The sequence below is a fragment of the Gouania willdenowi genome, chromosome 20 (genome assembly GCF_900634775.1).
Source record: "Gouania willdenowi chromosome 20, fGouWil2.1, whole genome shotgun sequence".
NCBI classification, from domain to species: domain Eukaryota; kingdom Metazoa; phylum Chordata; class Actinopteri; order Blenniiformes; family Gobiesocidae; genus Gouania; species Gouania willdenowi.
The window spans coordinates 26671866-26743954 of record NC_041063.1 but is presented as its reverse complement, the minus strand read 5'-3'; the positions used below and the strand labels follow the sequence as shown (position 1 = coordinate 26743954).

Here is a 72089-nt window from a genome sequence, read left to right as displayed (position 1 = left end):
CTCAGTGAAGGATGGTCCGCCCGGACAATGTCAGTGAGGAAATCAGGAGAAAATCAAATCCAACCATGTGTAGGGAAGTGTTTCTGTTATGGTTATAGCCGTTGTTGTATAGGCTATGCTTAATTTTCCTTTTGTTGATTATTTTTATTTCAAGCATACATTGCATAGATTGATGGATAATTTATGCAATGTATGCCTTTTTTGTTTAATTTTATGTTATTTATTTTATTTACTCTACTACTACCACCATTTACCATTTGCACGGGTACTGTGGAATTTGTTCTTTACTTTAAATGTGTTTTTCAAATAAAAGAACACTGTGAAATTGAATTATTTCATTTTCTCTTTAAAAAGCAAACTACCCCCCCCCCCCCCCCCCCACTCTTTTGAAAATCTCCCTAATTATTATTTAAGTGTGTATCAAACTGGTAGCCCTTCGCATTAATCAGTACCCAAGAAGTAGCTCTTGGTTTCAAAAAGGTTGGTGACCCCTGCTCTAGTCATTAATGAGCTCCATCTAAAATCTGATTTACTTTCCAGGATTTGAACAAACAAACAAAGATAAATACAGACAACAGTAAAGGTAAATACTGCTGCAAGTTTTAGTATTAATTTAACAATCTTTAAATGTTTATTTTCACTGAAACATTGTGACAATTTATTTTGAATGCGCTAAATTTGGTGTATGGGTTGTGGCATAGACGTAAAATCCGAGGGGGTGGGGGGGATGGGGGGTTACAACCCCTCCAATATTCAAACCTAACTAATTTAACCCCCTGAATATTTTTGTCCAAACATAAATTCCAACACATTTTATTTAAAATGTCCTACGTTGATGTGTGATGTATTTTACAACCATTTAATGACATTTCTATGACACACCCCTTTCCAGCTGCACCAGAATGTGGGAAATTGCGCATTTTGTTATTCAAACAAACATTATTCCCTTGGGTTGAGGCATGTTATATATAATAATATAATATAAATATATTTTTTATTTATACGATATTTATGATATTTTTTAATTCCACCTTGCATTTAAAAAAATGAAAGGCGGATCTTACAAATTGAGCATTTTTTTTTTTGTTTTACGATTAGTTAAAAGTTGTTCGTTGGTAGCTAATAAAATAGCAACATGGGGATTTTCTATGAAATGTGGAAAATGAAACAATTGAATAAATTAGGAGAAATAAAGTGTTTCATGTTGAAACCTTAAGATTTCTTACTTTTTTTAGTCACTGCTAGCCTACCTTATTATTTTACCCTCTAATTAAAAACAGTGAAAATGTAGGATTTAAGAACCTCTTTTGTAGCTCTTTGGATTATGCTATACAGTACCTATGAAGTGGCTCACAGTTTCACAAAGGTTGGTCACCCCTGCTTTACAGTTTTGGAGCCAATGTTCCTCCATCTTAAAATCACATGATTGATGATGTCACACGGCCCCACTGCCTGTAAACATCCCATTGTTTTCTATTGGAGTGAAACATTCAGCCTGATTTTTAGATCATTTAACAGCTTTTTGGACCATTTAACAGCTTTTTTAGTCAAAAAAACAACTTGTGCTGCTTTTGGTTGCTCTAAATAATCAGGAAACGTTAAATATGACGATATAAACCTTTTTTGTTTACAGTTGTGACCCCCCCAAAAAATCTGTGACCGCAGGGGGCGACAGTTCCAACCCTGCTTTTTCATAGTAGACATTGAAGCAGAGAAGAAGAGCTCTCCTAGGGGACCTTTACTCTCCCTTAAACAGTGCGCTGAAACGCTCCGGTGGCTGGAGTTAGCGAGTAAATCACAGAATTAGAATAAAAGCCCTTTTGGGTGGGAGTCCTTCAACAGTCCATGATTACTTGCTCACATGATTTCAAGATAGTGGAACAGAGGCTCTAAAACTGTAAAGTAGTCCCATTTTTTAAAAAGATCTACTAATAAGTACATTTCAAAGGTTTTTGGCCACATTTGTAAAAACTCCCTTTACATATCAAAGTTGATGATATCCATATTAGTTTTGTTAGAAAATACGAGTTTTTTATACTTTTGAATTTCAGTGTCGTGTAATAGTTTTTGTTCCATCTGTCCCAATGTTCTCTTGGTTTTTCACTAATGTGGAATGTATAGTTCCAACAGAGAGACCCTGCGTGGTGTATTCTATCAGTATGTTAATTTTCCAAAGACCTGTAGTGTCATTGCTGTATAAGCTCTTATGTGGAGAGTTTTTCTAGTGTGAAGAGCAGCCACTTGTTTCTGATATTTCTCCGTCTATGGTGTAACGATACTGGGAGTTTTTCTGCAATTACCAGAGAAAGAAAGTGTGGAAAAACTCATTTGTAACGCAACTGCATGAGGATGTGGTATTTTCATGGACAGTTTTCAACAAAACAATGTTTATTTCTTCACAAAACCTAATAATTGAGCATATTATGTCATTTATAAATTGTATTCACCAGTTATTTCAAATCAAACCATCAATGTATGGTAAAAAGATTAATAACATATGCTGCAGCTACATAGATAATGATAATTATTTAGTATACAATGCATCTGATGTTGTAGATTTATTAGGAACACATGTATCAGGTGTCAGAAGTGGAACAAAGTGCAGCATACAATGGGAACATTTTAAAATCCAAATAAAAAGACTTTTAATCATTTTTAATTTTTTTTAAATCATGTAAAGCACGTTCTGTACACAAATACATCTGCTTTGCTTTGCGATTACGCGGTTACAGAATTGTAATCGCATAACTGATAAATCATTACAATTATGGCGTAATTATAATTTGAAAAAAATCTGTTGCTGTCGTAATCGTAATTCAATTGTAATTGAGTTCAGATAATTGACTTTGCAATTGAAATTGCCATGAAAATTCTATATAAAGCGTCAATTATAATTTTGTTCCACACATATATAGTTAACAATTTTAAAATATCTCTCATATCAACTTTTTCCACATTTTATCATTAAAGAAAATGAAATCTAGAGCTATATTGACACAAAAAAGGCTCAGATGTCCACACCAAGAATAATAAAACCTAACTTTTCATTGATGATGAACCCTAGAAGGTAATCAATAGATAGGAAAGACATGAGATGATAGATATTTGTTTTTAGTGTATTTTACACCTGATTAAGGACACGTTATTATCGGAGATGGTTAACTTTGTTATTTATTTCCGGCTCAGCAATTGTGATTAATTGTATATTTGAACTTTAGTAATTGAGAACATAATTGTCATTAACTTTTTGAGGATAAAAAAATAATTGTAATTTAATTGTAATTGGAAAAAATGCTGTAAACTGTAATCATAATGGAATTTTAATTTAACATAGGTAATTGAAAACATAAATGTAACTGACTTCAAATCTCTTATCTACCATACACTTGGTACTTTCCCCAACACAACAGCCTCTCTGTCATTCCCAGTGTTCCCAGTCCCACCCTTTGCCACATGGCCTTGTCCATCCATCCATCTGATTGACACGTTATGAGCCGATTCCTGCATAAATGACTACGACATGCCAGGAATCAATCTCACTTAAACTATCTTCCATTGCTAGCACACTATTATATAATATAATACAGAGAGAGCAGAGAGGGGAGTTCCACTCTAATGTTATCAAGCTGCTGCTGGGGAGGGGGCGGGGCCATCACTCAACTGCAGATTAGACCAGTAGGAAAGGATGAAAACCATTGGTGTACCAAGGGTAACAGTGAGGTAATGGTGCTTTTATTTTGGTGGCCGTAGGAAGAGATGCAGTAGGCAGGGTGTCAGACATCAGTTGGGTTGAATTGGAAACCAATAAGATCCCATTTAGTTGTGTTAATAAATGAACGGACAGTGCCATCTGTGTTTAAACTGTGTGCTACAGACAAAAACACGAATCATTCCCGCTTCTTTTTGTTCCTCGCCTGGTGTCACGGGGCGAGTAAATTTACCCACGAACCCTTGGCGGGGGACAAGTGAACTTTCATTATTTCAGATTCTGTCGACCCACAAATAACTTGACTCAAGAGACAGAATGATTGATACTCTTCATCATCTCTGCCTCCCTCCCCAACCCCCGATAATTCAATTCCAAATAACTGCAGCAAAGCTGTGTCCCCCATACCAAGGAATTTACCAATAGAGACACACTATTGATCCATAAACACCACAGAACCTTATGCATTTTTCGAGGCTTAATGAGAGCACTGGCCAGAAAAAAACCCCCAAGAAACCTCCTTTCTTGCAATAATTTCTCAATAGCACCTACAACTGAAAAAAGGGACATTTAAAATTCCACCAAGGGTAACATTAACCTTATTTCAATCCCCATAATGAATTTACAACCCCACCCCCATTGCCTACATGTAACTGTCCTTCTCCAGTCCTGAACAGTCATTTCCATCCATCCACAGCGATATAATCACCCCGATCATGACCCCCCTGGAGTGTAAATCCTAGGTTCCCAAAGTGGGGGTACGGGTACACCCAGGGGTATGACTTTAGCAATAACTAAGGCTCATCGCGCAAGCAGCAACCATAAAAAGTTATCTGGGGCGCTCTGGGGGGCTCGGCCGGTGAGCCTTGGGGCCGGCGGGACAACTTGCGACGTCACCTTGGTAGGGGTTGAATTGACTAGTCGATTAGTCGACTTTAGTGTTGTCTCGCGACTCTGTCTACGTGACGTTGACTTGTCGCAATACCTGACTTTTGCCCAGGATGGCGGTGCAACACAGCAAAAAAAGGGTCCTAGTACCCCTGCACGGCAAGGCAGCACAGCATCAAACGTTTTTCCTCAAACTACAGCTAGTAGGCAGATACTACAGCTAATAGACATGCTAACGTTAGCAGTAGTGGTAACATGTCTGTGTATCAAGCAGATCCGGAACAGGACAGAGGCTCTGTTAGCGGGGGAAGATCGCTGTTGGGCCAAAATCTTTGGAAAAATCTGTGACGGGAGGTGACGACAGTTCCAACCCCTGCGGCTTTTGAGAGGACATTTACTCCCCCTTAAACACGTTTGTAATTCTTCTACAGTCTGCATTTACTTCACCCACCAGAGCGTCATGTTTAAGGGGGAGTAAATACCTCCTTAACAGCTACGAAGAGGTTTAGCACTCTTCTTCTCTACTGCAGAGAAGTCACAGCGGTCACACACTTCGGCACAACACTGGCTTCGGCTCATGGTTACGTCATCGACTAGTCGACTTGACTAGTATGCACATAGAGTCGACCTTTAAAATTTTTTAAGTATGCACAGTGAGCACACTAGTCATACTCAACTGTCCTACGATGCATTGCGAGCTGTAAAATGGTCGTGGGACCAGCTTAAAGCTAAAAATCAAACATCTCTTCTTGTCTTCCATCAGTTTTTTAACTGTTCTTATTTTGAAGTTAACAGGAAGTTTAGCCAGTAGCACAATGGAGGGGTCTCTGACCGCTTTCTCCACTTCAAATGTTTATAGAATTTCAAAGGTGGAGAATCAACAGAGGTATTTAGCCTCAGTGCGCGGAACATGCATCATATCCTGACCAAAATGGCGGCTGCCCATAGTTTATGCCAGTTCTTTTTTTAAAAAAAAAGTGCACATATTTTGTTTTTTGGCAATTCATTAACACTTTTTGTTAAATGCATTTTCAGTACAGGTACCCTTTAAATAAAGTGAACTTGTTTGCTTACAGATTATTACAATTCTTTATTAATATATATTATTTCTCAACAGGTTAGATGAAATTCAGAGACCAACCTCACTGTAGGGCTACATTGTATATGACATTACTTTATTACATTTTTTAAAATGTGCAGGAGTAGGAGGTACAGATTAAAAGTTTTGGGAACCACTGAAAGCACTTTAATGCCCAAAGGCTCAACAGCTCCATTCTCATGTGTTTTACGGAGAACTAAGGCAGTGATCTACACCCGGTTCTTCACAGACCCCTCTAGTCCATGTACATTTCACTAATGCTTAAATTTATCACTTCAAAGGCACAGGAAATTGCTACATAATTCAGTTTAGAGAAAATTTTGCTAAGACTGCATTAAAAAAAGGTGAGGTGAAATATAATCTTGTACAAAGCTAAGCCTTTATTGGAAAGGATTATCTGTGGCATTTGTGTTGATGAGAACCAAAGTTTCTTCCTCGGTGCTTAAATTATGCATTTTCTCTTTATAAAACTGTCCTATCTGTACACATGAGCTGAAGTCATTTTTTTCTGCCTCGTGTGACACACGCTGACATCACACAGGCAAAGTAAGGAGGAGTAAGAAACTATAATTTCATTACAAGTATTTCCATAATAACGTGTTACACTACTACATTACTCCAGATTGTAATCTTGTTACAATAACACCCAACACTGCCTATATCTGTACTCTAAAGCACACAGAGGGAAGCTTTGGCAGCTCAGGCTGAGGCTTTTTCACATCGGTTCAAATGGGTTTGAATTTACATTGCTCTTTGTAAGTCGCTACACATCAAAAACCTACTTTTTCAAATTCCTCCTTAGGGTTTTGTCCAATCAGTAGAGTCTTCAGTTGGACCTGATCTAAAGTTCAGCAAAAAATTTTATTGGCTCAAAATATGCGTGAATATTTTGTGAGTTTCCTCGCGAGCTATGAAAATGCATAACTGTTGCATATCTCGGTCAAAATAAATGCTAACAACACCAAATTTGAGATCCTTGGTTGGCAAGTGACTGTAAGGGTATGAGCAAAATTTTAATAATTTACACCACTAGGGGGCGCTGCAAATATGTGAAATTTATATCTCCTAAATGACACGACCGATTTTTACCAAATTTGGTGGGTATCACCTTGGTCACTCGCGGGGCGGTATCTCGAAGTTAATTGTGATTGGTCAAAGTGGGTGTGGCTTATTACAACATACATTTAATTCAACAAACCTTTATTTCAGCTGAAAAATTATGTTGAGGGCTATGAAATTTACAGGGTACACATATAGGAGCACACAGATCACCCATAACAAAATGTGCACCACTAGGTGGCGCTATAATGGGTGTACATGCATTTTGGCCTGTAACTTTCACATTTTAATTCACATCTCCCAGACATCTAAAAGTCTCAGGAATCCGGCCCTTGAGGACTGGAATGGGGCACCCCAGTTCTACTTGATCACTTTGTTATTTCTCCAACTTTGAAAGTTCTGAATTTAAATTTTGAACAACAGAGATATTTAGCCTCTCTGTGCTTCAGGTTTTGGCTGTTGTAGCTTTAAAATGCATCTTGGGAAACTTGGAAGTATGCATCAGTGGGAACGGCCACCATCCTAATCACACTAATAGTATAGTAGACAGTATACACTCATTGAGTGTATAGTCTGTAGTACATTAGTATTTAGTTTTGAACACAGCCTGTGATTAGTCATTGCCTAATCAGTGCACCTGTGGATGACCTGATAGTTCCATCAACCAAACAGGGGTACAGACAGACCAGTAGTGACACAAACTCAAAGGAACCACAACTAAGACCCAAGACAATGAACACTTGACAAAGTAAAAATCATATGAATACAAACCAAACTAGTAATAGAAACCAACAGACCCAAACAAACTTCAGAAAACCAATGAGATCAGACCAAAAAACAGAGGAAATTTGAGCCAAACACTTTAAATCGTCTGCCAATTTAAGCGTTTCAAATTTTGCAAACACAAACTATGGTGAATCAATAGCAACAAAGGTTTATCCTTATTTTTTAATTTTGGTCCTTAAAAAAAGAAAAAAAGAGCTTGCAGATGATAAAGTTAGAACACATGAGCCAACTAATGTGGAAGGGTTGCTATCAACAAATGTGAAACGGTTGCCATGGCTGCAACATCAAAGGAAAAAAGAACCAAACTCAATGATATCATATCTTCAGTATCACTTCTCTTAGTGCTAGTGGTTGGGTTAGTCAAACTCTCTCACTGATTGGAGTGTATACAAGTTAAACAAACAATATTTGTGTATTTTAAAAGCTTAAATTCTGATGAGAAATGGCTGCTGCAGGTGAACCCCTAAACAAAGCAGCCCATCTTATGATGGGACCCCCCACCCTACAGCCATGGCCAGCTCTACCACAACAGGGACAGCCAGGATTTCAGCAGCGGCTCTCGACCAGTGGCACCCCCCCACGTCTACCTGGTGACCACACGGGGACGGTTCCCTTTCCCCCGTTCAGCACAGAGACCTATTTTCTTCATGGCAGAGTATGGCCCCCAACTCTGTATGGCAACGCCTCAGCAGTGTCCTGTTCCTGCAGGTCCTCATGATGGCATGGATGCTCCCCCACCTCCCAGAGAGGTGACACCACCTCCTCAGATATCTGAGAACCAGTCCAAAGAGGAGCAAAGGAAGCCAGTCATCAAGGAGAAGAAGAAGTATGAGCGAGAGTTTCTGCTTCAACTCCAGTTTGTCCCAGCCAGCGTGATCAAGCCTCCAGGTCTCCCTGACATCCCTGATGTCATCCTCCACAAGGCCAATAGAAGCCCTCTGCTCACACGTGAGCCCTGGTGCAAACCTAAGATAATCCATTACCATGACTTTACACCACAATTTGTAAACTTTGGACGTCCAGGCATGGGAGGAGGAAGCAGAGAACCAATGCAGAGAATGGAGCCGAGGAGGATCATTAACATGTCAGTTAATGACCATGTGCAGCTGAACAAGGCAGAGAACGCCTGGAAACCCTCAACCAACAAACCAGTGTGGAGCTCTCAACTTAAGAAGCAGGAGGAGAGGGACTCGGAGCAAACAAAGGACTTGCTCAAAAAGTTCCGCAGTATCCTGAACAAACTCACCCCAGAGAAGTTTGAGAAGCTCATGACACAGGTGAAGATGCTGACCATTGACACTGAAGAGAGGTTAAAAGATGTCATTGACCTCACCTTTGAAAAAGCCATCTCTGAACCAGCCTTTTCAGAGATCTATGCCAAAATGTGCAGCTTCCTTAATGGGCTTAAAGTCCAAAGCAAAGAAAATCCAGAATGCCAAGCAGATTTTCGTAAGCTCCTTCTAAACCGATGTCAGAAGGAGTTTGAAAAAGACAAAGACATTAATGAGGTCTTTGAGAAGAAAGAAAAAGACTTGGAAGCGGCCTCTGGGGAGGAGGAGAAGCAGCGTCTCCGGGAAGAGTTAGAAGATCTTAAAATAAGGCAAGGAGACGCTCGGTTGGCAATATCAAGTTTGTCGGCGAGTTATTTAAACTTCAAATGATCAGAGAGGTCGTCATGCATGACTGTATCATGAAGCTTCTAAAAAACCATGACGATCAGTCCCTGGAGGTCCTGTGCAAACTGCTGTCCACCATCGGTAAGGACCTAGACGTTAAAAAGGAGAAGCATCGTGTGGACCAGTGCTTCCAACAGATGGAGAAAATAGTAAAAGAGAGGAAGACCTCGTCAAGGATCCGCTTCATGATGCAGGATGTCCTGGACCTCAGAACAAACAATTGGGTGCCTCGTCGGGTGATCCAGGGTCCAAAGACCATTGACCAGATCCGAGAACAGGCAAAAATGGAGGAGCAGATGGAAGGACCACACCATCTGAGACCAAGACCTGCCCAAAAGCCTCAGTGCCATTGACGAGATAACTCGTATTTTGCATTTTTTTCACGGGGATTACTAGAAAACACCCTGGCGGAGGTCCCTCACCAATATCTAAGTTGTTAGGTGTTGTAGTGACCAACTGTACCCTGAAGATGGCAGCAGTGCACCTTTAGATGAGAGATTTGCCACTGATGCTACCCAGCAAAGCAGGAAGAAGCAGCAAAAAGGGAGATTATGGCGCTACAGAGTGATATTGTGAAGTATCCAGCAGCTCACAGCACCACATACTAACACAGAACATGTGTGGACCTGAGTGGATTATTGATAATGTTGTGATCGTGAGATAAAACCATCAACTAACCGGGCCAAACAGGTCATCCCTGCGTGTCGGGAGGAGGGGGGGTTTGGAGGTGGGTACAAAATACCCCCAGCCTGTGAGCCAGATAGCAAAATAATAAAAGTTTTGCCATCAAAAGCCTTGTCTCAGTGTTTTTTTTAATGTTTTAGATAAGGAAACAATGTTCCGATGTTACAGTTGTCACAAAAGCAAAAAAATAGCTTTAAAGTCACTGACAGGGTTTTTTTTTTTTTTTTACAAAAAGGCTGCTTTCTCAGCTTTTTGCTCTGAAAGTGAAGATTTGTGTAAATCTTGCTCTATTCAACCGTTGATTACAAAAGAATGAAACGAGCCAGAAACAATTTTTTTTTTTGATGAAAGTAGAGGCTTCAATCTTTCAGAATGGTGTCAGATTTCAGATAGTCATAGTAGAAATTATTCTGTGGGTCTTTAAAATCCACTAAAATGCTCAAAAACAGCTGGCACTGAGGGGGTAGAAAATCTGAAAATGGCTGGAACTGAATGAGTTAATAAAATAAAATATGCAAATCATGACAAGGTTTGACAGTTTTTCATGGGAAAAAATGAGGTGGATAGTTGATGTACTGCGTCCTTTCAGATTTTTATGTGTCAGGGACGCAGGACGCGTACCTAACAACATCACTGGTAGCTGCTAGAATCTTTCTTAGCACATAGAATAATATAAGAAGAAACACTCACCCTTGGGCAGAACAAACAATAATCATAGTGGACCCGTGTTGTGGACCCATTCGCTCACAAAAACTTTACATTCCTCTGTCTGAAGAATCAGAATGTTTGTGAATGTTCGGCTAACGACCGTCAGCACAACCACCGCCCACAGTCATGAGACGAAGGAGGAAGTGAAGTCCGTGACCAGAGATTTAAATGTAGTTTGTAATCACGGGAATAATATAAAATAACCATGAAATATTAACTTAAATGACTTTTAGCAAATCACTCCAAAATGTGTCGCAGTTGATCACCGTTCATCTGTTTCGCCATCAAAATGGATACCGGAAGTCGACTCAACTGTGATCAAGATGGATGCCGGAAGTCGTCTCTCAACATATGATGCGCTAGCGCCCCTTCACACACTGCGGTCAAAAGCTGCCGTCCAGAAATGAAATAAAATTAAAATAAACATTTGGAAATGACCAAATTACTCCAAAATAACAGATGCACACACTCGGGGTATTTGGAAGCCGTCGACTAAGTTTCAGGTCAAACTCTAATCACGTCGGGGAGATATTTGCTCCACGTACACACACACACACACACGCACTCACACAGACCTTTCTGTCTTTTAAGGGGAGATAGATAGATTTAAGTGTGTATGGAATTCTGATACCTTAGTTGAGGCAACGGGACTTGAAGTTTGCTTGAAGACATTTCACCTCTTATCCAAGAAGCTTCTTAAGGATGTTCAGAATTTTTACTGTGGAGTTGAATAATTTGTATTAACCTATTGTGGGACTCATTAGCATAACAAGGGGTTCCTGGTATCAGCCAACTCAGTTAGATTGTTGGCGAGTCTTTTGTGAAGAAAAGAATCGATTATAGATGTTGGAGAGATTGTGTTTCACCCCCTCCTCTGTTTATGTTTTATATAGAGCCTTTTCTTCACACCTTTCAGACCATTGGATATCTGGTCAGATAAACAGTTCTTCCACGTCGGATAATCAAAGTAAACTGTTTGTTTTATGTTTTATTGCGGGATCACGTGGTGTTGCGTGAATACACCTGGCTTGCAAGGTGCGCTACGATGCCTTGGAGCCAGGTGGAGGTTGACGGAGCAAAACCGCGGCACTGACACAGCGATACACATCTACAACAATGAGTGGCCCAAAGAAGAGAAGAGTTAACAGTGAGTGTTTAATAATGAATAGACAAGTAAATACTTTTCACTGAAGTCTGATCAAAGGCTGTATGTCTTATTATTGGCAAAGAAACTGTTGCAGTTTTAAAGGAATACAATATCCACGTCACTTTTCCTCCAAACATGCTGCTAATTATGCTAATAACCATTATTAACAAATTATGTTGGAGGGTTTTTTCATGCAAATACTTTTTATTTAACTGATTTAACTGAGTTACTTTTACACACACACACACACACACACACACACATATATATATATATATATATATTGTGTGTGTTATGTGAACTTTCAAGTCCCACCTGTGCCCATTGCCCCCCAAATAATTCTGACAAATAACACATGTTAAAATGTGTTGAACCAACAGGGAACAAGTAACATAATATTTCATAATAAATAAAAAACTAAATGAAACTCATTATCTGAATTAAAAAAAACAAAAAGCAAAAAAGTGCAGTAGAAAACCAAAAAAAAAAAAAAAAAAAAGAAAGCTTTGGCAGCTCAGGCTGAGGCTTTTTCACATCGGTTCAAATGGGTTTGAATTTACATTGCTCTTTGTAAGTCGCTACACATCAAAAACCTACTTTTTCAAATTCCTCCTTAGGGTTTTGTCCAATCAGTAGAGTCTTCAGTTGGACCTGATCTAAAGTTCAGCAAAAAATTTTATTGGCTCAAAATATGCGTGAATATTTTGTGAGTTTCCTCGCGAGCTATGAAAATGCATAACTGTTGCATATCTCGGTCAAAATAAATGCTAACAACACCAAATTTGAGATCCTTGGTTGGCAAGTGACTGTAAGGGTATGAGCAAAATTTTAATAATTTACACCACTAGGGGGCGCTGCAAATATGTGAAATTTATATCTCCTAAATGACACGACCGATTTTTACCAAATTTGGTGGGTATCACCTTGGTCACTCGCGGGGCGGTATCTCGAAGTTAATTGTGATTGGTCAAAGTGGGTGTGGCTTATTACAACATACATTTAATTCAACAAACCTTTATTTCAGCTGAAAAATTATGTTGAGGGCTATGAAATTTACAGGGTACACATATAGGAGCACACAGATCACCCATAACAAAATGTGCACCACTAGGTGGCGCTATAATGGGTGTACATGCATTTTGGCCTGTAACTTTCACATTTTAATTCACATCTCCCAGACATCTAAAAGTCTCAGGAATCCGGCCCTTGAGGACTGGAATGGGGCACCCCAGTTCTACTTGATCACTTTGTTATTTCTCCAACTTTGAAAGTTCTGAATTTAAATTTTGAACAACAGAGATATTTAGCCTCTCTGTGCTTCAGGTTTTGGCTGTTGTAGCTTTAAAATGCATCTTGGGAAACTTGGAAGTATACATCAGTGGGAACGGCCACCATCCTAGTCACACTAATAGTATAGTAGACAGTATACACTCAATGAGTGTATAGTCTGTAGTACATTAGTATTTAGTTTTGAACACAGCCTGTGATTAGTCATTGCCTAATCAGTGCACCTGTGGATGACCTGATAATTCCATCAACCAAACAGGGGTACAGACAGACCAGTAGTGACACAAACTCAAAGGAACCACAACTAAGACCCAAGACAATGAACACTTGACAAAGTAAAAATCATATGAATACAAACCAAACTAGTAATAGAAACCAACAGACCCAAACAAACTTCAGAAAACCAATGAGATCAGACCAAAAAACAGAGGAAATTTGAGCCAAACACTTTAAATCGTCAGCCAATTTAAGCGTTTCAAATTTTGCAAACACAAACTATGGTGAATCAATAGCAACAAAGGTTTATCCTTATTTTTTAATTTTGGTCCTTAAAAAAAGAAAAAAAGAGCTTGCAGATGATAAAGTTAGAACACATGAGCCAACTAATGTGGAAGGGTTGCTATCAACAAATGTGAAACGGTTGCCATGGCTGCAACATCAAAGGAAAAAAGAACCAAACTCAATGATATCATATCTTCAGTATCACTTCTCTTAGTGCTAGTGGTTGGGTTAGTCAAACTCTCTCACTGATTGGAGTGTATACAAGTTAAACAAACAATATTTGTGTATTTTAAAAGCTTAAATTCTGATGAGAAATGGCTGCTGCAGGTGAACCCCTAAACAAAGCAGCCCATCTTATGATGGGACCCCCACCCTACAGCCATGGCCAGCTCTACCACAACAGGGACAGCCAGGATTTCAGCAGCGGCTCTCGACCAGTGGCACCCCCCCACGTCTACCTGGTGACCACACGGGGACGGTTCCCTTTCCCCCGTTCAGCACAGAGACCTATTTTCTTCATGGCAGAGTATGGCCCCCAACTCTGTATGGCAACGCCTCAGCAGTGTCCTGTTCCTGCAGGTCCTCATGATGGCATGGATGCTCCCCCACCTCCCAGAGAGGTGACACCACCTCCTCAGATATCTGAGAACCAGTCCAAAGAGGAGCAAAGGAAGCCAGTCATCAAGGAGAAGAAGAAGTATGAGCGAGAGTTTCTGCTTCAACTCCAGTTTGTCCCAGCCAGCGTGATCAAGCCTCCAGGTCTCCCTGACATCCCTGATGTCATCCTCCACAAGGCCAATAGAAGCCCTCTGCTCACACGTGAGCCCTGGTGCAAACCTAAGATAATCCATTACCATGACTTTACACCACAATTTGTAAACTTTGGACGTCCAGGCATGGGAGGAGGAAGCAGAGAACCAATGCAGAGAATGGAGCCGAGGAGGATCATTAACATGTCAGTTAATGACCATGTGCAGCTGAACAAGGCAGAGAACGCCTGGAAACCCTCAACCAACAAACCAGTGTGGAGCTCTCAACTTAAGAAGCAGGAGGAGAGGGACTCGGAGCAAACAAAGGACTTGCTCAAAAAGTTCCGCAGTATCCTGAACAAACTCACCCCAGAGAAGTTTGAGAAGCTCATGACACAGGTGAAGATGCTGACCATTGACACTGAAGAGAGGTTAAAAGATGTCATTGACCTCACCTTTGAAAAAGCCATCTCTGAACCAGCCTTTTCAGAGATCTATGCCAAAATGTGCAGCTTCCTTAATGGGCTTAAAGTCCAAAGCAAAGAAAATCCAGAATGCCAAGCAGATTTTCGTAAGCTCCTTCTAAACCGATGTCAGAAGGAGTTTGAAAAAGACAAAGACATTAATGAGGTCTTTGAGAAGAAAGAAAAAGACTTGGAAGCGGCCTCTGGGGAGGAGGAGAAGCAGCGTCTCCGGGAAGAGTTAGAAGATCTTAAAAATAAGGCAAGGAGACGCTCGGTTGGCAATATCAAGTTTGTCGGCGAGTTATTTAAACTTCAAATGATCAGAGAGGTCGTCATGCATGACTGTATCATGAAGCTTCTAAAAAACCATGACGATCAGTCCCTGGAGGTCCTGTGCAAACTGCTGTCCACCATCGGTAAGGACCTAGACGTTAAAAAGGAGAAGCATCGTGTGGACCAGTGCTTCCAACAGATGGAGAAAATAGTAAAAGAGAGGAAGACCTCGTCAAGGATCCGCTTCATGATGCAGGATGTCCTGGACCTCAGAACAAACAATTGGGTGCCTCGTCGGGTGATCCAGGGTCCAAAGACCATTGACCAGATCCGAGAACAGGCAAAAATGGAGGAGCAGATGGAAGGACCACACCATCTGAGACCAAGACCTGCCCAAAAGCCTCAGTGCCATTGACGAGATAACTCGTATTTTGCATTTTTTTCACGGGGATTACTAGAAAACACCCTGGCGGAGGTCCCTCACCAATATCTAAGTTGTTAGGTGTTGTAGTGACCAACTGTACCCTGAAGATGGCAGCAGTGCACCTTTAGATGAGAGATTTGCCACTGATGCTACCCAGCAAAGCAGGAAGAAGCAGCAAAAAGGGAGATTATGGCGCTACAGAGTGATATTGTGAAGTATCCAGCAGCTCACAGCACCACATACTAACACAGAACATGTGTGGACCTGAGTGGATTATTGATAATGTTGTGATCGTGAGATAAAACCATCAACTAACCGGGCCAAACAGGTCATCCCTGCGTGTCGGGAGGAGGGGGGGTTTGGAGGTGGGTACAAAATACCCCCAGCCTGTGAGCCAGATAGCAAAATAATAAAAGTTTTGCCATCAAAAGCCTTGTCTCAGTGTTTTTTTTTAATGTTTTAGATAAGGAAACAATGTTCCGATGTTACAGTTGTCACAAAAGCAAAAAAATAGCTTTAAAGTCACTGACAGGGTTTTTTTTTTTTTTTACAAAAAGGCTGCTTTCTCAGCTTTTTGCTCTGAAAGTGAAGATTTGTGTAAATCTTGCTCTATTCAACCGTTGATTACAAAAGAATGAAACGAGCCAGAAACAATTTTTTTTTTTGATGAAAGTAGAGGCTTCAATCTTTCAGAATGGTGTCAGATTTCAGATAGTCATAGTAGAAATTATTCTGTGGGTCTTTAAAATCCACTAAAATGCTCAAAAACAGCTGGCACTGAGGGGGTAGAAAATCTGAAAATGGCTGGAACTGAATGAGTTAATAAAATAAAATATGCAAATCATGACAAGGTTTGACAGTTTTTCATGGGAAAAAATGAGGTGGATAGTTGATGTACTGCGTCCTTTCAGATTTTTATGTGTCAGGGACGCAGGACGCGTACCTAACAACATCACTGGTAGCTGCTAGAATCTTTCTTAGCACATAGAATAATATAAGAAGAAACACTCACCCTTGGGCAGAACAAACAATAATCATAGTGGACCCGTGTTGTGGACCCATTCGCTCACAAAAACTTTACATTCCTCTGTCTGAAGAATCAGAATGTTTGTGAATGTTCGGCTAACGACCGTCAGCACAACCACCGCCCACAGTCATGAGACGAAGGAGGAAGTGAAGTCCGTGACCAGAGATTTAAATGTAGTTTGTAATCACGGGAATAATATAAAATAACCATGAAATATTAACTTAAATGACTTTTAGCAAATCACTCCAAAATGTGTCGCAGTTGATCACCGTTCATCTGTTTCGCCATCAAAATGGATACCGGAAGTCGACTCAACTGTGATCAAGATGGATGCCGGAAGTCGTCTCTCAACATATGATGCGCTAGCGCCCCTTCACACACTGCGGTCAAAAGCTGCCGTCCAGAAATGAAATAAAATTAAAATAAACATTTGGAAATGACCAAATTACTCCAAAATAACAGATGCACACACTCGGGGTATTTGGAAGCCGTCGACTAAGTTTCAGGTCAAACTCTAATCACGTCGGGGAGATATTTGCTCCACGTACACACACACACACACACGCACTCACACAGACCTTTCTGTCTTTTAAGGGGAGATAGATAGATTTAAGTGTGTATGGAATTCTGATACCTTAGTTGAGGCAACGGGACTTGAAGTTTGCTTGAAGACATTTCACCTCTTATCCAAGAAGCTTCTTAAGGATGTTCAGAATTTTTACTGTGGAGTTGAATAATTTGTATTAACCTATTGTGGGACTCATTAGCATAACAAGGGGTTCCTGGTATCAGCCAACTCAGTTAGATTGTTGGCGAGTCTTTTGTGAAGAAAAGAATCGATTATAGATGTTGGAGAGATTGTGTTTCACCCCCTCCTCTGTTTATGTTTTATATAGAGCCTTTTCTTCACACCTTTCAGACCATTGGATATCTGGTCAGATAAACAGTTCTTCCACGTCGGATAATCAAAGTAAACTGTTTGTTTTATGTTTTATTGCGGGATCACGTGGTGTTGCGTGAATACACCTGGCTTGCAAGGTGCGCTACGATGCCTTGGAGCCAGGTGGAGGTTGACGGAGCAAAACCGCGGCACTGACACAGCGATACACATCTACAACAATGAGTGGCCCAAAGAAGAGAAGAGTTAACAGTGAGTGTTTAATAATGAATAGACAAGTAAATACTTTTCACTGAAGTCTGATCAAAGGCTGTATGTCTTATTATTGGCAAAGAAACTGTTGCAGTTTTAAAGGAATACAATATCCACGTCACTTTTCCTCCAAACATGCTGCTAATTATGCTAATAACCATTATTAACAAATTATGTTGGAGGGTTTTTTCATGCAAATACTTTTTATTTAACTGATTTAACTGAGTTACTTTTACACACACACACACACACACACATATATATATATATATATTGTGTGTGTTATGTGAACTTTCAAGTCCCACCTGTGCCAATTGCCCCCCAAATAATTCTGACAAATAACACATGTTAAAATGTGTTGAACCAACAGGGAACAAGTAACATAATATTTCATAATAAATAAAAAACTAAATGAAACTCATTATCTGAATTAAAAAAAACAAAAAGCAAAAAAGTGCAGTAGAAAACCAAAAAAAAAAAAAAAAGAAAGAAAGCTTTGGCAGCTCAGGCTGAGGCTTTTTCACATCGGTTCAAATGGGTTTGAATTTACATTGCTCTTTGTAAGTCGCTACACATCAAAAACCTACTTTTTCAAATTCCTCCTTAGGGTTTTGTCCAATCAGTAGAGTCTTCAGTTGGACCTGATCTAAAGTTCAGCAAAAAATTTTATTGGCTCAAAATATGCGTGAATATTTTGTGAGTTTCCTCGCGAGCTATGAAAATGCATAACTGTTGCATATCTCGGTCAAAATAAATGCTAACAACACCAAATTTGAGATCCTTGGTTGGCAAGTGACTGTAAGGGTATGAGCAAAATTTTAATAATTTACACCACTAGGGGGCGCTGCAAATATGTGAAATTTATATCTCCTAAATGACACGACCGATTTTTACCAAATTTGGTGGGTATCACCTTGGTCACTCGCGGGGCGGTATCTCGAAGTTAATTGTGATTGGTCAAAGTGGGTGTGGCTTATTACAACATACATTTAATTCAACAAACCTTTATTTCAGCTGAAAAATTATGTTGAGGGCTATGAAATTTACAGGGTACACATATAGGAGCACACAGATCACCCATAACAAAATGTGCACCACTAGGTGGCGCTATAATGGGTGTACATGCATTTTGGCCTGTAACTTTCACATTTTAATTCACATCTCCCAGACATCTAAAAGTCTCAGGAATCCGGCCCTTGAGGACTGGAATGGGGCACCCCAGTTCTACTTGATCACTTTGTTATTTCTCCAACTTTGAAAGTTCTGAATTTAAATTTTGAACAACAGAGATATTTAGCCTCTCTGTGCTTCAGGTTTTGGCTGTTGTAGCTTTAAAATGCATCTTGGGAAACTTGGAAGTATACATCAGTGGGAACGGCCACCATCCTAGTCACACTAATAGTATAGTAGACAGTATACACTCAATGAGTGTATAGTCTGTAGTACATTAGTATTTAGTTTTGAACACAGCCTGTGATTAGTCATTGCCTAATCAGTGCACCTGTGGATGACCTGATAATTCCATCAACCAAACAGGGGTACAGACAGACCAGTAGTGACACAAACTCAAAGGAACCACAACTAAGACCCAAGACAATGAACACTTGACAAAGTAAAAATCATATGAATACAAACCAAACTAGTAATAGAAACCAACAGACCCAAACAAACTTCAGAAAACCAATGAGATCAGACCAAAAAACAGAGGAAATTTGAGCCAAACACTTTAAATCGTCAGCCAATTTAAGCGTTTCAAATTTTGCAAACACAAACTATGGTGAATCAATAGCAACAAAGGTTTATCCTTATTTTTTAATTTTGGTCCTTAAAAAAAGAAAAAAAGAGCTTGCAGATGATAAAGTTAGAACACATGAGCCAACTAATGTGGAAGGGTTGCTATCAACAAATGTGAAACGGTTGCCATGGCTGCAACATCAAAGGAAAAAAGAACCAAACTCAATGATATCATATCTTCAGTATCACTTCTCTTAGTGCTAGTGGTTGGGTTAGTCAAACTCTCTCACTGATTGGAGTGTATACAAGTTAAACAAACAATATTTGTGTATTTTAAAAGCTTAAATTCTGATGAGAAATGGCTGCTGCAGGTGAACCCCTAAACAAAGCAGCCCATCTTATGATGGGACCCCCACCCTACAGCCATGGCCAGCTCTACCACAACAGGGACAGCCAGGATTTCAGCAGCGGCTCTCGACCAGTGGCACCCCCCCACGTCTACCTGGTGACCACACGGGGACGGTTCCCTTTCCCCCGTTCAGCACAGAGACCTATTTTCTTCATGGCAGAGTATGGCCCCCAACTCTGTATGGCAACGCCTCAGCAGTGTCCTGTTCCTGCAGGTCCTCATGATGGCATGGATGCTCCCCCACCTCCCAGAGAGGTGACACCACCTCCTCAGATATCTGAGAACCAGTCCAAAGAGGAGCAAAGGAAGCCAGTCATCAAGGAGAAGAAGAAGTATGAGCGAGAGTTTCTGCTTCAACTCCAGTTTGTCCCAGCCAGCGTGATCAAGCCTCCAGGTCTCCCTGACATCCCTGATGTCATCCTCCACAAGGCCAATAGAAGCCCTCTGCTCACACGTGAGCCCTGGTGCAAACCTAAGATAATCCATTACCATGACTTTACACCACAATTTGTAAACTTTGGACGTCCAGGCATGGGAGGAGGAAGCAGAGAACCAATGCAGAGAATGGAGCCGAGGAGGATCATTAACATGTCAGTTAATGACCATGTGCAGCTGAACAAGGCAGAGAACGCCTGGAAACCCTCAACCAACAAACCAGTGTGGAGCTCTCAACTTAAGAAGCAGGAGGAGAGGGACTCGGAGCAAACAAAGGACTTGCTCAAAAAGTTCCGCAGTATCCTGAACAAACTCACCCCAGAGAAGTTTGAGAAGCTCATGACACAGGTGAAGATGCTGACCATTGACACTGAAGAGAGGTTAAAAGATGTCATTGACCTCACCTTTGAAAAAGCCATCTCTGAACCAGCCTTTTCAGAGATCTATGCCAAAATGTGCAGCTTCCTTAATGGGCTTAAAGTCCAAAGCAAAGAAAATCCAGAATGCCAAGCAGATTTTCGTAAGCTCCTTCTAAACCGATGTCAGAAGGAGTTTGAAAAAGACAAAGACATTAATGAGGTCTTTGAGAAGAAAGAAAAAGACTTGGAAGCGGCCTCTGGGGAGGAGGAGAAGCAGCGTCTCCGGGAAGAGTTAGAAGATCTTAAAAATAAGGCAAGGAGACGCTCGGTTGGCAATATCAAGTTTGTCGGCGAGTTATTTAAACTTCAAATGATCAGAGAGGTCGTCATGCATGACTGTATCATGAAGCTTCTAAAAAACCATGACGATCAGTCCCTGGAGGTCCTGTGCAAACTGCTGTCCACCATCGGTAAGGACCTAGACGTTAAAAAGGAGAAGCATCGTGTGGACCAGTGCTTCCAACAGATGGAGAAAATAGTAAAAGAGAGGAAGACCTCGTCAAGGATCCGCTTCATGATGCAGGATGTCCTGGACCTCAGAACAAACAATTGGGTGCCTCGTCGGGTGATCCAGGGTCCAAAGACCATTGACCAGATCCGAGAACAGGCAAAAATGGAGGAGCAGATGGAAGGACCACACCATCTGAGACCAAGACCTGCCCAAAAGCCTCAGTGCCATTGACGAGATAACTCGTATTTTGCATTTTTTTCACGGGGATTACTAGAAAACACCCTGGCGGAGGTCCCTCACCAATATCTAAGTTGTTAGGTGTTGTAGTGACCAACTGTACCCTGAAGATGGCAGCAGTGCACCTTTAGATGAGAGATTTGCCACTGATGCTACCCAGCAAAGCAGGAAGAAGCAGCAAAAAGGGAGATTATGGCGCTACAGAGTGATATTGTGAAGTATCCAGCAGCTCACAGCACCACATACTAACACAGAACATGTGTGGACCTGAGTGGATTATTGATAATGTTGTGATCGTGAGATAAAACCATCAACTAACCGGGCCAAACAGGTCATCCCTGCGTGTCGGGAGGAGGGGGGGTTTGGAGGTGGGTACAAAATACCCCCAGCCTGTGAGCCAGATAGCAAAATAATAAAAGTTTTGCCATCAAAAGCCTTGTCTCAGTGTTTTTTTTTAATGTTTTAGATAAGGAAACAATGTTCCGATGTTACAGTTGTCACAAAAGCAAAAAAATAGCTTTAAAGTCACTGACAGGGTTTTTTTTTTTTTTACAAAAAGGCTGCTTTCTCAGCTTTTTGCTCTGAAAGTGAAGATTTGTGTAAATCTTGCTCTATTCAACCGTTGATTACAAAAGAATGAAACGAGCCAGAAACAATTTTTTTTTTTGATGAAAGTAGAGGCTTCAATCTTTCAGAATGGTGTCAGATTTCAGATAGTCATAGTAGAAATTATTCTGTGGGTCTTTAAAATCCACTAAAATGCTCAAAAACAGCTGGCACTGAGGGGGTAGAAAATCTGAAAATGGCTGGAACTGAATGAGTTAATAAAATAAAATATGCAAATCATGACAAGGTTTGACAGTTTTTCATGGGAAAAAATGAGGTGGATAGTTGATGTACTGCGTCCTTTCAGATTTTTATGTGTCAGGGACGCAGGACGCGTACCTAACAACATCACTGGTAGCTGCTAGAATCTTTCTTAGCACATAGAATAATATAAGAAGAAACACTCACCCTTGGGCAGAACAAACAATAATCATAGTGGACCCGTGTTGTGGACCCATTCGCTCACAAAAACTTTACATTCCTCTGTCTGAAGAATCAGAATGTTTGTGAATGTTCGGCTAACGACCGTCAGCACAACCACCGCCCACAGTCATGAGACGAAGGAGGAAGTGAAGTCCGTGACCAGAGATTTAAATGTAGTTTGTAATCACGGGAATAATATAAAATAACCATGAAATATTAACTTAAATGACTTTTAGCAAATCACTCCAAAATGTGTCGCAGTTGATCACCGTTCATCTGTTTCGCCATCAAAATGGATACCGGAAGTCGACTCAACTGTGATCAAGATGGATGCCGGAAGTCGTCTCTCAACATATGATGCGCTAGCGCCCCTTCACACACTGCGGTCAAAAGCTGCCGTCCAGAAATGAAATAAAATTAAAATAAACATTTGGAAATGACCAAATTACTCCAAAATAACAGATGCACACACTCGGGGTATTTGGAAGCCGTCGACTAAGTTTCAGGTCAAACTCTAATCACGTCGGGGAGATATTTGCTCCACGTACACACACACACACACACACGCACTCACACAGACCTTTCTGTCTTTTAAGGGGAGATAGATAGATTTAAGTGTGTATGGAATTCTGATACCTTAGTTGAGGCAACGGGACTTGAAGTTTGCTTGAAGACATTTCACCTCTTATCCAAGAAGCTTCTTAAGGATGTTCAGAATTTTTACTGTGGAGTTGAATAATTTGTATTAACCTATTGTGGGACTCATTAGCATAACAAGGGGTTCCTGGTATCAGCCAACTCAGTTAGATTGTTGGCGAGTCTTTTGTGAAGAAAAGAATCGATTATAGATGTTGGAGAGATTGTGTTTCACCCCCTCCTCTGTTTATGTTTTATATAGAGCCTTTTCTTCACACCTTTCAGACCATTGGATATCTGGTCAGATAAACAGTTCTTCCACGTCGGATAATCAAAGTAAACTGTTTGTTTTATGTTTTATTGCGGGATCACGTGGTGTTGCGTGAATACACCTGGCTTGCAAGGTGCGCTACGATGCCTTGGAGCCAGGTGGAGGTTGACGGAGCAAAACCGCGGCACTGACACAGCGATACACATCTACAACAATGAGTGGCCCAAAGAAGAGAAGAGTTAACAGTGAGTGTTTAATAATGAATAGACAAGTAAATACTTTTCACTGAAGTCTGATCAAAGGCTGTATGTCTTATTATTGGCAAAGAAACTGTTGCAGTTTTAAAGGAATACAATATCCACGTCACTTTTCCTCCAAACATGCTGCTAATTATGCTAATAACCATTATTAACAAATTATGTTGGAGGGTTTTTTCATGCAAATACTTTTTATTTAACTGATTTAACTGAGTTACTTTTACACACACACACACACACACACACATATATATATATATATATATTGTGTGTGTTATGTGAACTTTCAAGTCCCACCTGTGCCAATTGCCCCCCAAATAATGCTGACAAATAACACATGTTAAAATGTGTTGAACCAACAGGGAACAAGTAACATAATATTTCATAATAAATAAAAAACTAAATGAAACTCATTATCTGAATTAAAAAAAACAAAAAGCAAAAAAGTGCAGTAGAAAACCAAAAAAAAAAAAAAAAGAAAGAAAGCTTTGGCAGCTCAGGCTGAGGCTTTTTCACATCGGTTCAAATGGGTTTGAATTTACATTGCTCTTTGTAAGTCGCTACACATCAAAAACCTACTTTTTCAAATTCCTCCTTAGGGTTTTGTCCAATCAGTAGAGTCTTCAGTTGGACCTGATCTAAAGTTCAGCAAAAAATTTTATTGGCTCAAAATATGCGTGAATATTTTGTGAGTTTCCTCGCGAGCTATGAAAATGCATAACTGTTGCATATCTCGGTCAAAATAAATGCTAACAACACCAAATTTGAGATCCTTGGTTGGCAAGTGACTGTAAGGATATGAGCAAAATTTTAATAATTTACACCACTAGGGGGCGCTGCAAATATGTGAAATTTATATCTCTTAAATGACACGACCGATTTTTACCAAATTTGGTGGGTATCACCTTGGTCACTCGCGGGGCGGTATCTCGAAGTTAATTGTGATTGGTCAAAGTGGGTGTGGCTTATTACAACATACATTTAATTCAACAAACCTTTATTTCAGCTGAAAAATTATGTTGAGGGCTATGAAATTTACAGGGTACACATATAGGAGCACACAGATCACCCATAACAAAATGTGCACCACTAGGTGGCGCTATAATGGGTGTACATGCATTTTGGCCTGTAACTTTCACATTTTAATTCACATCTCCCAGACATCTAAAAGTCTCAGGAATCCGGCCCTTGAGGACTGGAATGGGGCACCCCAGTTCTACTTGATCACTTTGTTATTTCTCCAACTTTGAAAGTTCTGAATTTAAATTTTGAACAACAGAGATATTTAGCCTCTCTGTGCTTCAGGTTTTGGCTGTTGTAGCTTTAAAATGCATCTTGGGAAACTTGGAAGTATACATCAGTGGGAACGGCCACCATCCTAATCACACTAATAGTATAGTAGACAGTATACACGCAATGAGTGTATAGTCTGTAGTACATTAGTATTTAGTTTTGAACACAGCCTGTGATTAGTCATTGCCTAATCAGTGCACCTGTGGATGACCTGATAATTCCATCAACCAAACAGGGGTACAGACAGACCAGTAGTGACACAAACTCAAAGGAACCACAACTAAGACCCAAGACAATGAACACTTGACAAAGTAAAAATCATATGAATACAAACCAAACTAGTAATAGAAACCAACAGACCCAAACAAACTTCAGAAAACCAATGAGATCAGACCAAAAAACAGAGGAAATTTGAGCCAAACACTTTAAATCGTCAGCCAATTTAAGCGTTTCAAATTTTGCAAACACAAACTATGGTGAATCAATAGCAACAAAGGTTTATCCTTATTTTTTAATTTTGGTCCTTAAAAAAAGAAAAAAAGAGCTTGCAGATGATAAAGTTAGAACACATGAGCCAACTAATGTGGAAGGGTTGCTATCAACAAATGTGAAACGGTTGCCATGGCTGCAACATCAAAGGAAAAAAGAACCAAACTCAATGATATCATATCTTCAGTATCACTTCTCTTAGTGCTAGTGGTTGGGTTAGTCAAACTCTCTCACTGATTGGAGTGTATACAAGTTAAACAAACAATATTTGTGTATTTTAAAAGCTTAAATTCTGATGAGAAATGGCTGCTGCAGGTGAACCCCTAAACAAAGCAGCCCATCTTATGATGGGACCCCCACCCTACAGCCATGGCCAGCTCTACCACAACAGGGACAGCCAGGATTTCAGCAGCGGCTCTCGACCAGTGGCACCCCCCCACGTCTACCTGGTGACCACACGGGGACGGTTCCCTTTCCCCCGTTCAGCACAGAGACCTATTTTCTTCATGGCAGAGTATGGCCCCCAACTCTGTATGGCAACGCCTCAGCAGTGTCCTGTTCCTGCAGGTCCTCATGATGGCATGGATGCTCCCCCACCTCCCAGAGAGGTGACACCACCTCCTCAGATATCTGAGAACCAGTCCAAAGAGGAGCAAAGGAAGCCAGTCATCAAGGAGAAGAAGAAGTATGAGCGAGAGTTTCTGCTTCAACTCCAGTTTGTCCCAGCCAGCGTGATCAAGCCTCCAGGTCTCCCTGACATCCCTGATGTCATCCTCCACAAGGCCAATAGAAGCCCTCTGCTCACACGTGAGCCCTGGTGCAAACCTAAGATAATCCATTACCATGACTTTACACCACAATTTGTAAACTTTGGACGTCCAGGCATGGGAGGAGGAAGCAGAGAACCAATGCAGAGAATGGAGCCGAGGAGGATCATTAACATGTCAGTTAATGACCATGTGCAGCTGAACAAGGCAGAGAACGCCTGGAAACCCTCAACCAACAAACCAGTGTGGAGCTCTCAACTTAAGAAGCAGGAGGAGAGGGACTCGGAGCAAACAAAGGACTTGCTCAAAAAGTTCCGCAGTATCCTGAACAAACTCACCCCAGAGAAGTTTGAGAAGCTCATGACACAGGTGAAGATGCTGACCATTGACACTGAAGAGAGGTTAAAAGATGTCATTGACCTCACCTTTGAAAAAGCCATCTCTGAACCAGCCTTTTCAGAGATCTATGCCAAAATGTGCAGCTTCCTTAATGGGCTTAAAGTCCAAAGCAAAGAAAATCCAGAATGCCAAGCAGATTTTCGTAAGCTCCTTCTAAACCGATGTCAGAAGGAGTTTGAAAAAGACAAAGACATTAATGAGGTCTTTGAGAAGAAAGAAAAAGACTTGGAAGCGGCCTCTGGGGAGGAGGAGAAGCAGCGTCTCCGGGAAGAGTTAGAAGATCTTAAAAATAAGGCAAGGAGACGCTCGGTTGGCAATATCAAGTTTGTCGGCGAGTTATTTAAACTTCAAATGATCAGAGAGGTCGTCATGCATGACTGTATCATGAAGCTTCTAAAAAACCATGACGATCAGTCCCTGGAGGTCCTGTGCAAACTGCTGTCCACCATCGGTAAGGACCTAGACGTTAAAAAGGAGAAGCATCGTGTGGACCAGTGCTTCCAACAGATGGAGAAAATAGTAAAAGAGAGGAAGACCTCGTCAAGGATCCGCTTCATGATGCAGGATGTCCTGGACCTCAGAACAAACAATTGGGTGCCTCGTCGGGTGATCCAGGGTCCAAAGACCATTGACCAGATCCGAGAACAGGCAAAAATGGAGGAGCAGATGGAAGGACCACACCATCTGAGACCAAGACCTGCCCAAAAGCCTCAGTGCCATTGACGAGATAACTCGTATTTTGCATTTTTTTCACGGGGATTACTAGAAAACACCCTGGCGGAGGTCCCTCACCAATATCTAAGTTGTTAGGTGTTGTAGTGACCAACTGTACCCTGAAGATGGCAGCAGTGCACCTTTAGATGAGAGATTTGCCACTGATGCTACCCAGCAAAGCAGGAAGAAGCAGCAAAAAGGGAGATTATGGCGCTACAGAGTGATATTGTGAAGTATCCAGCAGCTCACAGCACCACATACTAACACAGAACATGTGTGGACCTGAGTGGATTATTGATAATGTTGTGATCGTGAGATAAAACCATCAACTAACCGGGCCAAACAGGTCATCCCTGCGTGTCGGGAGGAGGGGGGGTTTGGAGGTGGGTACAAAATACCCCCAGCCTGTGAGCCAGATAGCAAAATAATAAAAGTTTTGCCATCAAAAGCCTTGTCTCAGTGTTTTTTTTTAATGTTTTAGATAAGGAAACAATGTTCCGATGTTACAGTTGTCACAAAAGCAAAAAAATAGCTTTAAAGTCACTGACAGGGTTTTTTTTTTTTTTTACAAAAAGGCTGCTTTCTCAGCTTTTTGCTCTGAAAGTGAAGATTTGTGTAAATCTTGCTCTATTCAACCGTTGATTACAAAAGAATGAAACGAGCCAGAAACAATTTTTTTTTTTGATGAAAGTAGAGGCTTCAATCTTTCAGAATGGTGTCAGATTTCAGATAGTCATAGTAGAAATTATTCTGTGGGTCTTTAAAATCCACTAAAATGCTCAAAAACAGCTGGCACTGAGGGGGTAGAAAATCTGAAAATGGCTGGAACTGAATGAGTTAATAAAATAAAATATGCAAATCATGACAAGGTTTGACAGTTTTTCATGGGAAAAAATGAGGTGGATAGTTGATGTACTGCGTCCTTTCAGATTTTTATGTGTCAGGGACGCAGGACGCGTACCTAACAACATCACTGGTAGCTGCTAGAATCTTTCTTAGCACATAGAATAATATAAGAAGAAACACTCACCCTTGGGCAGAACAAACAATAATCATAGTGGACCCGTGTTGTGGACCCATTCGCTCACAAAAACTTTACATTCCTCTGTCTGAAGAATCAGAATGTTTGTGAATGTTCGGCTAACGACCGTCAGCACAACCACCGCCCACAGTCATGAGACGAAGGAGGAAGTGAAGTCCGTGACCAGAGATTTAAATGTAGTTTGTAATCACGGGAATAATATAAAATAACCATGAAATATTAACTTAAATGACTTTTAGCAAATCACTCCAAAATGTGTCGCAGTTGATCACCGTTCATCTGTTTCGCCATCAAAATGGATACCGGAAGTCGACTCAACTGTGATCAAGATGGATGCCGGAAGTCGTCTCTCAACATATGATGCGCTAGCGCCCCTTCACACACTGCGGTCAAAAGCTGCCGTCCAGAAATGAAATAAAATTAAAATAAACATTTGGAAATGACCAAATTACTCCAAAATAACAGATGCACACACTCGGGGTATTTGGAAGCCGTCGACTAAGTTTCAGGTCAAACTCTAATCACGTCGGGGAGATATTTGCTCCACGCACACACACACACACACACGCACTCACACAGACCTTTCTGTCTTTTAAGGGGAGATAGATAGATTTAAGTGTGTATGGAATTCTGATACCTTAGTTGAGGCAACGGGACTTGAAGTTTGCTTGAAGACATTTCACCTCTTATCCAAGAAGCTTCTTAAGGATGTTCAGAATTTTTACTGTGGAGTTGAATAATTTGTATTAACCTATTGTGGGACTCATTAGCATAACAAGGGGTTCCTGGTATCAGCCAACTCAGTTAGATTGTTGGCGAGTCTTTTGTGAAGAAAAGAATCGATTATAGATGTTGGAGAGATTGTGTTTCACCCCCTCCTCTGTTTATGTTTTATATAGAGCCTTTTCTTCACACCTTTCAGACCATTGGATATCTGGTCAGATAAACAGTTCTTCCACGTCGGATAATCAAAGTAAACTGTTTGTTTTATGTTTTATTGCGGGATCACGTGGTGTTGCGTGAATACACCTGGCTTGCAAGGTGCGCTACGATGCCTTGGAGCCAGGTGGAGGTTGACGGAGCAAAACCGCGGCACTGACACAGCGATACACATCTACAACAATGAGTGGCCCAAAGAAGAGAAGAGTTAACAGTGAGTGTTTAATAATGAATAGACAAGTAAATACTTTTCACTGAAGTCTGATCAAAGGCTGTATGTCTTATTATTGGCAAAGAAACTGTTGCAGTTTTAAAGGAATACAATATCCACGTCACTTTTCCTCCAAACATGCTGCTAATTATGCTAATAACCATTATTAACAAATTATGTTGGAGGGTTTTTTCATGCAAATACTTTTTATTTAACTGATTTAACTGAGTTACTTTTACACACACACACACACACACACACACATATATATATATATATATATTGTGTGTGTTATGTGAACTTTCAAGTCCCACCTGTGCCAATTGCCCCCCAAATAATGCTGACAAATAACACATGTTAAAATGTGTTGAACCAACAGGGAACAAGTAACATAATATTTCATAATAAATAAAAAACTAAATGAAACTCATTATCTGAATTAAAAAAAACAAAAAGCAAAAAAGTGCAGTAGAAAACCAAAAAAAAAAAAAAAAAGAAAGAAAGCTTTGGCAGCTCAGGCTGAGGCTTTTTCACATCGGTTCAAATGGGTTTGAATTTACATTGCTCTTTGTAAGTCGCTACACATCAAAAACCTACTTTTTCAAATTCCTCCTTAGGGTTTTGTCCAATCAGTAGAGTCTTCAGTTGGACCTGATCTAAAGTTCAGCAAAAAATTTTATTGGCTCAAAATATGCGTGAATATTTTGTGAGTTTCCTCGCGAGCTATGAAAATGCATAACTGTTGCATATCTCGGTCAAAATAAATGCTAACAACACCAAATTTGAGATCCTTGGTTGGCAAGTGACTGTAAGGATATGAGCAAAATTTTAATAATTTACACGACTAGGGGGCGCTGCAAATATGTGAAATTTATATCTCCTAAATGACACGACCGATTTTTACCAAATTTGGTGGGTATCACCTTGGTCACTCGCGGGGTGGTATCTCGAAGTTAATTGTGATTGGTCAAAGTGGGTGTGGCTTATTACAACATACATTTAATTCAACAAACCTTTATTTCAGCTGAAAAATTATGTTGAGGGCTATGAAATTTACAGGGTACACATATAGGAGCACACAGATCACCCATAACAAAATGTGCACCACTAGGTGGCGCTATAATGGGTGTACATGCATTTTGGCCTGTAACTTTCACATTTTAATTCACATCTCCCAGACATCTAAAAGTCTCAGGAATCCGGCCCTTGAGGACTGGAACTGGGGCACCCCAGTTCTACTTGATCACTTTGTTATTTCTCCAACTTTGAAAGTTCTGAATTTAAATTTTGAACAACAGAGATATTTAGCCTCTCTGTGCTTCAGGTTTTGGCTGTTGTAGCTTTAAAATGCATCTTGGGAAACTTGGAAGTATGCATCAGTGGGAACGGCCACCATCCTAGTCACACTAATAGTATAGTAGACAGTATACACGCAATGAGTGTATAGTCTGTAGTACATTAGTATTTAGTTTTGAACACAGCCTGTGATTAGTCATTGCCTAATCAGTGCACCTGTGGATGACCTGATAATTCCATCAACCAAACAGGGGTACAGACAGACCAGTAGTGACACAAACTCAAAGGAACCACAACTAAGACCCAAGACAATGAACACTTGACAAAGTAAAAATCATATGAATACAAACCAAACTAGTAATAGAAACCAACAGACCCAAACAAACTTCAGAAAACCAATGAGATCAGACCAAAAAACAGAGGAAATTTGAGCCAAACACTTTAAATCGTCTGCCAATTTAAGCGTTTCAAATTTTGCAAACACAAACTATGGTGAATCAATAGCAACAAAGGTTTATCCTTATTTTTTAATTTTGGTCCTTAAAAAAAGAAAAAAAGAGCTTGCAGATGATAAAGTTAGAACACATGAGCCAACTAATGTGGAAGGGTTGCTATCAACAAATGTGAAACGGTTGCCATGGCTGCAACATCAAAGGAAAAAAGAACCAAACTCAATGATATCATATCTTCAGTATCACTTCTCTTAGTGCTAGTGGTTGGGTTAGTCAAACTCTCTCACTGATTGGAGTGTATAAAAGTTAAACAAACAATATTTGTGTATTTTAAAAGCTTAAATTCTGATGAGAAATGGCTGCTGCAGGTGAACCCCTAAACAAAGCAGCCCATCTTATGATGGGACCCCCACCCTACAGCCATGGCCAGCTCTACCACAACAGGGACAGCCAGGATTTCAGCAGCGGCTCTCGACCAGTGGCACCCCCCCACGTCTACCTGGTGACCACACGGGGACGGTTCCCTTTCCCCCGTTCAGCACAGAGACCTATTTTCTTCATGGCAGAGTATGGCCCCCAACTCTGTATGGCAACGCCTCAGCAGTGTCCTGTTCCTGCAGGTCCTCATGATGGCATGGATGCTCCCCCACCTCCCAGAGAGGTGACACCACCTCCTCAGATATCTGAGAACCAGTCCAAAGAGGAGCAAAGGAAGCCAGTCATCAAGGAGAAGAAGAAGTATGAGCGAGAGTTTCTGCTTCAACTCCAGTTTGTCCCAGCCAGCGTGATCAAGCCTCCAGGTCTCCCTGACATCCCTGATGTCATCCTCCACAAGGCCAATAGAAGCCCTCTGCTCACACGTGAGCCCTGGTGCAAACCTAAGATAATCCATTACCATGACTTTACACCACAATTTGTAAACTTTGGACGTCCAGGCATGGGAGGAGGAAGCAGAGAACCAATGCAGAGAATGGAGCCGAGGAGGATCATTAACATGTCAGTTAATGACCATGTGCAGCTGAACAAGGCAGAGAACGCCTGGAAACCCTCAACCAACAAACCAGTGTGGAGCTCTCAACTTAAGAAGCAGGAGGAGAGGGACTCGGAGCAAACAAAGGACTTGCTCAAAAAGTTCCGCAGTATCCTGAACAAACTCACCCCAGAGAAGTTTGAGAAGCTCATGACACAGGTGAAGATGCTGACCATTGACACTGAAGAGAGGTTAAAAGATGTCATTGACCTCACCTTTGAAAAAGCCATCTCTGAACCAGCCTTTTCAGAGATCTATGCCAAAATGTGCAGCTTCCTTAATGGGCTTAAAGTCCAAAGCAAAGAAAATCCAGAATGCCAAGCAGATTTTCGTAAGCTCCTTCTAAACCGATGTCAGAAGGAGTTTGAAAAAGACAAAGACATTAATGAGGTCTTTGAGAAGAAAGAAAAAGACTTGGAAGCGGCCTCTGGGGAGGAGGAGAAGCAGCGTCTCCGGGAAGAGTTAGAAGATCTTAAAAATAAGGCAAGGAGACGCTCGGTTGGCAATATCAAGTTTGTCGGCGAGTTATTTAAACTTCAAATGATCAGAGAGGTCGTCATGCATGACTGTATCATGAAGCTTCTAAAAAACCATGACGATCAGTCCCTGGAGGTCCTGTGCAAACTGCTGTCCACCATCGGTAAGGACCTAGACGTTAAAAAGGAGAAGCATCGTGTGGACCAGTGCTTCCAACAGATGGAGAAAATAGTAAAAGAGAGGAAGACCTCGTCAAGGATCCGCTTCATGATGCAGGATGTCCTGGACCTCAGAACAAACAATTGGGTGCCTCGTCGGGTGATCCAGGGTCCAAAGACCATTGACCAGATCCGAGAACAGGCAAAAATGGAGGAGCAGATGGAAGGACCACACCATCTGAGACCAAGACCTGCCCAAAAGCCTCAGTGCCATTGACGAGATAACTCGTATTTTGCATTTTTTTCACGGGGATTACTAGAAAACACCCTGGCGGAGGTCCCTCACCAATATCTAAGTTGTTAGGTGTTGTAGTGACCAACTGTACCCTGAAGATGGCAGCAGTGCACCTTTAGATGAGAGATTTGCCACTGATGCTACCCAGCAAAGCAGGAAGAAGCAGCAAAAAGGGAGATTATGGCGCTACAGAGTGATATTGTGAAGTATCCAGCAGCTCACAGCACCACATACTAACACAGAACATGTGTGGACCTGAGTGGATTATTGATAATGTTGTGATCGTGAGATAAAACCATCAACTAACCGGGCCAAACAGGTCATCCCTGCGTGTCGGGAGGAGGGGGGGTTTGGAGGTGGGTACAAAATACCCCCAGCCTGTGAGCCAGATAGCAAAATAATAAAAGTTTTGCCATCAAAAGCCTTGTCTCAGTGTTTTTTTTTAATGTTTTAGATAAGGAAACAATGTTCCGATGTTACAGTTGTCACAAAAGCAAAAAAATAGCTTTAAAGTCACTGAAAGGGTTTTTTTTTTTTTTACAAAAAGGCTGCTTTCTCAGCTTTTTGCTCTGAAAGTGAAGATTTGTGTAAATCTTGCTCTATTCAACCGTTGATTACAAAAGAATGAAACGAGCCAGAAACAATTTTTTTTTTTGATGAAAGTAGAGGCTTCAATCTTTCAGAATGGTGTCAGATTTCAGATAGTCATAGTAGAATTTATTCTGTGGGTCTTTAAAATCCACTAAAATGCTCAAAAACAGCTGGCACTGAGGGGGTAGAAAATCTGAAAATGGCTGGAACTGAATGAGTTAATAAAATAAAATATGCAAATCATGACAAGGTTTGACAGTTTTTCATGGGAAAAAATGAGGTGGATAGTTGATGTACTGCGTCCTTTCAGATTTTTATGTGTCAGGGACGCAGGACGCGTACCTAACAACATCACTGGTAGCTGCTAGAATCTTTCTTAGCACATAGAATAATATAAGAAGAAACACTCACCCTTGGGCAGAACAAACAATAATCATAGTGGACCCGTGTTGTGGACCCATTCGCTCACAAAAACTTTACATTCCTCTGTCTGAAGAATCAGAATGTTTGTGAATGTTCGGCTAACGACCGTCAGCACAGCCACCGCCCACAGTCATGAGACGAAGGAGGAAGTGAAGTCCGTGACCAGAGATTTAAATGTAGTTTGTAATCACGGGAATAATATAAAATAACCATGAAATATTAACTTAAATGACTTTTAGCAAATCACTCCAAAATGTGTCGCAGTTGATCACCGTTCATCTGTTTCGCCATCAAAATGGATACCGGAAGTCGTCTCTCAACATATGATGCGCTAGCGCCCCTTCACACACTGCGGTCAAAAGCTGCCGTCCAGAAATGAAATAAAATTAAAATAAACATTTGGAAATGACCAAATTACTCCAAAATAACAGATGCACACACTCGGGGTATTTGGAAGCCGTCGACTAAGTTTCAGGTCAAACTCTAATCACGTCGGGGAGATATTTGCTCCACGTACACACACACACACACACGCACTCACACAGACCTTTCTGTCTTTTAAGGGGAGATAGATAGATTTAAGTGTGTATGGAATTCTGATACCTTAGTTGAGGCAACGGGACTTGAAGTTTGCTTGAAGACATTTCACCTCTTATCCAAGAAGCTTCTTAAGGATGTTCAGAATTTTTACTGTGGAGTTGAATAATTTGTATTAACCTATTGTGGGACTCATTAGCATAACAAGGGGTTCCTGGTATCAGCCAACTCAGTTAGATTGTTGGCGAGTCTTTTGTGAAGAAAAGAATCGATTATAGATGTTGGAGAGATTGTGTTTCACCCCCTCCTCTGTTTATGTTTTATATAGAGCCTTTTCTTCACACCTTTCAGACCATTGGATATCTGGTCAGATAAACAGTTCTTCCACGTCGGATAATCAAAGTAAACTGTTTGTTTTATGTTTTATTGCGGGATCACGTGGTGTTGCGTGAATACACCTGGCTTGCAAGGTGCGCTACGATGCCTTGGAGCCAGGTGGAGGTTGACGGAGCCAAACCGCGGCACTGACACAGCGATACACATCTACAAAAATGAGTGGCCCAAAGAAGAGAAGAGTTAACAGTGAGTGTTTAATAATGAATAGACAAGTAAATACTTTTCACTGAAGTCTGATCAAAGGCTGTATGTCTTATTATTGGCAAAGAAACTGTTGCAGTTTTAAAGGAATACAATATCCACGTCACTTTTCCTCCAAACATGCTGCTAATTATGCTAATAACCATTATTAACAAATTATGTTGGAGGGTTTTTTCATGCAAATACTTTTTATTTAACTGATTTAACTGAGTTACTTTTACACACACACACACACACATATATATATATATATATATATATATATATATATATATATATATATATATATATATATATATTGTGTGTGTTATGTGAACTTTCAAGTCCCACCTGTGCCAATTGCCCCCCAAATAATTCTGACAAATAACACATGTTAAAATGTGTTGAACCAACAGGGAACAAGTAACATAATATTTCATAATAAATAAAAAACTAAATGAAACTCATTATCTGAATTAAAAAAAACAAAAAGCAAAAAAGTGCAATAGAAAACCAAAAAAAAAAAAAAAAGAAAGAAAGCTTTGGCAGCTCAGGCTGAGGCTTTTTCACATCGGTTCAAATGGGTTTGAATTTACATTGCTCTTTGTAAGTCGCTACACATCAAAAACCTACTTTTTCAAATTCCTCCTTAGGGTTTTGTCCAATCAGTAGAGTCTTCAGTTGGACCTGATCTAAAGTTCAGCAAAAAATTTTATTGGCTCAAAATATGCGTGAATATTTTGTGAGTTTCCTCGCGAGCTATGAAAATGCATAACTGTTGCATATCTCGGTCAAAATAAATGCTAACAACACCAAATTTGAGATCCTTGGTTGGCAAGTGACTGTAAGGGTATGAGCAAAATTTTAATAATTTACACCACTAGGGGGCGCTGCAAATATGTGAAATTTATATCTCCTAAATGACACGACCGATTTTTACCAAATTTGGTGGGTATCACCTTGGTCACTCGCGGGGCGGTATCTCGAAGTTAATTGTGATTGGTCAAAGTGGGTGTGGCTTATTACAACATACATTTAATTCAACAAACCTTTATTTCAGGTGAAAAATTATGTTGAGGGCTATGAAATTTACAGGGTACACATATAGGAGCACACAGATCACCCATAACAAAATGTGCACCACTAGGTGGCGCTATAATGGGTGTACATGCATTTTGGCCTGTAACTTTCACATTTTAATTCACATCTCCCAGACATCTAAAAGTCTCAGGAATCCGGCCCTTGAGGACTGGAATGGGGCACCCCAGTTCTACTTGATCACTTTGTTATTTCTCCAACTTTGAAAGTTCTGAATTTAAATTTTGAACAACAGAGATATTTAGCCTCTCTGTGCTTCAGGTTTTGGCTGTTGTAGCTTTAAAATGCATCTTGGGAAACTTGGAAGTATACATCAGTGGGAACGGCACCATCCTAATCACACTAATAGTATAGTAGACAGTATACACTCAATGAGTGTATAGTCTGTAGTACATTAGTATTTAGTTTTGAACACAGCCTGTGATTAGTCATTGCCTAATCAGTGCACCTGTGGATGACCTGATAATTCCATCAACCAAACAGGGGTACAGACAGACCAGTAGTGACACAAACTCAAAGGAACCACAACTAAGACCCAAGACAATGAACACTTGACAAAGTAAAAATCATATGAATACAAACCAAACTAGTAATAGAAACCAACAGACCCAAACAAACTTCAGAAAACCAATGAGATCAGACCAAAAAACAGAGGAAATTTGAGCCAAACACTTTAAATCGTCTGCCAATTTAAGCGTTTCAAATTTTGCAAACACAAACTATGGTGAATCAATAGCAACAAAGGTTTATCCTTATTTTTTAATTTTGGTCCTTAAAAAAAGAAAAAAAGAGCTTGCAGATGATAAAGTTAGAACACATGAGCCAACTAATGTGGAAGGGTTGCTATCAACAAATGTGAAATGGTTGCCATGGCTGCAACATCAAAGGAAAAAAGAACCAAACTCAATGATATCATATCTTCAGTATCACTTCTCTTAGTGCTAGTGGTTGGGTTAGTCAAACTCTCTCACTGATTGGAGTGTATACAAGTTAAACAAACAATATTTGTGTATTTTAAAAGCTTAAATTCTGATGAGAAATGGCTGCTGCAGGTGAACCCCTAAACAAAGCAGCCCATCTTATGATGGGACCCCCACCCTACAGCCATGGCCAGCTCTACCACAACAGGGACAGCCAGGATTTCAGCAGCGGCTCTCAACCAGTGGCACCCCCCCACGTCTACCTGGTGACCACACGGGGACGGTTCCCTTTCCCCCGTTCAGCACAGAGACCTATTTTCTTCATGGCAGAGTATGGCCCCCAACTCTGTATGGCAACGCCTCAGCAGTGTCCTGTTCCTGCAGGTCCTCATGATGGCATGGATGCTCCCCCACCTCCCAGAGAGGTGACACCACCTCCTCAGATATCTGAGAACCAGTCCAAAGAGGAGCAAATGAAGCCAGTCATCAAGGAGAAGAAGAAGTATGAGCGAGAGTTTCTGCTTCAACTCCAGTTTGTCCCAGCCAGCGTGATCAAGCCTCCAGGTCTCCCTGACATCCCTGATGTCATCCTCCACAAGGCCAATAGAAGCCCTCTGCTCACACGTGAGCCCTGGTGCAAACCTAAGATAATCCATTACCATGACTTTACACCACAATTTGTAAACTTTGGACGTCCAGGCATGGGAGGAGGAAGCAGAGAACCAATGCAGAGAATGGAGCCGAGGAGGATCATTAACATGTCAGTTAATGACCATGTGCAGCTGAACAAGGCAGAGAACGCCTGGAAACCCTCAACCAACAAACCAGTGTGGAGCTCTCAACTTAAGAAGCAGGAGGAGAGGGACTCGGAGCAAACAAAGGACTTGCTCAAAAAGTTCCGCAGTATCCTGAACAAACTCACCCCAGAGAAGTTTGAGAAGCTCATGACACAGGTGAAGATGCTGACCATTGACACTGAAGAGAGGTTAAAAGATGTCATTGACCTCACCTTTGAAAAAGCCATCTCTGAACCAGCCTTTTCAGAGATCTATGCCAAAATGTGCAGCTTCCTTAATGGGCTTAAAGTCCAAAGCAAAGAAAATCCAGAATGCCAAGCAGATTTTCGTAAGCTCCTTCTAAACCGATGTCAGAAGGAGTTTGAAAAAGACAAAGACATTAATGAGGTCTTTGAGAAGAAAGAAAAAGACTTGGAAGCGGCCTCTGGGGAGGAGGAGAAGCAGCGTCTCCGGGAAGAGTTAGAAGATCTTAAAAATAAGGCAAGGAGACGCTCGGTTGGCAATATCAAGTTTGTCGGCGAGTTATTTAAACTTCAAATGATCAGAGAGGTCGTCATGCATGACTGTATCATGAAGCTTCTAAAAAACCATGACGATCAGTCCCTGGAGGTCCTGTGCAAACTGCTGTCCACCATCGGTAAGGACCTAGACGTTAAAAAGGAGAAGCATCGTGTGGACCAGTGCTTCCAACAGATGGAGAAAATAGTAAAAGAGAGGAAGACCTCGTCAAGGATCCGCTTCATGATGCAGGATGTCCTGGACCTCAGAACAAACAATTGGGTGCCTCGTCGGGTGATCCAGGGTCCAAAGACCATTGACCAGATCCGAGAACAGGCAAAAATGGAGGAGCAGATGGAAGGACCACACCATCTGAGACCAAGACCTGCCCAAAAGCCTCAGTGCCATTGACGAGATAACTCGTATTTTGCATTTTTTTCACGGGGATTACTAGAAAACACCCTGGCGGAGGTCCCTCACCAATATCTAAGTTGTTAGGTGTTGTAGTGACCAACTGTACCCTGAAGATGGCAGCAGTGCACCTTTAGATGAGAGATTTGCCACTGATGCTACCCAGCAAAGCAGGAAGAAGCAGCAAAAAGGGAGATTATGGCGCTACAGAGTGATATTGTGAAGTATCCAGCAGCTCACAGCACCACATACTAACACAGAACATGTGTGGACCTGAGTGGATTATTGATAATGTTGTGATCGTGAGATAAAACCATCAACTAACCGGGCCAAACAGGTCATCCCTGCGTGTCGGGAGGAGGGGGGGTTTGGAGGTGGGTACAAAATACCCCCAGCCTGTGAGCCAGATAGCAAAATAATAAAAGTTTTGCCATCAAAAGCCTTGTCTCAGTGTTTTTTTTTAATGTTTTAGATAAGGAAACAATGTTCCGATGTTACAGTTGTCACAAAAGCAAAAAAATAGCTTTAAAGTCACTGACAGGGTTTTTTTTTTTTTTTACAAAAAGGCTGCTTTCTCAGCTTTTTGCTCTGAAAGTGAAGATTTGTGTAAATCTTGCTCTATTCAACCGTTGATTACAAAAGAATGAAACGAGCCAGAAACAATTTTTTTTTTTGATGAAAGTAGAGGCTTCAATCTTTCAGAATGGTGTCAGATTTCAGATAGTCATAGTAGAAATTATTCTGTGGGTCTTTAAAATCCACTAAAATGCTCAAAAACAGCTGGCACTGAGGGGGTAGAAAATCTGAAAATGGCTGGAACTGAATGAGTTAATAAAATAAAATATGCAAATCATGACAAGGTTTGACAGTTTTTCATGGGAAAAAATGAGGTGGATAGTTGATGTACTGCGTCCTTTCAGATTTTTATGTGTCAGGGACGCAGGACGCGTACCTAACAACATCACTGGTAGCTGCTAGAATCTTTCTTAGCACATAGAATAATATAAGAAGAAACACTCACCCTTGGGCAGAACAAACAATAATCATAGTGGACCCGTGTTGTGGACCCATTCGCTCACAAAAACTTTACATTCCTCTGTCTGAAGAATCAGAATGTTTGTGAATGTTCGGCTAACGACCGTCAGCACAGCCACCGCCCACAGTCATGAGACGAAGGAGGAAGTGAAGTCCGTGACCAGAGATTTAAATGTAGTTTGTAATCACGGGAATAATATAAAAATAACCATGAAATATTAACTTAAATGACTTTTAGCAAATCACTCCAAAATGTGTCGCAGTTGATCACCGTTCATCTGTTTCGCCATCAAAATGGATACCGGAAGTCGACTCAACTGTGATCAAGATGGATGCCGGAAGTCGTCTCTCAACATATGATGCGCTAGCGCCCCTTCACACACTGCGGTCAAAAGCTGCTGTCCAGAAATGAAATAAAATTAAAATAAACATTTGGAAATGACCAAATTACTCCAAAATAACAGATGCACACACTCGGGGTATTTGGAAGCCGTCGACTAAGTTTCAGGTCAAACTCTAATCACGTCGGGGAGATATTTGCTCCACGTACACACACACACACACACACGCACTCACACAGACCTTTCTGTCTTTTAAGGGGAGATAGATTTAAGTGTGTATGGAATTCTGATACCTTAGTTAAGGCAACGGGACTTGAAGTTTGCTTGAAGACATTTCACCTCTTATCCAAGAAGCTTCTTAAGGATGTTCAGAATTTTTACTGTGGAGTTGAATAATTTGTATTAACCTATTGTGGGACTCATTAGCATAACAAGGGGTTCCTGGTATCAGCCAACTCAGTTAGATTGTTGGCGAGTCTTTTGTGAAGAAAAGAATCGATTATAGATGTTGGAGAGATTGTGTTTCACCCCCTCCTCTGTTTATGTTTTATATAGAGCCTTTTCTTCACACCTTTCAGACCATTGGATATCTGGTCAGATAAACAGTTCTTCCACGTCGGATAATCAAAGTAAACTGTTTGTTTTATGTTTTATTGCGGGATCACGTGGTGTTGCGTGAATACACCTGGCTTGCAAGGTGCGCTACGATGCCTTGGAGCCAGGTGGAGGTTGACGGAGCAAAACCGCGGCACTGACACAGCGATACACATCTACAACAATGAGTGGCCCAAAGAAGAGAAGAGTTAACAGTGAGTGTTTAATAATGAATAGACAAGTAAATACTTTTCACTGAAGTCTGATCAAAGGCTGTATGTCTTATTATTGGCAAAGAAACTGTTGCAGTTTTAAAGGAATACAATATCCACGTCACTTTTCCTCCAAACATGCTGCTAATTATGCTAATAACCATTATTAACAAATTATGTTGGAGGGTTTTTTCATGCAAATACTTTTTATTTAACTGATTTAACTGAGTTACTTTTACACACACACACACACACATATATATATATATATATATATATTGTGTGTGTTATGTGAACTTTCAAGTCCCACCTGTGCCCATTGCCCCCCAAATAATTCTGACAAATAACACATGTTAAAATGTGTTGAACCAACAGGGAACAAGTAACATAATATTTCATAATAAATAAAAAACTAAATGAAACTCATTATCTGAATTAAAAAAAACAAAAAGCAAAAAAGTGCAGTAGAAAACCAAAAAAAAAAAAAAAAAGAAAGAAATTCAGTAAAAGTACGAAATCAACTAACGGTGAATAAGTATCATCATGTTTCATAATGCAAGTATATCTCATAAATAAATCAAAACTGAAAAACTAAATGAAATTATTTACCTGCATAAAAAAACAAATGTAAAAGTACAGCAGTCCAAATATTCAGGAAACAACAACACTTTGTTTGCAATATGTGCCAAAAAGCTTAAGAAAACAAAAAAGTAAATAAATGTTTTAAATCAGATAATAAAAGTTTGTTTGTGGTTTCACTTCATATGCTGAGGTAAATCATTATGTTTGCATTTTAGTTTCACGTTACATTTTGATCGCAGTCGCATTTCTAATGTAGTCTTAAATTAATGATCTTTTAATTTTTTATACATTTTAGCATTCTAAATTTGCCTTGTAATGATCTTTATCATCAATGAAGAAAGGGTTTTTAAGAAGATTGGCATGAAATTGAGAATTTCAACCTGTCATGTCTCCATTCTCCACCACACACGTTGAGAAGCTCTGCTTTACTAACAGACCTGTCTCTCCTTAAATGTACAAACATTTCTTTAGAATTGGGGATAAATTTGGGTGAAAGTCGCAAATCTGTAAAGCATATGGTTGATTTGTTATGAAATTGTATAAATTTGAACTTTAGACAAGAAGAAGAAGAATGTATGTATGCATCGGGTGCTGACCACGCCCGTATGTCAATTCTTAAAAGTCCATGTGGCCCCTGAGCCAAAAAGTTTGCCCACCCCTGTTGTAGAGTGTTTACAGTAATAACCGAAGTCTAATTGTAGTTCTATATTTTGTAACACAGTGTAAGACCACCCTGATCAACATGGTTTGTGTTGTTTCTTTTAAGACATATGAAAGCAACAGACAGGCTCTTTAAACAGAGAAGAAAACAAGATGAATGCACATCTTAATCTTCCAAACTACTAAGAAGTTAATAAGCGCTGTCCACAAAATGTTTCATAAAATGTCATCTTATTAAAGCAAGTTTTTTCTTTTTTGGGGATTTCACCACCTGATTTAATCTGCTGCTCATTAGCAGAGATGTCAGTTCCCATCAGAGGTGGACTGGGACCAGAATCCAGCCCTGGCATTTTCTATATAGACCAGTCCACTACATTATCAGAGACACCATACAGGCGTTATTAGGTCAGTGATTCTCAACATGTGGCTCTTTATGTCTTCATTTTAATTGTTATTCCCCCAGAAAACCTTAAAAGGGGAAATGTTTAACCCATTTTTACCTATTTCCATTAGCGAGGTTATTACTAATGCTAGGCTAATGCTAATGCTGCATTAATGCTATTGCTAGGCTAATGCTAATGCTAAAACTTTTTAAATGCAATATTCAAGCTGTTTTTCCACCAATTTGCAACAAATTTGCTCAGACCGAACTCACGCAACATTGGTTTACCGACCCCGGCCACTTCTTCGGACCCTATGAGAACGCTTGCGATTTTAATTTGAATTATTATTCCCCCAGAAAACCTTGAAAGGGGGAACGTTTTTAACTGCTTTTTACCTATTTCCTTTGGCCATTTTTGCCCTTTTTCTAAAAGTTCTGACACTTTTTCCCCCCAGATTTTGCCAATAAATATCCCTTTTTTCCTTATTTTTGTAAATTTTTGCAAATTTTGTCCTTTCTTAAATTTTTTGGTCACTTTTCATCCCAAATAATCTAACTTTTGCTAAATAAATACTACGTGTTCCCTTTTTTCCCTTCATTTTGCCGTTACATACTGTCCCACCTGATTCCTCTTTATTTGCCCAGTTTTTTTTACCACTCGACTGCTTTTGGCCTATTTTAGTCACTTTTCACTCTTCTCTTGCCACGTTTTTACCACTTTTGGACCATTTTTGACCACCTGTTACCATGTCTGCCTCCACTCACTCATAAAAAAAACCAAGTAGGGGACTGGACTGGCCTACTGGGACGATGCTCGGTATACCAGATGGCCTGTCCACCCCTGGTTCCCACGATGAAAAGCTTAGCTCAGCAACAAAGACTATATCACATTTGAGGGAATAACATCTGTTTTTTTTTGTATTTATCAACGCAAAGACTTCAACCACAATTCAGACTTTGTGTTTTGGATTAAATCTCCCTGGACGTTATGTTCCAAACTTAGTTTATGATGGAGCACTTTGTGATTTAATATTCCAGGATGACATAATGGATTTAACAATGCACTGGGGTAAATATTATCTGTGAGGAATGGCTCATAAAGTGTCATCGGTCTGCGGTGGGGATACACGAGTGTGAGATTAGGTGACGTCAGAGATGAGTAAGTGACCTGATTAAAGCACTTTGATAAACACTCACCTCCTCTATCTCACATTGTTAGCTACGGGAACGCTGCCACACGAGAATGTTTGAAATCATCTCCACCCTCACACATATTGAATTAGGTAAAAATGAAATTGGTTGATTAAAAACAACAGATGCACAGCAGTTTTTTTGTTTTTTTTTACCCAGTCCTTCTGGAATCATCTTTTACAGAGGTGGGCAACTTTTATCACAACAGGACCACAAAAAAGTGACTTTCTGATCCGAGGGCCACATTATGAACATTCAGAATCATAATCAGAATTAGAATCAGTTTCATTTGCCAAGTAAAGTTTAAAAAACAATAATAATAATTTTAAAGGATAATGGATTCATATTTACATATATACATACTGTCCATGTCAGCAATTTAGAATAATGACCAATCTGAGCATTAATATAGTGAAGAACATTACGTTTGTGTTTTTGGTTTTGTTTGAGACCAGCTGAGAACCCCTGGTCTACTGTATATTTCTGTCATTTTGTATGTGTTTTTGACTCATTTTGTGCTGAAGGATGAGGAAGAAATGTAAATAATAAAACATTTTTCACGTTCCCACAAAGCTGTCTAAAGATGCCTGAGAATCCAAAGGAAGACAAAGCTCGTCTATGCAATTTATGATCAGTTTTATTGATTTTTTTTTACTGTAATGTACTTGCACTCTTTATTTTTTTTACACTTCTAAAATAAGTTGCAAGTCACCAAGCAGATGCCTGTACTCTATATCTTTCCACTTTGTCTTTCAAGCGGGATGCACTTGAATAACAATGAGGAAAAAAAAGCATTACCTGTATCTCTCGTCCCTATATGATTTATGACACGGGCGTGGAATTACATGTGATGATTGGGCGTGTTGATCAAGCACTTGAACAACAGTGTGTGATCCAGAAATATTGCACTGAATCCCAGAATAGATGGCAATGCAGATCAATTACTGCACTGCTAGCTCCCCGTTGTGCATTCTGGCATCAACCTGCGTCAATGGCTCGATGCCTCGTTGCCTCACAAAATCACAGGAGCAATCAACCCACCGCCAACTGGAAATGTGGAAAATTAATATTAAAAGCGGTGAAACTTGATTAAAAGACACTTCAGATGAAAAAAGTGAAGATTTTAGCCAGGTTTTGAGTCAATTATAATATTATAATTGCATACGTGTAATTGATAATGAATTACAATTTTGCCGTATTCTTTTTTATTTGCGTTTTCTTTTTTGCATTTGTGTTTTCCTTTTTTTGCGTCTGCGTTTTGTATAATGTGTTGCTGTTGTAATCGTTATTAAATTGTAATTGAGTTTAGGCGATTACTTTGTGTATTGTAATTGCAATTGTGTAACGCAAAACTGTGGAATCATGGATATGGTTTTGTGATGTTTTTTAGTTTGAAATCGGAATTACGCGTGTGTGTAATAAATCTGTGCACATGTTTATGCATCCATCATCCACTCAATCCATTCATTACAGTATATCCATGATTTTTAAGGCTCTTATTCAATAAATAGTTTCGGCACAAGTCCGGGCGGCCATCTTGGATTATCGCAGCAAGTCGTGCATGTGTAGACGGACTGGAATTAACTTAAAGCGGAATTAAGTGTTTATAAGAAAGAGGAATGATTTAATTCAGAATTAAAATCGGAATAAACCTAAAATAAAGCTGCCATGTAAACGTGGCCCATGTTACAGTTTTATGTACAGTTCTACACAGGTGTAGTTAATTATTAAAATATGTTTCATATCAAGCTTTCCCCCATTTTACCACTTCAAAATCTAGGGCTATACTGACACAAAAAAGGCTCAGATGCCCACACCAAAAATATTAAAACCTATATTGTCATTGATTAGGAAACCTATCAAGGTAATCAGTAGATAGGAAATGAATTAAATGATATATATTTGTTTTGAGATTATTTTACAGCTGATTTAGGACCTGTTAGCATAAGAGATGCTAACACAAAAGGAAGGTTTCGCTTTAATAGGTTATTTATTTCAGGTTCAGTAATTGAGGATATAATTGTAATTGACTTTCTGAGGATAAAAGATAATTGTAATTTAATTTTAAATGGAAAAAATGCTGGTTACTGTAATTGCAATTAAACATGGGTAATTGAAAACCTTATCGTAACTGAAAAATGTACGATAATTGAGCACAACCCTGATTTTAGCAGTCATACCTTTGCATCTTTTTCTGATTTATAGGAAATAACCACCAAGATGGCCCATAAATAATTAGGCAGTCCCTTGGTCACATGGGGCTGGATCTACAGATTGAACCATTACTTTCCTCCTCCTGGGATAAGATCCATTTGTGGCACTGGGTCAAAGGGTTGGATAAACTCAATGGGGCAAACAAGCACCAAATCTCTCTATTACAGATTTATCATATATAGCGTAGGCTGATATGAGACCGGGGAACCTCTAGAGTCTCAGGCATCAATCATATAACTACACAAAGGAAATTCACCAGCAGATCATAATGAAATTCAATAGGAAATCTTCTTTTGACAGCTTTGTTTATCTTAAACTGATGCACAACAGTAAAGCTCTTTAAAATGATCCTCCACTGTTTTTACAAATGTGGCCTAAAATCTTTCAAATGTATTTATTAGTAGATCTAGGTCTAAAAAAAAAGCACATTTTTTTGCACCATATTTGCTTAATTAACTTTTAAAAATAGGACTACTTTACAGAGTCAGAGCCTGTGTTCCTCCATCTTGAAATCATGTGATTGATGATGTCACACGGCCCCACTGCCTGTAAACATTCCATTGTTTTCTATTGGAGTGAAACATTCAGACTGATTTTTAGATCATTTAGTAGCTTTTTAGATTATTTAGCAGCTTTTAAGATCATTTAGCAGCTTTTTAGATCATTTAGCAGCTTTTTAGATCATTTAGCAGCTTTTTTAGTTAAAATGACAACTTGTGCTGCTTTAGGTTGATCTAAATATTCAGTAAAAGTTAAAGATGTTGATTTAAACCTCTTTTGTTTAAGGAAAGAGGATAAAAACAGTTGTGACCCAAACAGATCTGTGACCTCAGGACATAACAGTTTGGTTGTAGACAGTGAAGCAAAGAAGCAGAGCTCTCCTAAGAGACCTTTACTCCCCCTTGAACAGTGCGCTGACACGCTCTGGTGGCTGAAGTTAGAGAGTAATCACAGACTGTTGAAGACGCACAAACCCTGAGAATACAAGTCTGTGATTTACTCACAGCATTGTTTAAGGGAGAGTAAAGGTCCCTGAGGAGAGCTTTTCTTCTCTGCTTCATTGTCTACTACTAAACTGCTTTTATTCTCTTTCAGCAAACGAAAGAAGTTTACATCGACATCTTTAACTTTTCTTAATTATTTAATTATTTTCACCAAGTACCACCATAATGACCAACATTAAAATAAAGTAGCGTAGGAGGCAATATAGGAAAATACTCATACCACAGTTTGAAAGTCAGTGATTTAAGTTAAGTTAAGTTGGTATTTTGACCAAAAAAGCTGCAAAATAATCTAAAAATCAGGCTGAATGTTTCACTCCAATAGGTAAGGCAAATTTATTTGTATAGTGCATTTCATTCACAAGGCAACTCAATTTGCTTTACATGATCAGAAAGTGCAACAGAAAACATTCAACAGCTTAAAATCAATAAGAGCATCATTTAAAATAATCAGTAAAATCATTTCAAATCATCAACAAACACATTGTATCAACATCATGACCATAAATCTCTCTCTCAATCATATGCAGTAGAGAAAAATAGTTGTGACATCATCAATCAGGTGAATTCAAAATGGAGGAACACAGGCTCTAAAACTGTAAAGTAGGTCCATTTATAAAAGGTATTAAAATGAATATGGTGCAAAATAATGTGTTTTGTTGGACATTGGCCACGTTTACATGAGAGCTTTAATTCAGAATAAAAGTTAAATCCTCTTTAAACTGACCTCTCAAACACTTATTTCCCAATTTAACTTAAATCCAAATTAGGTGGCTCGTTTTAATTCTGAATTAAATAATTCCTTGATCGTGTAAACACTTAATTCCACTTTAAGCTAACTCTGGTCATTCCGTGTTCAGTGTTCAGCTTTGAAATGATTTTTTTGCTGAACTGCAAGGAAACAAAATGTGGTGTCTGTGGTGAGAAAAAGCACAGAGTTGGAAATAAATCATCAGTAATTCTAACAATACTTCCACTGCTGTCAGTGTGATCGTTTGAAGAGGAAATTCAGCCACAGAGTTAGAAATTCTTTGCTTAGACATGAACACATGGTGCTCTTTAATCCATCCTCATAAAGAAAACCATGTAAGACTCGGCATCTGTTACTTTAAAAACGCTCACGGCAGGAAAAGACCTTGTCCTCCCCTCCCATCTCACTCCTCCCCTCTTCAGGTGCTTTGTGCATATCGATGTGTCTGCTAAAAAACAACCATCCACGCTCCTAATCAGCAACAAATCTTGTTTTCAAATAATTAGCCGTCTGACAAACAAACAAAAAAACCTAATTTTCCTACGAGACTCCAAACGTCTGAAAGATCAATACAACAAATATGTGATGGTGAATCGGTTTCTCCAGCATGAAGAAGACAGTAATGTAGAATGAATATCTTCATGTTTTTAGCTCCCACTAGGCTTTAAATCTATATCACCTGTCAATGGTTTTACAGATAATCACCACGTTGAGTTGAGGAGTAAGAATTTAAACATTGAACCTCATTATTTGTTCATGTTGGAATCAATAAAGCTTCAATTTGACAACATAGGGCACACGGCTCAAACTCAAGGCCTGGGGGCTCAAATACGGCCCTTTAGAGTGTACATTTTGGCCCTGAATCATTTTGTAAATTACTAACTAATCTCAGTTGTAGATATCTCCAAAATAATTCACAAATACAAGAAACTTCACATTGTTTGCAGGGCCCACATTTCCTCCTGTGATTATATCACATGATGACAGTCATTTTTAATCTCAAATTGTTAAAAAGAACTCTGAATTTTTCCAATATGCTGCAATTTTCTTGAAATTAAACCCTAAAATTTCCCTAAATCACATAGAAAATGGCCAAAAAAAAATTCAAAGTGAAGATCCTGTAGGTCCTGCAGATATGAGCAACTGGTGGCCCGGGGGCCACATGCGGCAATCGGTCTAATTCTGTGCGGCCCCCAAGACATTTCCACCAAAAGTTGTAATTCAAGAAATTGTAATAATGTAATATTAAGCCCAACATAATTCACAAAATAAGTCCAAAAACACACAAAACAACAGCAAAATGCACAAAAATACAAGAAGCAACAACAACAACACAAAAGATTCCAAAAATACACAAAAAACCACCACAAAGAAACACACAATGCTAACAATTACACAAAATGAAAAATAACCAAACTGACAAAAATAATGACTCATAAACTCAGAAAAAATTAAATAAATGAAAAATACGCAAGTACGCAATGGCACGACAGGGGCTACTAGAGAGAGTGAGGGGGAAATTAATAAATGAAAGCATTAAAAATATGGAGTTTTGTAATGTTTATTTTTAGTTAAAAAATTATAACCATACTAAACATTACCAGCAACTCACAAAACAACAAGAAAAACACAAAAAATAAGATGATATATAATAATGAATAATAAAAAAAAACAAACAAACAACAACAAAATACACAGAATGACACAAAAAAGACAAACACAAAGAAAGAAACACAGTATACTTACCAGCAACACACAAAACGACAACAAAGACGCACTAAATAAGAGAAAAATACACAAGATCACAACAAAATACACAAAAAGAACAGACACAAACACATAAAATAAGAGAAAAATATACTGAATAATATAAAGAACAGACAAACAACAACTAAAAACACACAAAATGACACAAAAAACCCACAAAATGATGATAGAAATGATCTTTATTAGAATATGAACTGACAATACAGAAGTCAGTCTTAGTTCCACATCAGGAGGGAGATTACCATAAATAAATGATAAAAACTAGAGAAAAATCTATTCAGGAAGAACTAAATACTGTTTCATTCCATATTTACAAAATGAGATTATTTAAAATGTGTGTAATCATTTATACCTTCCATCACTATGATCTATAGATGTTTTTTTCATAGAATTATGAGCAAAATGTGGTAGTCGGACACAAGGGGGGAGTTGAGCCAAAGCACTGATCTAGAGCACATTAATGTTCATATTATTCACTTTCCTTCCTAAAATCTGTCAAACTGGTCCGTATTTGGCCCTTGAACTAAAATGGGTTTGACACCCCGACATAGGGTGTCTTATTTGTTTAGTCTGATCAAAATGTAGCATTATTTCTTTTACCTGGAGTTCAATGTGCGCGATGTATCTGTGCAGGACTGCGTTAATCACCACCTGATTAATGCAGTCGTCTCACAGCACGTTGACAGAAGTGCAGCGAGCCTGGAGACGACGTCGGAGTTAAAAAGCAGCAGTGATAAAGGACTAATTAAAGACGGTAAAAGATGAAGATGATTTTGGGGATTTGTCAGTAATTGGACACATGAAAGATACTGGCAGGGTGCAGAGGCAGCCGCTGCTCACCCTATTATACTGTAATGTGAAATGAAATGCTTTTAAAGCCGGTGCCTGGAGGAGGGTTGTGGTATGGCCTCTCGCTGGGTGGGGACTCCACATGGATATTTAAAAAAAAAGATAATACTCTGGATTGGCATTCCATGTTACTACGGAGCACGAGTCTGGAATGATGACTTTAGGAGACCTAGTGTCAGGTTGTGTTTTCTTTCAGTTATTCTGTGTCTTTGTTTATTCTGTTTGAGTCTGGCCTCCTGTGTTTAACTCTTGTCTCTGTGGTTCAGGTATTCCTGCTTGTGGCTCCACCCCCAGTGATGTCTGTGTGCTTGGTTTGTAACTGATTAGCTCCCTCATGTTTCCACCCAGGTGTGGCCCGTTCCCAATCAGCTTCCCTCACTATTTAGCTGAGTGCTTGGCAGTGTTGTGCTAGTTACTATTTTGATTACTTACACCAAAAAGTAATGCGTTACTGGAAAAAGTAACTTTTGAGTTACTTAGAATTAAAGAATGTATTATTTATTTTGGGTCATTTGTGTCCAAACAGCTTCATATTAGTGCTGTAATAATATAATAATCCACTGTTGATCAACTGCTAGAAAATAACCATAAATGATGTGCATATAAAGCACAAAACAGTATTTTTTCAGCCTTTGCACAGTAATGTAAAGTAAGCTGTGCATATTCCAGGTGCACATTCTGCTGTTGAAAATGCTTATAAAAATAAATGTGGAAAAACAAATTCACAGCATATTTCTCAGCTACACGATGCTAAACATATCAGGCTAATGAGCAGCAGCGACAGACTTCTTATTTACAACAACATACCGTGCAATAGTTTAGCTAACCTGTCCCTGGATAACAGTCACAGTCCGTTAAAATCCAGCCGCAGCGTTAGCTTAGCTTCACTGATGCATCTTTTGGAGACAAAAATAAGACGTGTATTTCCACTCTGAGAAGCTCGTCCTGTTTGACTCGCCATGATTGGTGCACGTGATGTAAACAGAAACACGCTGACAATGCTTCTTCTTCTTCTGTTTTACTGTGTTTGGCACGGCATCCTGCAAAAATATGTAGCGCCACTGTAAACAGGAAGTACACTGCAGCTAGCAAAGTAATGGACAAACGCACCGTATTGTAACGGTAATGGCGTTATTTCTTTAGAAATATTTTGCGTTGCAGTACTAGTTACTGTCAAAAGTGACGTTGGGGCGGTAACACTGGTGCTTGGACACAGTATGGCTGTTAGATCATTGTCTCATGTCAACCCTCCTCATGTCCTGCTGTGTTTGTTTCCTGGTGTCTTCGTGCTGCCCTTCTAGTTTTCTTTGGTTTCCTTATTAAAGAAAGGACAGCTACCAACTCTACAACTGCATGCGTCCTCCATTTCTCTCTGCGTCTGGGTCCTCACCAAACCTTGACACATAGGAGACACATTAGAGACATATACTGTAGAGGTGATCAAACATAAAACACTGAACTATACTGCAAAGTCTCCCAAGATGCATTTGGAACCCACAGCGTTAAAAACCTGAAGCACACTGAGGCTAAATAAATAGTTCACCTGTTCTTTTTCATATTGATTTGGGATAATAAAAAAAATTGTGAAAAATGTGGTCTTAAGATGCATTTAATGAAGAAAAACTGTAAGTGTGTGTGTGTGAGTGTGTTTCAGCTAAAGGCACAACATTTTTTTTTAGCCTCGGGGGCCCAACACCATGTATTTACGCCACTGGTGATAGTGTCTGTAATCTCACCACCAGTAATAAACCAGCTTTAGACACATGAACAGTTACTTTCTCACTTGGAAAGTCAGCATAGGTTAAATGAGTCGTGAATCAGTTGAGCATAGATACATTTCTAAATGTTAGATATCACACTTCCTCTACCTCCTATTAATTCTCTAAGGTTAGTCGGTCTAATTTGGAAGACTTTCAGTGACACCTCCCACTTTCTTGAAATCAGCAGCTTCACCCTCAGAAGTAGTTAGTTTAATTTCTACGTTTGTAACACAGTAGATAAAGTTTACAGTGGCTGTTGTAGTGTGAGGTAGAAGATAGAAAAAGGCATTTTGTGGTCAGCTTAAAGCAGCCCGTCATTTGCTCACTGATGTGTAGCAATAGTAAACTTATCTAAAAAAAACAGAGTGCTCTTATGAACTCCAGAGAGACACCTTTTAAAACCACAATTTGACATTTGTTTGCCTGAACATAGTTAAGAGCAAACAAAGATGACGCACTGAGCTAATTAGCAATAGTTTCAAAGGTTATTGTGGTAAAGCCAGACAGTTCATTTAAAGATCTAAGCCTTTTATTTATAAAGCACATGAAAATGACATTCAAACAAAAGAGCAGATAAGTTTTAAAGACACACACGCGCACACACACAAGTAAACATCCTGTGCATTTCAAATGAACAGCACATATAAAACATTTATATATACACATGGACACAAATGTTGCTACTCTTCTGTTAAAGAAATAAAATCTCACAATGTTCACTGAAATAACTTGAAAACTCAAAAAAGTGATGATAATTAAACATTTACTGAAAATGAACAAATGAAAATCAGACATTGCTTTTAAATTCGGGTTCAACAGAATTAAAAAAAATAAAATAAAATAATGAAACTGGCCTGGACAATAATGATGTTTTCCTTAAAGATGATATCCAGAGTTTCTGAGAAACATCTCCATGTCCCGCCCTAAACAGCCTCACTTCCTGTCACTGCCTCTGCCAATCTAACAGAAGCCACGCCTCTACTTTTCTGCACGCGCATCGCGGAACACAACAAGGTCACATTTATATATGTCTATGGGTCAGGTTAAAGCCAACATCATATTTACCTGTTTGCTGTTGTGACGCACGGCCTTTTTTCTGTGCACAGTTCATCATTCACTTTGATTGACAGTCTCAAAAACAGGAAGTTGAAGCCTATTGGCTGGGCGATCACAGCGCTGTTTCCATGTGTATAGGGGTCTATAGGACGAAGGAGAGGCTTATATACATTAATGTATATGAATGACCACCAGCAGTAAACCATAGTAAAAGACTAGTTAGGGATTTTTTATGAATTTCAAAAGAATGATACATAAACATAGATTTCTCAGAAACTCTGAATATAAGCTTTAACTTAATATTTTGTTGCACAACCTTTTGAGGCAAACACTGCAATCAGATGATTTTTGTAACTCTCAATGAGACGTTTGCACCAGATAAAATTTGACTTTCAAAATGAAAGTTCCTTAGTGCGAACTGATCCCGCTGGAGGCAGAACGCACACTTTTGGGAAACAGTAAAAAAAAACCTACTAAAAATAAAAGTTCAGAGACACGGTCTCGGCTCGATCAGCTGTTTTTAACGCATCACATGAGGAAGCAGGTGATAGCGTTGACCGCATATTAATATATTGGTTATCGGCAAAGAGGGAATATCAAACATCCCTGAAAATACTCAATTCTAAAGGTTTCTGAGGCACTTGGATGTGATCATAAAAAGCCTTTATTAAGGTTTTGGCAGTAGAAACATTAAAAAGTAGTATTTGTTATATTTCTACAGCCCAAACCACAATAAAGGCTTTTTAAGATCACCTCAGAAATCTTTGGAATTCAGTACTTGGATCCCCACTCTGAAGAACAATGGGGCTACACTCCATGACAACCTGTTTTTAATTGAGCATCCCTAAAAATAATTAGATACAATCTTTTTATCAATGATGTGTCACAGTTTAAAATACAAAAATCAGACCTAAAGCCTTTCCATCACTATATTAGGTCATTTTCTCTCTCTCTCTCTCCACCATGTTCCCTCTGACTCTCCCTTTACCACATCCTTTGACGGTATTTATTTCCCAACCACAGCAGAGAGTGTAACATCTAAACGCTGTTTCAGCAGTGTCTGTGTCCCTGTAGCCTCGCTGAGTTTCATAATATCACTTTAATAATGTGAGACAGCATCTTGGAAGGAGGAAAAAAAAACCCACAATTAAATTAATAGGGTTTATATGCTATAAAACAAAAAGTTACCAATAAAAATGTACTGCCAGAATGAAACATGATTGTGTTATTTTTTCACAAAATGCTTTTCTCACAGTGGGGTAAGATATTGCAACTTTTAAAACAAACAAAGAAGGCAGTAAAGTTTGAAGTGCCACGTGGAAAACTGCAGATGGGTGAAGAACAAAGCTTTGGGGCGGTCGAGAGAGAGAACGCTGAGCTAATATAGTGTGTTTCCTGTTCAGAGATGGTTGTCCTTAAAGGGATCCTCCACTGTTTTTACAAATGTGTCCTAAAACCTTTCACCTGTCCTTATTAGTAGATCTATGTCTAACAAAACACATTATTTTGCACCATATTTGTTTTATTGACTTTTAAAAATAGGACTACTTTACCGTTTGAGCCTGTGCGCCGCCATGTTGTAATGATGTCATTGATGACACCAATCGCCCCTTTTAGTTCATTGAGTTCTACAGAAGGTGAAGCATTCAGGATCATTTACCAGCTTTTTCAGTCAAAATAACAACTTGTGCTGCTTTGGGTTGATCTAAAAATCATTCAAATTTAAAAAAAAGTTGATGTAAACCTCTTGTTTACCAACTTTTGATGAACAAAATCCATGACCCAAAAAGATCTGTGACCACAGGGGGCGACAGTTCCAACTCTGCTGTTTCGTTGACAACATGGAGAAGAGAAGAAGAAAAAAAATCCAGACTTAAACCATTAAACCAAACCTTCAACCATTTCTGACAAGAACGCTGGTTCTCTGCATCAGACAGATTCTACTTGGGTCGGCATTAATAAACAGCAGTCCATCCTGGTTGTCTGTATTTACATTCACAGAGTTCTTCTTCTTTTCTCTTCCTGTATTAATGCTGACATCACTCATTATTCTAATGCTGACATTAATGTTGATCTTATGACCCTCTGATCAAACAAACATATTTTTGTGGCCCTGTGGTAATAAAAGTTGCGGACCTCTGTCTTAGGCTGTATTTACTCATTTTAGTGCATTAGGTAGTGACCGTAGATCAGGTGGTAGAGGGGTTGTCTTCTGATCGAGAGGTTGGGGGTTTGATCCCAGTCTATACCTGTCTATGCGTTGAAGTGTCCTTTGGCAAGACACTGAACCCTAAGTTCAAAACCTGGAGTCTTTTAAAGGTCCTATATCATGCTATATTAAGACCATCCAAAATCAACTACAGCCACATATGGCTAAGATTTTCCTTTTTGCAAAATAAAATACAAATTTATTAAGAGATATTACTTATTTTCTTTAAACCCTCCCATTTCATGACGTAGCCCTAGAGCCGTGGCAGCATGGGCAACAGCCACGCCCACCACACTTAGTGAACAGTTCCATAGATGGAGGAGCGTTCTGTGGAGCCTTACGTTTTCTACCCAGAGTCCAAGCAGTCTTCTGTAAAGTGACGGATGCTGGATGCTGTGTCACATGCTCCCAGAGATAAATTCCAACAACTTCTTGCGAGTAGACTCTTCTTTGGGACGTTTGAACAAATTCCGAGGACTTTCGCAGTCGAACGTGCATTTTCGGTTCCCAGACATTATCGTTTGGTACAAAAACAAAGACTGTTAAGAAAGGACAATGACCATCCAAACACATTACTCTAGTTGGCATCAGGCACTTCCTGGAGGGGACGGTTCGGAATTCTCTTGATGTCACGAGAATTTGAACCGTGCGTTTTTCAGAAGACGGCAGAGAAGCAGCTCAGAGAGCAGGATTATTGAGGATTTCTCAGAGATTCATGAAGGAATACCAATAACACTTTGGGGGTGTTTTTGATAAGGAATTATCACTGTAACAAGGTTAAAAGCTGGAAAAAGTTGATTTGCATGATATAGGATCTTTAAAGCTAAATTGAAAACACATCTTTTTAAGAAGGCTTATAATTGTTGATGAAAAGTGCATCACAAATAAAATGTATTATTATTATTATTATTATTATTATTATTATTATTAATTATTATTATTATTCCCAGTGGTTGACCAGCTCAGTCCCATTGGTGTGTGAATGCGAGTGTAAATGAGCTGATATTGTGAAGCGCCTTGAGGCTACGTCAGTGTAGGGATAAAGCACTATATAAATCAAGCTCATTTAGCATTTAGCTTTGAACAACCACAATGTAAGACTTTTGATTCGTCGACGGATCAAAACGCGGCCAAAGTGACGGCGGGGAGCCTGGAGGCCATGATACCTTCAAGCTGCTTTCTAGACGGGAATCAGATAGTGTTTCCTCAATGGACTGTCACACATGCTCAATGAGTACATGCTGTCAAACATGGGGGGGTTGGGGTGGGGGTGGGGGGGGGGTGTTATTTTGAGTGGAAACACAGAGAATATACAACGGATGCTAACAAAAGATGCTAACAAAAGAAAGAGAAAAAAGAAGAGATTGTATCACGACAAGTTGAATCATTCAGATGATATTCTGGGATTTCACCTGGGGGGTTCTCCGCCGTCGTGTTTTGCACTACTGACTCACTGTGTGTGTGTGTGTGTGTGGGGGGGGCACTGCTAAGTTTAGATTTGTGTACATTTGAAACCAACAAATCTTGTTCATAATTGGCAGATGCAAGCAGTGAAATATCGACGATGGTGTTTGTGTGTGTGCGGGTGCATTTGCACCAGCATCAGTGTGTGCGTGTGTGTGTGTGTGTGTGTGTGTGTGTGTGTGTGTGTGTGTGTTTGGCTGCCATCCTGGTTTCATCACAGTGTGCCATCAAGGAGACATAAGCCACTTCCATCTGCCTCAAGTTTCTTTGTGTTCCTAATAAAAGATCAAATTTTCATCACTGCACCAGTCCATAATTAAAGATGGTGAAAGAACACTACTCTTTTTAAAAAAACAAACTAATTTTACTGAAAAAAGCAAAAAACAACACGAGTTTGACACGTGTGAGCTACTGTAGCTCGTCGCTAGTAGCTAGTAAACATTTTTGAAAAGTCAGTTTAATTAAGTTCTTTGAATATATGAAGTTTTGTTTCCTCTTAATTTATTAATTCAGGTTAAATACTGAGAATAATCTTTTTGTTTTTCCAGTTGTAGAATAGTTGATTTCTCAGAGGACAAAAGCTCTGCATTTATAAATACTGTGTTTTCTAAAGAAAGCCTGAGACTCAGAGACTTTTCTGCTCAATCCCTCCCGACATGAACACAAACACCCAAACAGCTGGATGGAACACGTTCAAACACACCCTGTGTCTTTGTTTATGGCCCAATATGGGAATTCAGGTGAGGAAAAATCATTAATATCAACCCCTCAGTTTAATTCACTTTAATTTACAGTCACATTTACTCCTTTTTTTTTTTTTTTTTAACAGAATAAAGACTACAAGTAAATATGCTTGAGAATAAACTGCAGCACTGGAGTATCATAATAATGGGAAAGAAAGTCAAAATAATGAGAAAAAAGACATATTTATAAGATGAAGAGCAAAAATAAGTTAGTAAAGTCATAAATACAAGAAAGAAAGTAATAAATATAAAGAAAAAGTCACAAATATTGAGTTAGTAAAGTAATCATTATGAGATAGAAAATCATAATTATGAGAGTCATAATTATGAGAAAAAAAGTCATAATTATGAGATACTTTAACACATTTACAGCAGCTCATTCACATGCTACAATTTGTCTCTTTTTGTTCCACATTTTGCTCTTTTTTCACTATTATTTCACTATTCAAACGTCCCTTTGCCATCACATACCATCTGTTCTTCTTTATTGACCCATTTTAGTCACTTTTCACTGTTTTCTTGCCACATTTTTGCCACTTTTGGACCATTTCTGGTCACCGGTTGCCATGTCTGCCACAAACGCAGAGCTGCTGCTGCCATTAGAACAGTTCCTCTAAACAGCAATGTTCTGTATTGGTGTTGTTGACATGCGTGACAGCAGATAATTGTACATAATCCTGCCTAAGCTTTGTTAAGTAGCAATTGTGTTTAGTAATGATGATGTTGACACCGTAACCTTTGCTAATACATGGGCAGATGGCTAGCCAAGTTGCCCTTTAAAAGCCCTGCTATGCTAAAGCTCAGCGTGTGTGTGTGTGTGTGTGTGTGTGTGTGTGTGTGTGTGTGTGCGTGTATGAAGTGAATAAATAAAACATGTGGCTTGCCTTATACATCACAACAAACAGAGGAAGCTGAGGGTATCAGATGGGGCTTGAATCCATGATCTCTTCAATGTGAGGCAGAAAGACAAACTGTTACCCCCCCCCCCCCCCACACACACACACACACACACACACACACACCACACCTTATACCACCCCCCCCCCCCCCCCCCCAAAAAAAACAAAAACCTCTGCCAAAGGGATTTCCACACCACATTCCAGGTGTTTTCACAGACTGAAAGTTGTGGCAAAAACAGTGGCGCATAATTATTTTATGTTTTACCCACAAAGATCCACATCCAGCTGAATTTGAATGTGTCACAGAGTGAAGTGATATCACAGGGAATACCAAGAAAAAATAGAAGAAGAATGGTATGAAACGCATCAATTCCTGTCTGACATAGTAAGAATGAAAATAAACTAATTCTTCTATGCATCGTCTACGACAGCGTTTCTTAAACTTTTTAGGCTCAAGTCCCTCCTTTACCTTAGACATTGTTTTTTTTATGAATTGATCAGATCATTGCGGTGCCGTATGCGAGTCAATAAACAAATAAAAATCCCATCTGAATTGCTTGGAAAAAACAAAGTCTTTCCCAAAGTTTTAATCCCAATAAAAATAAAAGCAAACACATCTAAGATAAGACATGCTTATACATGAAATAAGCAGCTGAAAGAGCGTTTGCCTGAACCTACAATACATGAAGAATGATCTCATCAATTCAGAAAAAAAAAATATTCAGAAAAACTGAAAATATTTCTTCTAAAAATAGAAAATATTTACTTGTTTTTATCTCATCAATTCAAGAAAAGCTAAAAAAAATTAACTATAAAAACTGAAAAACGAGGGGAAAAAATTATTTACTTCAGAAAAAAAAATAATAATACAATATAATAAGCTTTTGTACTAACGAGATGAGGATCAGTCCAGTCCAAAAACAGAGAAAGATTCTTTCCTTCTTCTCACACCTAAAGACGCTGGCATCGTGCCAGTCCTGACCCGTCATAAAAAAAGGAGGTTTTCATCTAACCAAGTATCAAAGGCTTTGTCTACCCACATGATTGTTTGAGACGCACCATGGAAGCTGTTTCTCTTTAATAATATATGGCCTTCTCAGGAATGGAATGAATGCTAATGTATTTAAACCAGTGAATCACAGCCTGCAGGGCTGTTCTACCCTGTGTTCCATCTCTCATTAGTGTCTAATACCTGGCTCTGGAACCTCCTGATGGGACACTCATAATTGGTTCTGATGTGAGACCCTCATTACCAACAGGTGACTCGGTACCGGTGATGCACAGTCAGGTCTGGAGGTCAGGTTTCAGCAGCACAATCACAAATGTGTGGGTTTTTTTACACACACAAAATGGAAATGGATCCAAGAAGAATAAGAAGAGTTTGACATCTTTTATAGTGCAAATCTGAGTCCTTTATCATCCATTGCTCCCTCATGTCTTTTATTGCCTGTGAGCAGAAGAAAGCAAAAAGAAGAAGAAGAAGAAGGCACCTGCCTTTCTTCTTTCTGTGCAAATTCATTTTTTACATTTCACAGAAAAGTGAAACAGCGGGAAGATCTGTTTTGCAGATGGAAGCGAAACAGTAATGATATCAAAACTGCCAGGGTGACATTTACAAAGCATAAGTGTTTGCACTTTATCGTACAAAAAAATATAAAATAAGAAATGAAAGGGTGATGTGACAGAAGCCAAAGAAAGGCTCCATGCTGAAGATAAAAAAGAGTGTTCGTTCTAGCATCTGAAGGGGTTCAGGGTCTGATTTCCACAACACTAGTGCTACGTCATGGTATAACAAGCTTAGTGGCCCTGACCTCGTCTAATGGATCCTTCATCATATTTACCAAATGTATTTGGACCAATCAGGACTGAGGAGAGATGGAGAGAGAAATAAATCCACATCATCAACTTTAACGTTAGCATTTAGAATAAAGACAATATTTGTCATTTCTGTTGTTGTCTTGTTTGTTGTTTGTGTGTTATTGATATCATTTAGTAATTCATTTAGTGTGTTGTCTCTCATTTTGTGATTTTGTGTGTTTTTGTTGTCCATTTTTTGGGGGATTTTTGTGTTGTTTTTTTTGCCATCTTGTGCATTTTTCCATCATTGTGTGTATTTTTCTTCTCATCTTATGTATTTTTCCATCAATATGCATATTTTTCAAGTCATCTACATGTGGATTTTTACGTTGTATGTATTTTTATAGTTATCCTCTGCATGTTTCCATCATATTGTGTATTTTTCTATCAATATGCATATTTTTTAAATAATTTACTTGTGGATTTTTTTGTATGTTTTTTTCTAGTCATCTTGTACGTTTTACCATCATTGTGTCTATTTTTGTTGTCATCTTGCGTATTTTTCTGCCACTTTGTATATTTTTCTATTCATTTTGTGTATTTTTACATCAATCCGCATGTTTTCTACATGTGGATTTTTACGTTGTATGTATTTTTATAGTCATTCTGTGTTTTTTTTAGGGCCAGTTTCCCATGTCTGCCTTATATACTTAGTTTGGTTTCAAGCTGTACTGTTAAAACTAGCAGGTGAAGGGGTTCAGGGTCTGATTTCCACAACACTAGTGCTACGTCATGATATAACAAGCTTAGTGGCCCTGACCTCGTCTAATGGATCCTTCATCATATTTACCAAATGTATTTGGACCAATCAGGACTGAGGAGAGATGGATAGATTGACAGCATAATCACTAAGGGTTTGAGCTACAACTACTGTATATGTTTTACCAACTGTCACCAAAAACGCAATATTTAATATAAGTTTTCCTCTTCGTCTCTGAACTTTCTCTCTCCTCTGACAGAAAGCGGGGATGGTTTAGGGGAGTGGCAGCGACAGCAGGATGAAAGGCCATCAGAATTCAGCGGGGACCCTGGTGGATGGCCCCCCACGGACCCCCCTCCTCAGAGAGCACCTGCAAATAGCTCCCATCTTGTCAGCCACGGTAATACAGCGCTAGACACTAAAAGGATAAATACCTGGGTGACAAATAAATGTGTTGTAAAAGGGGCATTAATCGCCAGCTTTGTGAGACGTGTGTCCTTATGACAGAGAAGGGAGACATTAGTCAGTGTGTTCTACAGATGGCCCCCACAGGGCCCCTGATGAATCACCTCCACCTTGGTTTAACTGACCGCTGAGGCAGTCATTCAATCTGCAGTCATCTGGCACCTTAGCTTCAATAGAGCTGTATGAGAAAAGAGACAGTGTGAAAATAAAAGTCACACGTTTGACCTCCACCACGTCTGTTGTTGTGTCCCTAAAGGATAGCGGATGTTATTGGGTCATTCCATGTCATTCCAACACATTTCCAGGACATTCCACGCATTTCAGTCTCTTTTACCAATTGTTTTGTGAGGGGGGGGGGAACTCAGGAAACTGAAATGTGGTATAGTAATACAGCTCCACCTACTCTCTCAGACAATAGATTTGACTTTAATAGCAAACCTTTGACTCTTATCACAATTTTATATTTTATACTTTAATCTCATCTTTCCAACTTTATTCTTGAAAGTGATATTTTATTCTCGACATTTTGACTTTAATCTCGCCTTTTTGATTTCAATCGCCGCATTATCTTTCAACATTATTCTTGACATTTCATATTTATTCTTGAAATTTCAATTTTAATCTCAACATTTTGACTTTAATCTTGTCTTTTCGACTTTAATCTTGATTTGCCCAAATCATCATAATTAGCCTTGACGTCTGATGAGCAAGTTTGGACAATGGTCCCTTTGTTAAACATCCTGGTTTAGCATTTAGCATCTTTTTTTTCTCAGTAAAACTTCATTTATTAACATGGTGAGTATTTTAATGGTCTTTCTGCAACATTAAAACAAAGGCTTTTCTAGGCTAAAGTATTCCAGCCTCAATAGTAAAATAGTTCTTGAATGACATCCTGCAGTTTTTCTGCAAAATATTCATTGTTAACGTACTTTAAAAGCTTCAACAGATGAGTTGAGTTGTTTGAACCACGCACTGTGGCTCTATTTTTTATGTCTTCACGTTGATGGAGCAGAGAAATGATCTATTGGTCAACATCAGAGACGTGATCTACTGGTCTAGAACAGAGAAATTATTTACTGATCTAGAGCAGAGATATGATCTACTGGTTCATACCAGAGACGTGATCCACTGGTCTAGAGCAGAGACATGATCCACTGGTCTAGAGCAGAGAAATAATCCCTTAATCTAGAGCAGAGAAATGATCTACTGGTCTAGAGCAGAGACGTGATCCACTGGTCTAGAGCAGAGACGTGATCCACTGGTCTAGAGCAGAGCGTGGCTCTTTTAATGGGTCATCCAGTTCTTCCTGAATGTGATTAATCACTGGCCAATTAGTCGCTGACACCTGTACTGACCCCAGTACGAGTCACTAGTTCTCTCAAAGTCTTTTAATGACTTCCCTACTTCATGTTTTATTTTTATCTCTCCAGTGCTCAGCGTATACAGCGAAGGGCTCCCTGTGAGCAGAAACCATCAATTATGTATGCTATTAAATATGTATATCTGTGCCTTTGTTTATCCAATTGGAATACACTGATTCTTCTTATTCCCTTCCCAATCATTTACAAGGACAATTAAAGCAGACTCTATTCATGCTTTGGCCATTAACCAATGACATTGTTCACTAATTCTACCAGGCATTAATGACTTGTTCTGACATCGCTGCAAAGCCACACATAAAGCCTGTTTGGACACGACACAGAAGCTAAATTATTTTACATTCAACCCTTGTGGTCTGCTCACAGCTGACTGATGATCCAGTATTACACGTCCAACTGATACAGAGCGTATGAAAGGTTCTATAGAGAGAAAAGGACAGTACGTAAAGACGTGTAGAGGCTGGAGGTTTGAGGGATTAGAGCACATCATTGATTTTAGAGCAAACGAGCACCGATACGGTCCCAAATCAAGGCCTTTCAGAAATAATGGAATGTTTTAGTTGTTTCTAAAATGCAGAAATAGCCCCTCATGAAAAACCCTTAGACCAGGGATAGGAAACTTTTATCAATGTGCTTTTTTTTAAAAAAAATAAGTCTGACATCAACATTCACGTCAGCATTTAGAATAAAGATGAGTTTGAACAATGTCTGTCATTTTTGTATATTTTTGTGGTTGTCTTGTGTTTTTAAGCGTTATTTTGTGTGTTTTTAGTGTTATTTTGTGTGTTTTTGGTATTATTTTGTGTGTTTTTGGTGCTGTTTTGTATGTTTTTAGTGTTAGTTTGTGTGTTTTTGGTATTATTTTGTGTGTTTTTGGTATTATTTTGTGTTTTTAGTGTTATTTTGTGTGTTTTAAGTGTTATTTTGTGTGTTATTAGTGTTATTTTGTGTGTTTAATTAATGTTTCTTAGTGTTTTAAGTGCTGTTTTGTATGTTTTTAGTGTTATTTTGTGTGTTATGTGTGTTTTTGGTGTTATTTAGTGTTTTTAGTGTTGTTTTGTGTGTTCATGATATCATTTAGTAAATGTTTGTATTTATTTTGTGTGGTTTTGTTGTTGGTGTCATTTAGTATCTTGTGTATTTTTCCGTCATCATTGTGTGTATTTTCCCATTATTTTGTGCATTTTTGTAGTAATCTTGTCTATTTTCGCATCGTTGTGTGTATTTTTCCATCATCTTGGGTATTTTTCCATCATTGTGCATACTTTTGGAGTCAATTTATCCATTTTTTAGGTCCCGTTTCCCACATCTGCCTTACAGAGTCCAGTTTGCTTTCAAGCTGTACTGTTAAAATCAAGCATCTTCCTTTACCCATTGTCTCCTCTATTGTTGTCGTTTGTTATCTCCTAAAGTTTCTTCTTAAAGAAAATACGCAGGAAATATTGCCAAGTATTTCTTTGCAACTTTTAAAAGAAACCTGGTGTCTAAACAAAGTAAAAACCACAGACTGTTACATCTTTTAATAATGCACCGGTACTCCTCTTGCTTTTTAAAGCGTGTTTGCTTATCTGCATGCTGCCCAATGTCTCCAGGGCATGTGCATGGTGAGCTAAAGCGGCCTTGACTACTGACCCTAAACACCACTAAGCCGCATTGAGACAGATAGAGCTATTAAAGTACCATAATGGTGGAAGAAAAGTGACACCAATTAGATCAAATGTGCAAGATATTCACAAAGCCGCTCGCCTTCTAATTTCGGGGAACCGGAGAGCAACAGTGACTGGAAAACACCAGATAATGATCTCATTACGTTACACACCTCCTAGTTTGGAAAAGAGCAAAAAAAAAAAAAAAAACAGAAAAAAGAAGAGGCATTGTGCATTATCTGCAGCGATACGCTGCAGATAATGCACAACGCCTCTTCTTTTTTCTGTTTTTTTTTTTTTTTTTTATGACAGAAAGGATCTACTTTCTGTCAAACGCAGAAAGTAGATCCTTTATTAGTCCATCCATGTAGTAACTGAGTGAAAACTTTATCCACTTCCAAACTGGAACATTCTTCGACTCGTGCTCTTTAAATTATTAAACGTTTTCAGAATCTAACTCCATCCACAAAATGTTCCCACTGTATTAAACGAGGCAGGAGATGCACTTTTTTATGATGAATGTAGACAAACTGAAACTCTGCTCTGTGGAGAACATTTAGCCTGCAACGCTGCTCAGTGTTCTCTCTTTTCTGTGCAATTAGACATAAACAATAAAGATATAGGCTATTTCACAAATAAATAATTAACTTTTATTACAGATGATGTTCTGCAAACCCGTTTTATTGCATAAAAAAACAAGCCATTGAATAATATGAGCTAAACAATGTTAGCTATCACTACAGCCATGGTGTTTAACCCTGTGGGGTCAATTTGACCCCATTAATTTTTTTTTATTATAAAAATAATAGGTTTTTTCACAACTTTTCCTAATTTGATGGTTAATAAAATTATCTATGTACTGAAAGCCTATTGCACCAATTGGTGTTTATCTGGGGTCAATTTGACCCCAAGCTGTTTTTGCTGTTTTAAACTTGTCTGTGTAAAACCCATGTGTGACCATACATTTTTTTTGGAACAGCTCTTTCACAGTGAATGTGACATAGAGCAGTCTGTTTCTGAGAAAGAAGATCGTGATTTTCTCATCAGTCTGTTTACATGCCTTAGCAAAAAGGATCTGGCTCGTCTTCAAGTGGTCCAGAACTCTGCTGCACGCCTCCTGACCCGTACCTGTAGGAGAACCCATATCACTCCTATTTTAAAAACTCTACATTGGCTCCCTGTCATCTACAGGATGAATTTTAAAATCCTTGTGCTGACTTTCAGGGCCCTTCATGGCCAGGCGCATGAATACATTGAGGGTCTGATCCAGCCCTATGTTTCAAACAGAAGCTTGAGGTCTTCTTCTCAAAACCTGCTGATGGTCCCCCGCACCCGCTTTAAAACAAGAGGTGATCACTCTTTTAAGGCGGTAGCTCCTCGTCTCTGGAATGCCCTTCCACACACTCTGTGGATGTCTTTAAAAGTCATCTAAAGACTCACTTTTGTATGGAGGCTTTCTTGACACACTCCTGTTTGTGAATGGACTCTTTTATACATTGTAGCATCATTGTAGTGGACTTTTATATGCATTGTGCCCTTTTTAAACTGTAAATTGTGAAGCACTTTGTGACCCTGGTCTGAAAAAAGCGCTATATAAATAAACTTTACTTACTTAAAATGAACGTTTACGAGAGGAAAGGGAGGCATTTTCTGGTCCGTTTGACCCCAAGGGTGAAATCACAATAAATAAGTAATAATTGAGGATAATAGGAGGGTTAAGACAGGTAACATAAAACACTTTATTAGACAGAAGGTGAATATTTGTCATTCAAGTTGATGTTTAAAACAGGAAATATGGGTATTATTGATGGTCTTATTCATTTAAATGACTTTCTCTATTCTGGATATGTTTGGAGCTTTGCCAAAAGTTACAATCTGCACAGATCAACTAAACCAATGGTTCTAAACCTTTTCAGCCCGTGACCCGCCAAAATAAAAGTTCCAGAGACCGGGGCCCCCCACTGTACCTGAAGGTGGTTGAACATTGAAGAACAGTCATGTGGAGACAAGGCCATCTATAAGGGGTAAGTTTATTATTATTTGGGCCATAGTATATAGTCATCTTAAAGATGTAAATCCTTGTTTTAATCAAAAAATAAAATGGGTTAAAAGTGACCAAAAATGGTGGAAAAGGTGTTGATTTTAAAAACTACAGAAATTGTTAAAAAGTTCCAAACTAGAGTGGGGGAAAAATTCTTGTCAATATTGGAACATTAGTTTAAATTGGTAAATAATGGGCATAACAAATTGTGAATGTGGTTAAAAAATACGCATAAAATATGGTGAAAACAGGTTAAAAGTGACAATAATTGGTCAACATATGTGACATTAGGTGGAAAAGTGGTGGAAAGGGTTTATAAGTGCTGAACATGTCTTGAAATTTGATGAAGTGTCAAAAATGAGAGGAATGTAGCAAAAATGCATTGAAAGGAGAAAAAAGTGATAAAATAGTTTGGTGTAGTTGAAGAAAAATGGTAAAAATAAGCAAAAATGGGCTCAAATCGTTCAAAAAATATTCTTAGTTTCTTGAAGGCATCTGGCAACCCAAGATCTAAACTAGAGTAGCATTAGTAACCCTGGTGGAAGCTTCCAGATCACCTTATTGATTATCTGTGATGTCATCACCTGGGAACAATCAGGTATGCAAACTGAGAGCTCACAGTGGTTTAATACAAACTGAGTCTGCAAAGGTCACACAATAGCAAAGGTTCATGAATTCATCTTAATATGCATTTAAAATAAAAACATAGACATGTAAATGAATTGTGATGCTCATTCTACTACTTCTAGATTTTCCTTAAAATCCAAAGGCCCATCCATGATGATGAACAGACCCAGTTAAAGTGTGTTTCCCCACCTTTAGTTTGAAACTGTTCCCATAAGCGCAGTTTAAACTGGAAACGTACACAGTTAAACCAGCTGCTAATTTCAGACAGTGTTTCCATTAGAGAAATGTGTCCATGAAGAACATTTCAGGATGAATAAAAACCTAGTAGACCAACAGTAAGCTGTCAGGATATTGGAATATCATTTTTTTTTATAACTAATTATTCCATTATTGAGACTTTGAACGCTTCTTTCCACTTTTTCTGTCCAATGGATGAGCATCATTATTGCATTTTTGTTACATTACTCCCAATTCTGACACTTAAATGCTTTTTCTGCACATTTTTTTTACACTTTGAAGACATGTTCAACACTTATAAACCCTTTTCACCACTTTTTCCACCTAATCTCACATATGTTGACCCATTATTGTCACTTTTAACTTCTTTTCACCGTATTTCATGCACATTCCTCCCAATTAAACCAGTTCAGTCATTCCCATTCTACTTTTTAAATTACATTACCCCATCCCCGCCTCCCCTGATTTCTGCCACTTTTAAGTCAATATTGAAACTTTGAACCCCTTTCTTCTACTTTTCTGTCTGTTGTTGGCTACTCTAATTTGCAACTTTTAACCAATTTCTTGTTTTTTTTTTTATTTTAATGCCATTTCACCAACTTTTCCACCATTTGTACTCACTTTAAACACATTTTATTTTTGATTAAAACATGGATTCACATCTTTAAGATGACTATAAATGGAGCAAATTATACTAAACAGACTGAGAGCCAGGAGTAATGGTGACCTGAAATTAAAACGTAAAGTTTGATAAGCACTTAACCAATGTGCATCTAACTAAAAACCAAGGGACGTGTGTGTGTGTGTGTGTGTGTGTGTGTGTGTGTGTGTGTGTGTGTGTGTGTGTGTGTGTGTGTGTGTGTGTGTGTGTGTGTGTGTGTGTGTGTGCGTGTGCGTGCGTGCGTGTGAGAGAGAAAAACACATATTACAGAAAAATACACCAAGCCACAACAAAAATATGAAAATGCCTTCAAAATACACTGAACTAAATACTTATACAAAAAATACACTAAAATGACAACAGAAATGCACAAAACAACACAAAAAAACCAAACAAAATGACTCCAGAATCAAACTACAATGGCAACAAAACAATGATTATACAAAAAAATGCACAAAAACGCAACAGAAAGATACAAAAATACACATGACTCCAAAAAACATGTTACAGAAAAAATTTAAATAAAATTAAAAAAACAGCAAACATTTATGCACAAAAAGACAACAGAAAGATACAAAAATACACGACTCCAAAAAACATACGTTACAGAAAAATACACCAAACAAAAAAATACAAAAGTGATGATGAAGTCATGCACATGTCCCATAGAATTAAACCAGGAAAATTGCACCCACAAATATGCTTCTTTTGCTCCCACATGAATGCATACGTCCGACTGTACTAGTTACTTCAAAATGGCAATAACTCTATCGTAGACTTATTGTAAAAGCTTTGAAACATTCAACTTCTTGATAATTCTTGAAACAAGTCTTGAAGCTGCGCAGACTATGTTCATTTCCACTATAATCTCAGGTGTTGGATAAGTGCAGCTGTCCACATAAAACACAAAGGCTTGACTTTGAGTGACATGGCAGCAGGAAGCACGGTGCACAATGTAGGCACTCAGATCCTTCTCTGGGTTGATTCTTTGAAACGCTGCTATCACTTTTCTTTGCTCTCGCCAACACCTTAAAGTGCTCTCATTATTACCAAGTCACAGCTTTATTCATTTGCTTTTTTTCTTTCTCGCTACATTCATTCTTTTCTCGTACCTACTTCCTTTCCCTGTCTTTCCTCTTCTTGCCTTCAGATTGGCAGCAGAAATAAGGGATAAGTGGTCAGCTGCCAAGACTCCAATATCATGCTAATCACGGCAAAAGAAAAATGATGGTCCAGGACGAGACAGGAAAAAAAAAAAGCAAAAAGATTCAGACCTAATCTTTGAGACTTGCTGTGGCAGCTTCCTGGTGAGTTATTGTGCCCCAAGGGTTGATTTGGTTTTTCTACCTCCTTTATCTTCATCACATTCTACAGAGTGTGTGTGTGTGTGTGTGTGTGTGTGTGTGTGTGTGTGTGTGTGTGTGTGTGTGTGTGTGTGTGTGTGTGTGTGTGTGTGTGTGTGTGTGTGTGTGTGTGTGTGTGTGTGTGTGTGTGTGTGTGTGTGTGTGTGTGTGTGTGTGATAAATATAGGGCTTTGTTTAAGTCTGCTGTAGCCATTCATAACCATCTTTTTTGAAGTGTAACAGTAGGATTTAAAGTTCTTAAACCAACCCATGCAGTAATTGACCATAGCTTAGCGTTAGCAACCATTGGTGGAGGCTACACAGGTGCCTCCACTTTACGTTACGTTACGCTATCTCCTTTCCTATCCACTTTTCCTTAACCACGTGGATGACGTCACTGGGTTAAGGAAAGGTGTTAGTAGACTTTCTAAAGGAGTTAGGGATAGCTGTTCACATTTGTTTGGACTTAAATAGTAACTGCATCTTTAATTATCATTGATAACAGGGATGTTGTTTGAAGAAACGTGCCTCTGCTGGACTGTCATCAAAGAAACTGTGCAACCGTTTGTTTCCTCTTCTGTCTTATATGATGTACAGGGTTTGTTATGCAGTTCACACAGTTGTTGATTTGTTTTTTTTCCTAATTTTCTATCATGTTTTGCTCATCGAGTTGAAGTAAACGAGGCAAAGGGAAGTTATGAGTTTAATGAGGATAAAAGATGCGATAAAAAGCAGATTAGGTTTATGTTGTTGTTGCACTCAATGGTTCGGCATCAATAAAAGACAAAGGTCCATAGATCTAAAGTCACTTTAATAGGTCACAGTCCTTCTCTGCTGCCTGTGTTATAAACTTCTTGTTTTGTTTCCAGTGTCTTTATCTCCTGACGCCAGCTTTCCAAATAGAAAAATAGGTCCGAGTCTGTGAGTTGAAGCCAAATAACGAAGGAAGGTAAAATAGACTGGAAGCATATTACTGTGAAGAGTTCCTGGGATACATAGAAAAAATAAAAACCTGTATGGATAGAAAGAAAAATCCACTTCATTTCCCTGTGGACGACTTGAATGCATTTTTTTGAATGATGCTGGAAGGAGATTCTCTCACTTCAATCCTTCTACAGCGAATGTGACCAAAGTAAAGGGGCGGGATCAGAAAGCCATCAAATTCTCTGGAGTGCATTGATAAGAAGCTGTGTGTGTGTGTGTGTGTGTGAGATCAGATAAATGTTATTGTTCCAATGGGGAATCCGTTTTGCTGCAAAGACCACAATTTAAACAACCCAATATATAACAAGACATTTAACAGCAACACACCAGTGATTTACTGTATTCATTTACATAATCAATTAGTGATGCAAATCCCCAGTTTCATAACGATACAATATGACATTTATTCTTTCTCTAACAATATCATATTTGGAGATATTTCACAAAGTGTGCCACAGTTTGATTTTAATACGATTCCAGGTTTCTTCGATCAATTTAAGGAAAGACAAATGTGTTTTGTATCGAGCATTTCATACACAAGCCGTTTCAATGTGCTTTACATGATTAAAAAGTGCAACAGAAAACATTCAACAGTTTAAAAACCAATAAGAACATTAACATCAGCAGCAAAAACATTCAATCAACAATAAAACGATTACAAATCTCTCTCTCAGTCATATGCAGTAGAGAAAAGAACAGCCTTTAACTTGGGTTTTTATAAATGTTCCCATGTGATGCTGCCATCCCCCCCCCCCCCCCATTTTCACATATTTGTCTTTAATTTCCCGGCACAGTTTTCCTCGTTACAGAATTATAATAAAATAAACCAGACTTGCCATCGGCCAGTCACAAAATTAGCAGAAACTCGCACAAATACTTAATTGCCATTTGCCATCTGCATTGATTTGATTAAAACTGCAGCAATAACCTACAGAAATGCTGAGATTTATATATTTTTCAGCAATACATTGTGTTTGTTCTTGTTTTCCAGCAGATGTGTTATCATCACTGTGTTCTCACATCTGAATACTGGAGCAGAAGTTCTCTTTGTGCTCGTGCAGCTCCCGTTTTTATAAATGATGCCAATCTGTTTCAGCCTCCAATAATGACACAAAAACCACGCTGTAAATCAAATAAAAGTGAAAACAATTCATCACAGCAGATTGTTTTAACCTGAGAGTTTCTCTTTGGTAAGTGGCATCAGTGCATCTTAAGACTATCCTCATTGAGCTCACATTTCATTGTTTACTATATTGATGGGACCTTGAATTTGGAACTCTTATTTTTAGATGTTTTTGTTGTATTTTAGACATAGACATAGTGACACTGTTGCTTTTGTCTGTTGTTCTATAAATCTATTAATTTATTTATGTATCTGAATAATATCCAGTGTTATCCAGGGAGTTTATTATTATTTGCCCTATAACACATAGTCATCTTAAAAATGTAAATCCTTGTTTTATTCAGAAAGAAAATGTGTTAAAAGTGACCAAAAAAAAAAAAAAAACGGTGGAAAAGGT

At 39.1% G+C, this 72089-nt stretch overlaps 6 pseudogenes; all 6 read left to right on the top strand.

The window, feature by feature from the left end:
* The first annotated feature begins 7909 nt into the window (after positions 1-7909).
* Positions 7910-9618, top strand: LOC114454424 (eukaryotic translation initiation factor 4 gamma 1 pseudogene; annotated as a pseudogene).
* Positions 9619-13769: 4151 nt separating this feature from the next.
* Positions 13770-15493, top strand: LOC114454420 (eukaryotic translation initiation factor 4 gamma 1 pseudogene; annotated as a pseudogene).
* A 4141-nt stretch (positions 15494-19634) lies between these two features.
* On the top strand, positions 19635-21358 carry LOC114454422 (eukaryotic translation initiation factor 4 gamma 1 pseudogene; annotated as a pseudogene).
* Positions 21359-25504: 4146 nt separating this feature from the next.
* On the top strand, positions 25505-27228 carry LOC114454421 (eukaryotic translation initiation factor 4 gamma 1 pseudogene; annotated as a pseudogene).
* A 4161-nt stretch (positions 27229-31389) lies between these two features.
* On the top strand, positions 31390-33101 carry LOC114454423 (eukaryotic translation initiation factor 4 gamma 1 pseudogene; annotated as a pseudogene).
* A 4231-nt stretch (positions 33102-37332) lies between these two features.
* LOC114454030 (eukaryotic translation initiation factor 4 gamma 1 pseudogene) lies at positions 37333-38970 on the top strand (annotated as a pseudogene).
* Positions 38971-72089: the final 33119 nt, after the last annotated feature.